The sequence below is a fragment of the Aplidium turbinatum genome, chromosome 15 (genome assembly GCF_918807975.1).
Source record: "Aplidium turbinatum chromosome 15, kaAplTurb1.1, whole genome shotgun sequence".
Classification (NCBI taxonomy): domain Eukaryota; kingdom Metazoa; phylum Chordata; class Ascidiacea; order Aplousobranchia; family Polyclinidae; genus Aplidium; species Aplidium turbinatum.
Genome location: NC_137486.1, coordinates 1,786,586 through 1,847,533, shown reverse-complemented (window position 1 = coordinate 1,847,533; position 60,948 = coordinate 1,786,586). Strand labels below are relative to the sequence as shown.

The 60,948-nt window shown below is 38.4% G+C and overlaps 1 protein-coding gene across 1 annotated transcript; it reads left to right on the top strand.

Annotated features, from left to right (window-relative positions):
- Positions 1-231: 231 nt before the first annotated feature.
- LOC145784670 (stabilin-2-like) lies at positions 232-47,344 on the top strand. Its single transcript, XM_082596538.1, has 14 exons — positions 232-274; positions 1,658-1,738; positions 7,029-7,167; positions 9,786-9,944; positions 10,243-10,363; positions 13,322-13,442; positions 13,952-14,069; positions 17,245-17,458; positions 20,936-21,223; positions 22,087-22,166; positions 24,629-24,761; positions 30,416-30,631; positions 34,363-34,655; positions 44,352-47,344. The coding sequence occupies exons 2-14, from the start codon at positions 1,665-1,667 to the stop codon at positions 44,541-44,543; spliced, it is 2,148 nt and encodes a 715-aa protein (XP_082452664.1). The 5' UTR covers positions 232-274; positions 1,658-1,664; the 3' UTR covers positions 44,544-47,344.
- The last annotated feature ends 13,604 nt before the right edge of the window (positions 47,345-60,948 follow it).

Sequence of the window (60,948 nt, the reverse complement as noted above, 5' to 3'; positions counted from 1 at the left end):
CTTCCTCTAAACAGCAAGTCTATGCTATGCGAGACTAATACATAAAATCAACCCTGCAAGTGAAGATGCAAAAACATCTCCAACAATATCTTTTGAGTATTAAATCCGTTTTACCACAGTATCTCAACTCTACTGGTGACCTATCACTGCTAACCAACTTAGTACATGAATCATGGACACTCTTTATACCGACTGATGAGGCCTATCAGAAACTTTCCAGCTATAAAAAGCGTCAACTACGCACTGACAGCAAAGTGGCTCAAGAATACCTCAGGTAATACTCTCCTTGATTGCAACCTAGTAAAGATTTCTAAGAAGGTATTATTCACCCCTTGTATATTCATGACTCTCCTTGTGTCCATCATACACCCCACAAGGGGAATCCTGTGTTGAACTAAGATTTGTATTCCTTGTGTGAGAGGGCAGAGGCTTGGTGTCCGCCTCGATAGTTCAGTTGGTTAAACGCCTGACTTCACGAACGAAGATCCTTCAAGATCAAGCAGCGCCAGTTCGACTCTCGGGATGCACGCTTGAGTGACGCATATCAAGGCAGTTTTCCATTCAGCGGCACTTAGGCCTAATGAATGGAATAACTCACAGACAACACTTTCAACTACAGTCCGAAACCTTCGCTTGGTCAAACTCGATAACCGGGGCTGCGTCAGTGGTTTAAAGCCTCTACAAGTAGGCTATGTGAAACTGTCAGGAATAAGCTCTCAAAGAAGCTTTCTCAGCCGAGGCTAAAGATGGTGGGAATCGAACCCACTTATCGAAGTGTATTCCCTAACCTTAACCCACTAGACCACGCCGGCTACGGCGGAACGTTCACTGATTTTACTTTCTATCAAAAGTATGTGCGTTTGTTCTGTTTTACGTGTAACTTTCTGGTTGGTTGAAACGCTGTTCCTGTAACTTCTGATTAGTCCAATGATTCATTTGTCTTACCAGAAATTTTCATGTTAAAGTGCCATTCCAATCAATCAGTCAACTCACGTTTGAATGAAAGGCTGCCATCGAAGTTTTGATTTTGCTGAGCATCAGTTTTTATTGTTTGAGGCCTATTGATTGTGAGGGTTTTGAAAACTTTTCCGTCGGTTTATTCCACTTATCTGTACTCCGACCGAACATTGCATAATTCTCTTCATGTGATTGTGGCACTGAAGGATTGACCGTAGACCTTATCACTAATGATCGACCATCCACCGTCCAAAAAATGGAAGACGTTTGCATGGTTGCATGATGAAACCAAAAATAGATTATCCTCCTGTAATCTTTCTGGTGTAGTCCGATACACATCGCTGATCTAAGGAGATAAAAAATATATCATCCGCCCTAGAGGCTGAAATGAAAAAAGAAGAACAGGCTTACATTGGTCCACACACCGGGATAGATTTTAGTGAACAAATGCAAATTATGACTACCTTTGTTTCACTGCACCCAGACTAATGTTCGGTTGGTGATAATGCAGCTAAGTGGGCGGGAAGACAAAGAAAGTGATTTTCGTGTCCACTTCAAGTCAAGTGTGCCATTAAGTGTTTTGCCACAGACACATTAAATTATGCAGACAATCCACGGCACTCTGCTGCCGTGCAAGGCTGCAACTTACATATCTTTCTTAAAACGTGCAATCCTAATAACCACACAAATTACTACCCAGGTACCACATGGTGAGGCAGAGCATGCTGTTGCCTAGCGACGCCTTCACTTCGCGTGAGCTTATAACCATGCAAGGATCAAGGTGAGTTCTCTAATATATGGTTACCTGGACCTTAACGCACGACATTTATGAACAAACCTGTATTTGAAAACAACGTAGGCTACGGAACTTGGTATAGGAGCACCAAAGAACATCTAGGGTTTTTACAAAGAATTTGAGTATTTACAATGAGTATTTAAAAAATATTCTAAAATATTTTTTGAAAATGTGACACATGAATCACCTCCCACGCTCCTCTCAACTACGCTCATGTCAACTGCGCGCTTGGCTTGCTGAAACTACGCCCTAACACCTTCTACTCACGTGAAGTCCAACAAATGGACAATGACCATACAAAGCCAAGTGACGTAGCTGGATTTAAAAGATTTATTTTTAAACTCGCACAAAAGAACTACGGTACATTAACAAGGATTTGCTTGGCACGTTTTTGACAGGTCATACGTTTTCAGAAATGATAACGATAAAATTTAATTACATCTAAAAAACAAAATCAAGCTGTTAGAGATTGAATTTATCTAACAGTCAATCTCTTCAAGATCATTTCTGAGGCGAGTCTGAATAGGCTACCAGACAAAGATCTTGGAAACTCTTCATATAAAATTTAATTCTATTTCGATTAAAGATCACATATTCGACTGTCAAACATGTTCAAATAACAAACCATCCTTGGAGTCCTTTAGAATTATGCGTAAATGTTTCACCGAATTCGACACTAAAATCCACGAGGCTTTGCTAATAAAATCATACAATCCTCGCCTCAATACACAGTTGTTTGCCTCAGGTGCTTCTTATTTACTCAACGTCTTTTCTTGATACGTCATATGATGCGTCTTTGCCTGGTGTAATTTAAACGCCATGTGATGTGCCTTTCTCCTTTGTTCTGCCGTTTCATTTTGCATTTCGCTTTTCAATTCAGTGTTTAGATCAGTTATTCATTTTCATTGTAGATATGATAAGTAGGTGTTTTTTGTTACTTGATAAGGGCTAACGTGTGTATGGCCGAAAACGTTTGTAGCTTATAGTTTGTTCAATTTTTAATCGATTATGTTAAATGCCGTGTGGTTGCTTGGTTGTATATGTCTGTGGTTGAAGAAAGTGACCTCTTTACCAAAATTGCTTCATATAAAACGTAACAATTTATCGGTAAAGCGGTAATTGCGTTGCCTACAGCTCCTTTTTTCTACTCTGCGTGTCCTTATTCATTTAATTTTTTGTATTTTACTTATCTGTAACATTTTATGTGATCTGTTCCTCGCAGTTTTGTGTAGTTTCCAATTTCGAGTCTTAGTTGTGCTCTTGTTAAGGTTGAGCTAGTAAGTTTGACTATGGTTCTAGGTAGGCTAAAGTTAATCAATCTTGTTTTCGTTTAGAATTAATTTCTTGAGCAAATAACTTCCCTTCAAGAATCAAATATGTTCTGAAAACACATGAAATGCGCATAAATATCGCGTCGAAATATATGGTAGATTCTTCTTCGATCTTTGATCATGTTTGATCAGCTGTGATCTCCCATATGATCTGCCTCCATTTTGTTTTGTCTTTGGTTTTTATTAGTGCTTTCGACATGCTTTTTATTCCCTTAATTTGCTTGATATTGTCAAAATACTTCACTTTTTGTCTTTCTTTTGTTCGTTGGCGTTGCACCACCCCAGACAACATTGAATTTTTCAACGAATTGATTCTTGCTATGTGTCCGAAATATCTCAATTTTGTGAGGTTAATATTATTAATCAGTCTCTTTTTATCATCTGTTTGTTGGGAAACAAAATTCATTTGTTTTTCTTTCCATCCAGCTGATGCGTAATAGTCTTTGTAACACCATATTTCAAAGCTTTTTAACTTTTTAATGTCACGTTTTGTGCATGTCCAAATTTCACATCCATATGTGGCAATTGAGAAAACGAGAGTTTGCAGCAATCTTAATTTTGTGTTTTTACCAATTGACCTCTATTTCCACACCGTTGTAACTGATGTCACAGCTGTTTTTGCCATAGCAGTTCGCCTTCTAATTTCCGTGCTATCATCGTAAGTGTCAGTTATGACACTGCCAAGATAGCAGAAATTACTTACATTTTCAACAACATTATCACCAATGTATAAGTTTGGACAAATTTCATCTTTTTTGCTTATGGCCATCACTTTTGTTTTTGTGGGATGTAATTGCAAACAATATTGTTCAATTCTTGACTTGACCCTATTCAAAAGTTCTTGCAGTTCAGTTACACTTCCACCGACCAACACTATGTCGTCAGCATATCGAAAGTTGGTTACCATTTTTCCTCCAACTTTCACAGAGAGATCAAAATTCTCCAAAACTTACTCACTATGTGTTCAGTATATAGATTGAAAAGATATGGTGACAATATGCATCCCTGTCTGACACCTTTTCCAATGGAAAACTACCCGTGAGGTCAATTTCAGTTTTTAGTCTACTGCTGCTTTTTGAGCAGTGGGCTATACAGGCTTCGGATTAAATTGATCAGATGTGTAGGAAAACCATAACCAGTGTTGTACGCGTCAATGAAATAAATTGACGGCGTCGGCGTTAGCGCAAATTGCCTAAAAATTTCACGGCGTAAAGTACTGCGTCAGCTCATAAAGAAATTGACGGCGTCAGCGCTAATTTCTAACGCTATTTTAACCAGGGTCTCACAAAAAGGAAGCATTTCGCCTTACCAAGTTTAGGCTAACAATAGCTATAAATAAAGAGCAGATATTATGTTTTGAGACTGTATTGTAATTAGCTGCTTAACTTGTTAGTTATTCCCTTGTAGAAACACAAGCATTTCCAAATGTTTATCTGACAATATGCTGCGTTTGGGACACATAATGTCCTTTCCAAGTGAAAATATGCGTTCCACAGCACCGCTGGATGGTATTGGTGTGTTGTATTTCAAAAACAAGTTTTGAAAACGTTTACTCGGAAAGTTATCACTGTTCCAAGCGTGCTGTGATGGTTTAGCATATATAAATCTTTTATCGAGGTCCACTGCACCAACATCGCTGTTTTCAGGGACATAGAGCTCTTAAAATAAAGTATCTTCAACCACTACGATGACATTCATTGATTTTTCGCTTTCTCTCTCTGATCTCTCGTTCTCGATACTGCTCACAATATCAGTGATCACAATGTGGCAAATTTCTTCCGCTTGTATTCCAGCGTGACGCGACAATTTATCGAAAGACAATTTATCGAACGACAGTCCATCGAACCGACGGTTTATCGAAACGATAGTTTATTGAACGACGAAGCACATATGCAATGGAATACTCAGGGGTTGAGGGTTAGGGGTTAGGGTTAAGGTTAAGGTTAGGGGTTAGGGGTTAGTGGTTGGGGGTTAGGTGTTAGGGGTTAGGTGTTAGGTGTTAGGAGTTAGGTGTTAGGGGTTAGGGGTTAGGGTTAGGGTTAAGGTTAGGGGTTGGGTTAGGGGTTGGGTTAGGGGTTGGGTTAGGGGTTGGGTTAGGTGTTAGGGGTTGGGGTTAAGGTTAGGGTTTCGATTAATTGTCGTTCGATAAATTGTCGTTCGGTGAACAGTCGTTTCGATAAACAGTCGTTTCGATTAACCGTCGTTCGATTAACTGACGTTCGATCAATAGTCGTTCGATAAACTGTCGTAGTACCGTATTCCAGGGAGCCATTCCAACCAACGCGAAGGCCGCTAATTCGGATGAGTCGTGTTTTCCAAAATACATTGTGAAACTCTTATTGTGAAACAAGATTTTCCATGAAAACGAGAATTGACGCATAGCCCATGACGCTTAAAATCGGTTGACGGCGCTATCACTTGCGTCAACTAAACAATAAACTGACGGCGCTAGCCTCAGCGTCAACAAAACGTTGACGCCGTCAACGTACAACACTGGCCATAACCTTTCAGAATTGTCCACAATTGTTGGTGCTTTAGTGAACCAAAAGCCTTTCGATAGTCTAGAAAACATATAGATGAGTTGAAAAGTTGCGTTCTCTTCATTTCTCTATCAGCATTTTAAGATTGAATATTGCGTCTTTTGTTCCTTTGCGTGGTCTAAAACCAGCCTGTTCAGGAGCTAATTCGTGTTCAATTTTGTTTTCTAGTCTTTTTTTTAATTGTTGTTAACATTGCCTTGCTGGCATGACTATATAAGGCAATTGTACGGTTGTTGCTGCACTCCGTTATATCGCCTTTGTTTGGTAATGGGACAAATATTGACTTTATCCAATCATCTGGCCAAATGTTGGTCTCCCATATTCTGATACAAAGTTTATAAATTGTTCTCACTGCATTTTCTCCAATATTTTTCAATAGTTCGATGGGTAGGCTATATCATCAGATCCGGGACTTTTTTTGTTTTTAATAGTGTTTAAAGCATTTTCTACTTCACTCAGCAGTGGTCGTGGCTCTGTATCATTTTCATCTTTGCATTGTGTAATTGGATTTGTTTGTACATTATCGATAGAATTTTTTCCTTTGTGTAATTCTTCGCAATATTCTTTTCATCTTTTTTTTACCGTATCTTTCTGCCACAAAACTTCACCATCTTTACTTTTTATGTAGATTAGAGAACATATTAAAAAAAAGTTAACAATTTGTTCATAAACATAATAGCATACTGTCCGCCTATTTTTAATATGTGCGTCGCTGCAGCAGATGGGTGTTTTGAACAGTAGACACTTTAAATACAAGACAATTTTCCCTATGAACCAGCTGACTGCAGCATTGTGAACCTTCTAACATTTAGGCAGAGAGTTGATTCTTGCTTTGAACTTGGTTTGGTAATTACAGAAAAAAAACAGAAATAGCGGGGTTGAGATTCGAACCCACATCATGGAAATGACTACTTCTCTAGTTCACACCCTCAAACCACTAGGCCACGCTGCCGACGGCGAAACTTTCACTTAATTTACTTTCTATCAAAAATGCTTCGAGAAGAACGCTCACAATATCACGTGCATGAGTCACAATCAGTGACTTCTGATCGATTCATAAAAACTCATCTGCCACAGCGACCGACAGATTACAAGTACGCACACAGTCCACAGTGCAAACTATGCTTCCTAGCGTTGTACATAGCGATGGTGACAAAATAATGCATTCAGTTATAACATTCAGTAAAATTAATGTTTTCAATCGAGTTTTGAAATCGTTTAAATTGTTACAAGTTTTTATATAATTTCGAGATGTCCAACTACCGACTAATTGAACCGGTTGCGGTAGGCCTATTTTGTCTTACATAAAGAGTTACATCAAAACTTTAATTTGAAAAGGTCTTTTAATACAAATTAACAATTGCTTTTGATGAGTTATAAAATTAAACGTTACCATTTTTACAGCCTCATTGTCGAATGTTCATCAACAGTGGTTGGTCAAATGATGATCAATCAAAAAGCTTCTATGTCAGCATTTTATTGGATTGAGACTGTACTTATGATGCAACAATTAGTACCAACTTCAATTTTCATAATAGATGCGGTAGGTGTGATGACATCATCTGCATCAAATCTATGCAGGAAAACTGCACTGATTTCAGCAGAGCACGCTATATTTTTCTTTTTTTAACACTGACTTCATGGCATTGCATCAACTTTGGTGTTTAAAAAAAATCAAAATCATTTCAAAATCAAATCATGAAACTGGAATGTACTTTACAATATAAACTAACCATCAATTCTAGATTTATATCAAGTCTAAACTTGCAAAATTAGAAGTAACATAGGTAAAAAATCTCTTGTTTTGTATTAGTTGCAAGAAAACTTAGCAACCTCGATATGTAGTAACCAGAAAGTTGAATAAATGGTGACCACCTTGTTAGGACACCTCTATCAGATGACCACCTTGTTAGGACACCTCCATCAGATGACCACCGTGTTAGGACACTTCTATCAGATGACCACCGTGTTAGGACACCTCTATCAGATGACCACCTTGTTAGGACACCTCCATCAGATGACCACCGTGTTAGGACACTTCTACCAGATGACCACCTTGTTAGGACACTTGTATCAGATGACCACCTTGTTAGGACACCTCTATCAGATGACCACCTTGTTAGGACACCTCCATCAGCTGACTACCTTGTTAGGACACTTCTATCAGATGACCACCTTGTTAGGACACTTGTATCAGATGACCACCTTGTTAGGACACCTCTATCAGATGACCACCTTGTTAGGACACCTCTATCAGGTGACCACCTCGTTAGGACACCACCATCAGGTGACCACCTTGTTAAGACACTTGTATCAGATGACCACCTTGTTAAGACACTTGTATCAGATAACCACCTCTTTAGGACACCTTCATCAGATGACCACCTTGTTAGGACACTTCGATCAGATGACCACCTTGTTAGGACACTTGTTTCAGATGACCACCTCGTTAGGACACCTCTATCAGGTGACCACCTCCTTAGGACACCTCTATTAGATGACCGCCTTATTAGGACACCTCAATCAGGTGACCACCTTTTGAGGACACTTCTATCAGGTGACAGCCTTGTTAGGACACTTGTATCAGATGACCACCTTGTTAGGACACTTCAATCAGGTGACCACCTTTTGAGGACACCTTTATCAGGTGACCACCTCTTTAGGACACCTCTATCAGGTGACCACCTTGTGAGGACACCTCCATCAGGTAACCACCTCGTTAGGACACCACCATCAGGTGACCACCTCTTTAGGACACTTGTATCAGATAACCACCTTATTAGGACACTTCTATCAGATGACCACCTTGTTAGGACACTCGTATCAGATGACCACCTTGTTAGGACACCTCTATCAGGTGACCACCTTGTTAAGACATCTCAATCAGGTGACCACCTTTTGAGGACACCTCTACCAGGTGACCACCTTGTTAAGACACCTCTATCAGATGACCACCTTGTTAGGACACCTCTATCGGATGACCACCTTGTTAGGACACTTGTGTCAGGTGACCACCTTGTTAGGACACCTCTATCAGATGACCATCTTGCTAGGACACCTCAATCAGGTGACCACCTTTTGAGGACACCTCTATCAGGTGACCACTTTGTTAGGACACCTCTATCAGATGACCACCTTGTTAGGACACCTCCACCAGATGACTACCTGTTAGGACACCTCCACCAGGTGACCACCTGTTTAGGATACCTCACACCTGTATCAGGTGACCTTTAGGACACCTCTATCGGATGACCACCTTGTTAGGATATCTCCATATTGGCTCTACCATATCAATACGCTGACGATATAGGCCTATTTCATGGACCTACAGGCCTTAACGAATCTCAAATAATATTTTCATCGTGGATTTCAAATGAACGTTGATGCTATCATACAAAAAGTTGGAAAAAATGAAATAACACGCATTGCCATGTGATTTATACATCAGAGAAGTCAGCAACGAATTGGTGGGTCTGGGGAGCGAAAGCCCCAGCAGCTATGACAATCACTGGTAGTTTTTCTCCTCCAGTGAAAATCTGTTAAAAGAGGCCGGGAGTGGTGACCATGTTAAAACTCAACTTTCTTTGTTGTTTGTCTTAATTTCTTTTACTAGCCTGTATTAGTTCGCTTATTTCTTTCATTTATTTCTGTTACACATTTCTTTCATTGCATTATACAGTACCGATATTGTGATGAGTAAATTCTTTTAATGTTCTTTAAACCTTAATTAGGGAGTCCGCAGTCTAGTCGACTAATACAGATTAACTTATTTCGTTGTATTAATTATTTCAAAACAGCTATTTCAGAGAAGCAACAATGCAAATTTTGTTTCAGCATTTAAATTCTAGACAAATTATTATTTTAGCAAAAAACAATTATTGTCCTTTTTCAAAAAACATACATGTGCCAAAAAACGACTCATATCCATATGCAACACTCAAATGCCTGATACATCAATTCTTGTTACGGTACTTAATTTTCCAACCAACTACTATTGTTTTTCATCACAAACAATTGAAGTAATAAAAGCTTGTGCACGATGCTGAGGCCGTCTATTCTCGTCGGCCAAAATGGTGGCCTATCATGTTCACCAGTTTGTCCAAAGAGAGTTTGGAAGGTTTTTATTGTCCCTGGACTGACTCGAGAATCTGTTAAATGTAGGTGCTGAACCCGCCATCTGTCGGGGGGAGATGTGATGTTGTGACGAACACAACTGTGGAGGGCACCTGCTCATTGTGCTTCAATCAAGCAATGAATTGCCCAACGGGAATGGTGCGCGTTGGACAAAGGACTGCTTCCTGTGATGTTAGAGTCAACTCAGTAAGCTCTGTTACAAAAGATAACTGAAATATCATCAATAGAAACAAAATTTCAAAGACTTCAACGTTGTAAAAAGTGTTGCTTCCGCTTGGTGGGTTATCAAAAGTGCTCTCGTTTGAGGCATTGTCAAGGCAACTCACTTGCTTGAGAATGAAACTGCTACCCTGTTTGTATTGATTAGTCTTGTGAAATATAACTACTAAACGAGCAATATGTTTATATTACAAAGCGATTAGAAACATTGAACCCACACCCATCATCACGAAAGGCGTGTGTTCCTAATAATCTTTCATTATAGCCGACCGGAAGTTTGGTCCGTGCACAACCTCTCTCCGGATGCGCGCCTCTTTGTTCGGTTTACAACGTGACGGAAAAGTGTTGCCCAGGCTACTTTGGAAGAGATTGCCATCCTTGTCCAGGTAAAAACGGAATGGCCCGTTTCGGTGAGTCCGATTCGGTGAGTCCGATTCGGTGAGTCCAATTCGGTGAGTCCGATCCCTTAACGGGGGATTTTTTGAATTTTTTTTTTTAATTATCGGGTACCATAGCCTAATTATCATTGCCGTTTTAGGGTTAGGGGTTAGGAGTTAAGGTTAAGGGTTAGGGGTTAGGAACTCACCGAATCGGACTAACCGAATCGGACTCACCGAATAGTAGCAGACCCAGGTAAAAATGTCATTACTTTCATCAATAAAATACTTTATGCAATCACTTAATTTACACAATTACAATAACGTAGTTTCCTTGATCAACATCACCAGAAGATTATTTCTTAAAACTTTTGAAAAAATATATTTAATACGCTTTTCATTTGTGGCCATTAAGACTTGATATGTAATTGAACACAGACTTGGACAACTAGAATTTTTTTAGTCTTTCGAAATTAGATTAAAATTATAATTAGAGTAATTTAAGCTTTTAAAAATTAGACTAGGATTAGAATTAGAGCTACCCAAGTTTTCACAAATTAGAGTAGAATTTAAACTAGATTAGAATTAGTTGGACGCAGTTGTCACATATCTTTGTTTAGTTGGATAAACACGCCAATGTGGTAACTCGGGATCAAAGTGTCATTCCACCATCACAGCGCCAAAACCACTTACGCCATAATATAGCCTACATTATAACGTCAATGAATGATGAATTAATCGAATTTTTCATGACTTTGCTGCTCAAGGAGTGGAATGACACATTGATCTTGATCGTTTTATTGCACTTTCTTTGTATAACGTTGATAAGAGCGCAGTATCCTTCCATTTGCGAAAAAATACTGTTGGACAAACTAATTTTTTTAGCTAAACTGGAGATTGGATAAGAAGTACAATTAGAGCAAACAAGTTTTTACCGAATTAGATTAGAATTACAGACATTTCGCTCTAATTTATCGAATTAAACAACTAGAATTATCTAGTTGTCCAAGTCTAATTGAACAAGTGCTCTGACGCCTAAAGCCAGCGCTTACAGCCGACGTGTCGATTCCATTATTCACTGTTGGTTTTTGTTTTTTTTTGTTTTCATATCTTTATCCTGCATTGCGGGAAAGCGGACTTGAGCGCTATGCATCGGTGTACGCCTTCCGCCTTCCGCCTTCCGACGTACACCTGACCCACGCTGCAGCCGACTGCAATGTCTGTTTCCGGTTGTCTACTCTATTCATGACTTAAATTTGGTACTACCCATTACTCGAAATCGATTACTGGGTAGAGGCAATTATCGTAAAGTTTCTTGCCCATAGAAACAACAGCAACTGCGAGTGGCTGGAGTCGAACATGCAGGCCCTCAACTGCGAGCCCAACGCGCTAACCACTCGGCCAAACTACATTTCTGTTTGCAGTTTCAGTTTGTGCAGGTTATAGCGAAGATTTTGATTCAGCTGGTTTGGTGTTAAGTTTGAATTGTTTCGTGGTGTAGCTATTTATTTTGCAGATTCGAGTTTTAAGTTTAATAAAAGCCAAATCATGGTTACAACAAGGTTTAATAATTTCTAGTAATTTGTTGAAAAAACCTAACGTCTATTGGCAGCATTGGTATTTATTAGGTCACCCCCTCATTTCATCTCCAGTTTACAACTATCCTATCTCTCTGTAGGTATCATAGCTACAGCCCTCGATGTACAATGATGTTCCAGCTTGATCGATCTCGTACGTCTTGCCAACTTTTAGTAGGGTTCTTGGTATGTGGTTGAAAATTGTGCAAAAATGTGAATCTTTGAGCTCCTCTTCACCGTTGACATGATGTGACCCAAGAACTTCAGCTGCCGCATTTATAAAGATCTCATTTTCTGCTGCTCCCGGCCCATCTGTTGGAGAACTGCTCTGCTGTTTGAAAAGCTGTCCATGGAATATTAAGAATTCTTCGGTAAAACCACATTTCTGCAGCTTCAAGCTTTTTTCGGGTTTTTGCCGTTAGCGTCCAGGTGTCACATCCGTACATCAAAATTGGCTAAACAAAGCATTTTAACAAATGAATTTTAAAGTTTTGGAGAGCTTTCGATCTTTAAAGATTTTTGTCATGGTGTTGAAACTTGACTTTGATAACGCAATGCGTCGACTAATTTCTTCTTCACATCGGGTGCTTGGGCTCAGTATTGAGCCCAAATAATTGAACTTTTGAACCTGTTCAATTTTGTTATCATTGCAGTACAGTATACCAAATTGTTGGTTCAGGAAGACGTTTCGAGAATGCCAGAGTTTTGGTTATGTTAATTTTTATTTCTAGTCCATATTTTTCACTAGATGTTTGAACTGTGTCTAGTAAAATCTGCAAACCACATTGTGACGTTGCAAGCAAGACTGTATCATCTGCATATCGAATGTTATTTATAAGTTTTCCGTATATTTTAATTCCTTCATCAATATCTTCCAGTTCTCTAAGGATGAGTTCACTGCACAAATTGAAGAGATCTGGGCTCATGACACAGCCCTGTCGAACACCTCTTGATATCTCCATCCATTCAGTGATTCCATGGGGAAGCATGACAGCGGCTTGCTGCTTGTAATATAGATTGTGTATCATAAGGAAATCTATCATCAATCCCAATTCGTTTTAGTGATGAAAGAAGCTGGAAATGGCGTACTTTATCGAAAGCTTTCTGATAATCTTTTCTGATTTGCACTTTTCTTGAATAGATTGATGAATTTTGTTATATTTTTCTCTGTTTGTTTTTGACTGTTGTTTTTGACATAAGATATAAGATTTTGACTGTCTTCTTTCTGACAACTAGCCTAACGTTCCATAAAAATGGTAGCCTATTCTTAAACTGGAAAAAAGAACTTGGATCAAAATTACCTAAATTTTTTTAAACCTGAGTTTTTTCAACGTGACCTTTCCCAAAAAAGCCCACTTGGTGCACGTTAGTATTAGACTATTTACTGCAGGCTTGCCGGGAGAGGTTTGCGGTGGCTTTGGTGAATGTGACGAAGGAATAGATGGGAAAGGAGTGTGCACTTGCGACCCAGGCCATCGAGGGTTCGCTTGCGAACGCTGCCAACAGCAAAGGTTGGTTCAATTCCACTGCGTGGTATGTGAACATATCAAAATTTGTACGAGATGTAACCAGGTGACATGATATTGTGCCTACAACAATTTTATGATCGGCAGAAATACTTGCAAGAACACTGGGGGCATCTGCTTCAAAAAAAGTAATTAAATTAAATTTCAATTTTGAAATGTACAGAATGTGTTTGAAAACATTGAATGTAATATTTGTTGAGTTTTTAGTTTAAAAAGTTTTTGCTTGGAAACGTGACCAGCACTCGTCCAATGATAAATTTCAAACTAAATACTGTTCCTATAAAAGTTACGTAAATACTCTAAAAAGTGGTGACAATACAGTCCAATAAACTGTTGAGGATGATGTTTAAACTCATTTATTTTTCATTTGACAAATCTCGTGCTTGTTTTGCACCAGTGGATTTTCCTATCATCAGGAGAGATGTGATTTATTTATTGTGAGATGCCATCTTCCACAAGATACCACTCCAATTACACTAGTTTGTGATTTGCAGATACGGAAGGAGCTGTCAGTCGTGCGCTTGTTCAACACATGGACATTGTTTTGATGGGATGACTGGAAGCGGCTATTGTTTCTGCGACGAGGGATGGACTGGACAGGCCTGCGATCAGGTGGGTAGTTTCATGTCAACTAGCTGTGGTCATGTCATTGTTGCAGAAAGATATTTGAAATAGTGGTTTTGCTCAGATATTGATGCACCAAGAATTACAGCAGCACGAGGTTTATTGCACTTCACTCCATTACAATCTCGATATGTGTGATGTATAGGGAAACCAAAAGTCAATAAAGTCATAATTTTTCTGCCTTGTTCAAAGTTTATAAAACGTCCATGAACTAAATTTCAGGCTGACACAAAGAGAGGTTTCAAAGTTATTAAGTAAAAAAAATCAAAATTCATGGTTAGGTCAAAATTTTCTTTTAACGTAGTTTTTCTCTCCATTGATATTTTATTAAATCTACACAGATACTGATTTTTTGTTGCAATTTCTGTTGCTTTTCTGACGTAATAATCGATTTGTTGCAATTTCTGAGGTAATAATTTTATTTCGCCTACTACTGACGATTGAATATTAGCCAGCTATCCTGCTGTTGATGAGTTGGTTGCCAGGGTTAAAGCAGTGACCATTAAAAACAGGTCAAGAAGAGCTAGTTTAACTTCTATTGGCCAACCTCCACACTCCAAAGCCAAATGTAACTCAATGGGCCTTTGATTGAAAGCTGCTTTCTATTATTCAAGAAGTCTACCAAAAGTAAGAAATATTGTGGAAGGCTTCCATGATGGTGGATTGGTGGTGTCTTGCTGCGGCGTGCTCAAGATGCTGTAAAAGCTCCCAATTTAGCTACTCACCTTGTAGAAATAGAGGAGCAGTACAGTGCACTGTTTGATATAATTCAGAAGATGGAAAACAGCCGTTACACCATTCAAGAAGCTTACCAGAAAATGAGGTCTCTTAACTTTGGTGTTGATGGCTGCCAAATTGGAAAATATATTCAAGCAAGAATCTTAAGGAATAGCATCAAGTGCATTGTGAAAATGGGACGAGATGATATTTCACCACATTTTTATAGAAGGCTGAGGAACTCCCAAGCAACTTCTGTATCAGTAGAGAGAAGCTTCACTATTTTAGGAAAAATTTTGGTGAGAGACAGAAACTTCAAAGGCGATAATAATGAAACATTACTTGATGTTGAAGTATAATAGTGCAGAACCCTCAGTAATTTCGGGATATTTAAAGACACTCCATATTTATCTTTTGCAGTTTTTTGAGTGACTTCCATTACCTGTTCGTTAGCTGTGGAGTCGTTGAGTCTTCCACATTTTTCTCATATTTCAATAGAAAAGAAGCTGTCCTTACCTAACGGTTTGATTTCTAAATTTCACGTTTGAGTTGCAAACGAAGAAAGTTATTGGTCAAAATTAGGTCAAAATTTGTAAATTATAAAGTCAAAATTTCAAGTTTTTAGGTCAAAAAATTGGTTGCCCTAGTGATGTAACTAGCCTATAAAGCCATGCCTAGTGGTGGGATTCAGTCCAGTTAGCAATCGGTTTGCTTTTACTTAAATTAGCCACATCTGGCAACCGATGACCATGCGCACGATAAGTATATTAGGTTCACTCAAAAAAGTTTTCCAGGAATCTGTTATGTAGAATTTTTTATTTTTAGTAAGCGGTTTGCGCGATTTGGTGCGAATCGATCGAATCCCACCACACTGTTAGAAAAATTCACTGGCAAATCGACTGGCGTCAAGATCTCCTTACCTATAATACCTATGCCGTAAATTTTACTAATACTCTGTCCGTAAGATTGACTACTCTGTTACGTAAATTTTACCGTATGATGTCCATTTATTTTAGCCAATTTAGTGTGATTAACTGTAAAATATTAGGGTACAGTTTTTGCCTGGCGTCAGGATGTACAGACAGGTTGCAGTAAACAAAATTTATAGCCGAGTTATGTATTACAAATTGACTGACTTTTTGGCTGTTAATATTAAATTTTACAGTAAAAACACAACACAATTACAACATCGATACTGATGAGCCCAGCCTCATGGGCGAAACACGTGTCTATCGCTGTCTATTCGATGCTACAATCGGCTGCCAAAATAACTTAAACAATTACAACATTTAATACAGAACGAATTTCAAAAAACATTGAAAACAGTAAATGTGTTTAAGATGGAAACATCGCATCGATTAGATTTCAGTTCAGTCGTCACAGCTGACCAATCGGTCAATCATGAAAACTGAACTTGGGGTGACATTCTTTTTCCTTTTCTTTCTCTTACTGCGTCCAGTAGGCTACCCGGTGCATTTACAGTCGCCATATACCTAAAAGCAAATATATAAGTGAGTAAATACATTATGTTATTAGTTTTGCATAATTATGAAAAGCAAGCTGACTAAGAGTATAGGTTTACCACGGACAAATTAGTTATTTTTAGTTATGAAGCAATAAAAAGCACAAAGGCAATTTGTCCCGAGATTACAGAGTGAAGTTTCCGATTGTTGCATTGTTGTTGCCGGGGAATTATTCCATCCATTTGATGCCGCTGAATGGAGAGCAGTCCTGAATGGCGTTGCTTAAGCGCACATCCAAGAGCCGAACCAGCGCCGCTTAATCTTGAGTCCGGCGCGTAAACACTGAGCTGACAAGGCTTGTATTGTAGTGTTTAGCATACAAGTGATATGGTGCAAGATTTTAGATGAAGCTAATAAATGGACTCCTCCATAAAAGTCTTTCTCCCCACCTAGCGTCAGGCTGGAGTCAGTGCTACTAAACTTTTGCAATCACAACAAATTGCCATAAAGCGAAATGTTTCAGGCGAAATATAGATTGATTTTCATTACTGCAGACAGGACGTCACTGTTTCGACCTTAAGGTCTCATCAGTGCAGTTAAAGTACACTAGACTTAAACGCCTTATCTGTGAGGATTTTCATTCTCAGGTTTGAAATGCCTCTTCTAAAACCTAATTCAAGCAGTTTAGCATACTTATGGATACTTTTGACTGTTTAGTAAATCACTATGGTAGACTGCATCACCGAAGACTATAATGTGAATGTGTTGGCTCCAAGTAAGTCAATCTTCTGAGTTTCCTACACAAAGAGCTAATGCTGTATTGCTTGCACAACAATAAACAGGGATTGGAACCATTATTTGGTTAGCATCATCCTTTGTACTGCTAGTTGTGATTCTGGGCAGGTAGCGAACATTTGACAATACATGGCGGAACGTCACAGGAACCCGAAAGTGTGGAAAAAACTTTGGTGTTCGTTTTTTAGAAAATCGCTCACCCCTCATTGTGCAATTCAAGCTGCACAGAACATGCGATATGTCTCGACAACGGCCAGTGCGTGTGTGAGTATGGTTACGCCGGTGAAGGTACATACATGTGCGAGGTCTTGGACTTATGCGCAGAGAATCCGTGCTCCGTCCATGCAACCTGCAATTCTCTCAACCACTCCGTTACATGTCAATGCAACTTTCCATACGCAGGCAAGTATCATTCTTTGTGTTACAAGTGATATATGATTGCACATCGCACTCGAAACAAATTACTTGCTATAATCCTTACTCTTGTATCCAACGTTTTTTGTTGATGATCAATTTTTCAAATGATTGAAGTTTACCAGCTCAGTGTCAACAAGTCGCTCTCACCGATAGCTCAGCGGTTATGCGCCCGGCTCAAGATCACACGGCACTGGTTCGACTCTCGGGGTGTGCGCTTGAGCAACGCATTTCAGGACTCCTCTCCATTCAGCGGCACCTAGTGAATGGAATAATACCCAGGCAAAAACACTTCAACAATCGGAAAACTTCACTCTGCCAATCTTGGTAACCGGCCCTGCGTCAAGAGCCTCTACAAGTATGCGAAACTACCAGGAATAACCTATCAAGGCTTTGTCAGTCCGAGGATAAAGATTCAAAACCAACCAACCAAACCAATATAACTATAATCGTTTTGCAGTGGAATGGCCTCACACTCTTTGCTTTGTCTGGAAGGCGCAATGTGAGAAAAAAAGACATTGTTTGCATAACAATAACAATAGTCCAGCCGGAGACTTCTCCGCAATAGTCAAGACAAGAAGCTAAACCAATAAACTCAAAAGGAAATTGAACAAAAACAGATTGTGCTACGGCATGGAGGTTCCCCAGCATCCCAACAAGCAATAATGCGACGAAAAATACCAGTTTACTTGCGAAGATGCCTGTACCTAAAGTTGATTGGTGTTAATTTGATAGCTTACATTCAACTAGCACACATGAACTTAGCCCTTTGCTTTTCAACCATTTTGGCAAGTTAACTGGTCAAGGAGGGCCCTTTTTAGATCAAGTTCTATCAGCTGTTACGTGTGATCCACTGATGCTACTTCAACAAAAGTTGCATTGGTGTGTAGAAAAATCATTTGTCTATAAGTTTGAAAAGTCAATATTCTAACATTTAATATGCTAAACTTGATATTTCGATTGTTGCAAAGGTACCCAACAACGACAATTTTGCTTTATCTTGCCGCCGTTTAATTAACGTGCTAATCTGATTTCATGCAAAGTTCTGAAGAACAAAGAGCTCGATCAACCTCACGAAATGTGTGTGCCCACTCATTGCATTGATAAAGATTAACGACTTGAGAGCAAATCTTATTGTGCTCATTCCTTTTAAAACAGTTACAACCAGACTAATACTTTTTTCACAAATTTGGAGAAAAAAAATGCATTTGTTGTTTTATATTTTTGTCCTAATCTAATGCTTTTCAAAACCCATGGGCTAGCTTCTGGTTTTATGGAACCAAGATTCTCGTAAGTAACACCTTATTTGAAAAGTTGTTTACAACTTCGTTTATGTACATGTAAGTCTATAATTGAGTTTGGAGTATGGGTATTTTTGATAGAGAGGCAATTGAATAAACTGTTGAAATTATTTGAAATTTCAAATTAGTTGCTTTTAGAATTATTGATTTACAAGTCGCATCACAAATATCATGCAGGCTACATCTTAAGTCATTTGACTTACGGGTGTTTATAAACATGACTCATGTATTACATCGACTAAAATACAACATTTACATCCACAAAGCGAAGTTCGAACGTCACGGATGGAAGATTGTGTTAATCAATTTGATGTTTTCAGTCCGCCATTGTCGAAACAATGCAACAGCAAAGTGAGGAACATGCGTAAATAAAGAAAAAGTGAAATAAACCAACAATCAACAAATCAGTCTTTTCGCATTGCTTCAACGTTTACAAATGTTGAATCAATGCAAAAGGACTGAATTGTTGACTGGGTCGTTATTGTTTGAAACGCAAAAAAATTTGCACAAAGTGACAAAGCGATGCCACAATAAAGCAACGCATATTGAATAAGTTGTGAAGAAGGGGTGTTCTTCCCGGCCATCAGCACAAGGCTGATCACTCGCTAGAACAGCGAGCAGCAGTAACGCTTCGCTAACCATAACGGTGTAGCTTCCACGCTAGCCATTAAGACCTCCAATAAACGATAAGTTTCTGGGCAGCCGATTGTAGCATCGAATAGACAGCGATAGACACGTGTTTCGCCCATGAGGCTGGGCTTGTCGATTGTGTTTCTGGTCAGAAACAAAAACAATTTACTTCTACTGTAGTTTCTAAGATAAAATGATTATAAGGATTCTCCAAAGTTTATCGTAAAAAATATTGCAAGAGATATAATAAACACAATCACTTTGTGACAGATTATGAGAAGACTTCCTAGATTTTTTTCCAAACATTTGCAGGATTGCAAATTAATTTTTATTTTGATTTAATGTGCCGTTCTACATTTCCAAGGAAGAATGGCCTCCTTCATCCCAGACCTGAACCCCCCAGACTTTGGCATCTGGTCTTACCTGGAGAGCAAGGTTTCGACTAAACAGTAAACACCACCAAAGCGCTGAAGGCTAATCTGAAAAAAGAATGATCCAAAATACCTCAAAAAGTTATTCGTGACTCTTGCAGGATCTTTTCGAAGCGTCTCCAACTTGTGATCGACGCAAATGGCGGACACATTGAGGAAAACTTGTTTTTCTTAAATATTTATTTATTCGAAAATAATATTAAATGTTTATTACTCAAAAATTGTCTACCATTTGTTAAATACAACAGTTGTTTGAAGTTTTAACGTTAATTGTTGATGACCCTGTAGTAGATGTGCAACGCAAACGGGACGCAAAACTACGTATGGATACCGATGTTCTGGTGGCAAGAATTTGATTGATTGCTTGATAGCATTATAAGTTCTATAACGGCAACAAACATGGAAAACGGCCTATAAAAGAACGAAGAAGACGTTAAACAAACTCAAAAATACAGAAAACCTACAAGAGCCACAGACACTTCGTAAGAAGGCAAACGGAGCGAGCCATTTGACTTTTAAGGAAGATGTGTAAACGGTACACAAGACACAATGTTACAACGGTACGGCAATGCTGAAGTGAAAAAGGTGCTAAACGCTAAACGCGATTAATTGAACAGCGGGGTCCTATCCTCCCGCACGGCGCGAGAGCTAATAGTTCCTTTGTTCCCAGAGAGCGGCCGGTCGGCTCTGACAGTCGGATGAGGTAGAGGTCTCGTGCAAGTTCGAAGTGACCATGACGGTCAAGCAGCCACCCCCAACCAAGCTGATCAGGAACAGTTTGTCAAATGCTACATTATCAACACAAGAAACAAAAATCAAAGAAAAACAAACTTACATTCATGGACAATGAAAATACATAGGTTCACGTAGTTGGTGCTCATAATCAACAAAAAGCTTCACAAAACCATATATGAGTCTACAACAATAAATTATACTCTAACAATTTCTAATTTTCTGCCATTAGGAATTTTATAATGTTTTTTAAATGCAAAAAAATGATTTTTTATATTTAACCAAAATAACTTTTTTAAGACAAAACTGTGAAAGTTTCTTCCAATGTAATCTTTCAGCCTGATTAACTTTCGATGTATTTTGATATTCAGGTGACGGATACGTGTGTGTTGGATACGACCCATGCCAAGATCTACACTTCTCGGCACAGTGTCACGAGCTCGCTCGCTGCGTGTACGGAGGTCCTAACATCACAAAGTGTGAGTGTCCTCCAGGTTACCATGGAGATGGAAAGAAAACCTGCGAGTATAACTTTGGAGCATCCAGACCGGCAAAGTGCTCCCTCAATAATGGAGAATGTTCGATGAACGCCGCGTGCGTTGATGTTCGAGACGCCATCCCACCGAGGGTCAACTGCACGTGCAAGCCTGAATACGTCGGTGAGAAATTAGGATGATTTTTGTTTTGTCCACCTGAAGCGGATTTAGAGCTGTGTGTCAAAAAATTGTTTCCAACACGTACGTCGTGTATATGTCAACTTAACAAACTTTTTTTTGTCGATTAATTTAACAGATAAATAGTTAAACTATGGAAATTTTTTTTGGAATAAAGCGACATGGGTTCTAATGATACGAATACAAACTACATGTGAGTTTATGTTGAAAAAAAAAAATACAAAAAAATTGTCTGTTCCGGCAATTCAATTGCCTTTTCTTGAATTGTAATTGTTGCCGTTTTTACGTTGTTCTACTTTTACATCGCTTCTGCCGCATCGCAAAATTGTCTAAAGAAAAGCCACGTTCTTTATGCTAGACTTCAATATTTTAATATTTCATTTCATTAATACCAGATGCCTGGACGGCCAGCACTAGACGTGTGCGATATTAGTTTGTGAGAATACGTAACTGTACCAACTGACCACCCGTAGTATCCTACTAAATTTAGATTTCTATCCCAGTTGTTAAACTCAATATCAATAGTCAAGAAATAAAGAATTGCCAGATCCGTATGTATAGCAGTCGAGTAAGTGGTACGGATAGTAGATAGGCATCACGCCTCCTACTCTATAAACAACAGTGTCAGATATCGCATAAAGAATGAATCCATAAGCACATCCTCACCCAGGATAGACTGATCTGTTACCAGTTATGTTATCAAGAAAATGCTTAGCGAATGAATGGTACTCCGTTCAAGTTGTGAATGGTCTGGTATACCAGGAAATGGAATCGTGTTATCTTTCTTAGGGGACTGGTCGTCCTTTGTGTGATCAGATTTGTGTGTTATGCAAACATTTGTTTCACAGGCGACGGGTACGTTTGCAATGGAAACTTATACCAAGTGTTCAAAGAAGGCTTGTACAACATTGGGAGGTTTTATCAAAAAGTAAAAAAAAAGTTTATTTCATATCCACTATCATAAACGTACATAATTAGAAGCACACTTGATCGTGTTTTATTGATGCATGTTCACCTTTTTTTTATGATGTTTGATTATGATAGAAACGTTGGCTATATGAGAGATGTTGTGACATTTGGATGATCCGATCCGTTGAAACTTTTTGAATCGAATGTCTAAGATTTGATAGGCGAGTCAAATGAGTATACTGTGGGCAAAGACTGTTTATCTAGCTATGTAAACACTACTATAATTTATCATGCACCATACTGACTATATTTACAAAACGAGTTTTTATATTAAAAGAAAGACCAACTCTTTTTGATCTGATTATACCTGCCTTGCTGCAGATCAGGGCTGCCAGACACCGCCAAATTACCTCAAACTTACTTCGTAAATTTCCCGATTGCAATTACATTTCACCAGAACATTTTCATCGTAAAATGTGTAAAATTGTCTAAAAAAAAGTAATCACGTTTTCAAGTCCACGTTTGGAAGGTCTCCACGCTAGGCCTCCGCTCTTTCTTTGTGGAATCTCATAATTTCAGCAATCGCAATTTTTTGTTTCCTACAAATTTCAAATTTATTCAAATTGAGAATAAATTGCCCATCTAGCAATATTGTGACAGCTTTATTCAATTTAAACATATCGCATGAGCTTAAAAATTGACGAAATAAAAATTTGCAAGGTTGAACCAAATGAACCAAAGGATGAATCAAAGGGTAAACTAAATGAACCCAACAACGATGACAGATCTTTGTAGCAGAGATGAACATGGACTTGGATTTAGATTTAAATCCTATCGGATTTGATGTTAGCAACCGGTTTGGATTGAATTTGGATTTAACTATTTAAAAAGCGGAGTTGGATTTGGACTTGGGGTTGAGATATCCAATATCTGGTTCCAAGAACCTGGTTCAATATCCAATTGAACCAGGTTCTTTTTCATTTTGATCTGTAAATATCCTCAAAAATACAACTATTCAATAAATCTTTTTTAAGCATTATGACTGTATAGCCGAGTGGTGAGAGCCATAGTCCGACACCGCTCAAGGGCATGTGACTGTGTTTTTGGCAAAACACTTAAAGGCATGCAGTCGATTGCGGAATGGCGTCCCTTCGACTATAGCCCTTGATTTCTCGCACGTGTGAACAGTACGCTGTATTGAGAGAAACGCCTAAGGCACTTCTTATAGGGCTATGGTCTGCTGAACTGAAGCACTATGGTAACAACCCTGAGATCCAGGACAGAACTTCTGACCTGGGTGAACCTGTTTTTGAAATTCATGAAAGTTCCATCCTGTGCCATTGAGACATCAAACATCCCGGAGACGATCTTCGGTTTATTATATGAACAGGACAAATTGTAAATGTTTGTTTGTATCAGTGGTATCTAAATTTTTTCGTTTTCTTGCATAGAAAGTTTTTTCATCAAAAATATATTCAAAGTTCTTGTAGATTTTCGTGCAATCAAATATTTTGACTACATGCGCGGTTGACTTCAAGATGGGGATTACCCTATAGTGCTGAGGTTGACCACATGGTTTGTTGCGGGAAAGACGCACTAGTGAACATTTTGAAATGTATGTATTTTGCAATAGAACACCGCGTAATGAATGACGCACAGTTAAAATAAAGCTTCAGACTTTAATATTGATGTATTTTGCGTCACTCAACGTCTACTCAAGTTGCGCATTGTTTTTCGTAAGCGTTTGTTTTTCCCGTTACTGCATCAAGTTATGAAATAGATTGACGTCATGCTGACGTCATCAAAATATTTGGTTATTGTTATAATGAAAATAATTAGCAAGAAGCGCGATTCATTCAAGCTAAAAAAGCGGAAAATTCTGAAATGGTGACCATGCCAAAATCTTAATCCCGTCCATGTCAAATAAGTTCAAGTCACTTAATCTCAGGTGATCCCCATTGAACACCAAATCAGCCAACCTCAGCAACTCAGCAACCAACTCAATCAATCTGCAACCAACTCAAACAACAAGACATCTACATTATCGTGCAACTTGTTTCAGCTTTTTAGATCTCGTGGGGGTGACGTAATTATCGTACCCGAGAACAGACGAGCCAAAATCTTTTTAGTGCAATTCAATCGCTTTTATAACTGCCTTTTCATTTGAATGGATTAAACGAGGTTTACCTGAGACCTGAATTTTGCCTTGTCAGGTTGTTGTTGTAAATTTTATATTTTACGTCGCCGACCAGGTGTTCTTTACTATAACTTGTATAACTTACGCATTTTGTCAACGTGCTACATGCTGGCGTCATGTGAACTCCTCATCACATTCGATGTAAAGGGAATATCGGAAGTATAAGTTCGATTATCTTTCTTGCTACGTTTTTCCAAGCAATTATTCCAACTTAATTTTCTGCACTTCTGATGACAAATAAGAGGCTTAAGAGTTACAAGCGCATGAGCATGTGATGCATGCAGGGTCTTCGGAGGAACATCAACTACATGATTAAGTTGCGACAGTCAAAGCAGATGACGCTTTTTGTACCGCGGAATGAAGCTCTGATTAAGCGAAGGGTGACCTATCGGACTTTGATACGTCACATTGCGTCAGGTGGGTGATACCATACGTCACATTGCGTCAGGTGGGTGATATGATATGGGGGAAAAGTCACAAGAATTCTATAGAAAAATCATTATAAGTCTATCGTGCTACTAGAGGTCACCAAGGTTCGAAACAGTTTTTACAAACTAGCATTTGAGGCCAGAAGTAGATTCACATAATTTTTGTTTTGTAGAACTATTATCATATTCAACAGATGAAATTATTATCTATTGTCCTTTTAAATTACTTTTGCATAACTAGCTTTAATATCTTGAGCTGGACGTATGAAACTGCCATATAATGCAACTGCTGCCAGTATCTTCCGTTAGAAATCCCATTTCTTCCGGGTTTACTTGTTCCATTGTTTGATCTTCAAATCACAGCCCTATCTTTCTGCAGTGCCGGCTTTGTAAAGAGTAGAAAGCAACGCGAATCTTTGATGTATACAGCGCTATATAAAAACACATATTATTATTTTACAACATTGTTGAAGAAGTCATCTCCTCACATGACTGATTGACTGAATCTTTATCCTCGGACTGGGAAACTTTAAACCTGGCAGTTTCGCATACTTGTAGAGGCTTTGAATCACTGACGCAGGCCCGGTCACCGAGATTGACAGAGTGAAGTTTCCGATTGTTAAAGTCTTGTTGCCGGGGAATTATTCCATCCACTCGATGCCGCTGAATGGAGAGCTGTTCTTAGCCACTTGCGGACGGAATTGTTTACCGACAGCAATGTCGCTCAGACGGGATTAAATTTAACATTTTCCGGTGTTTCCCCTAAAGAACAAAACATAGTGTTTCCAAAAATAATTTAAACATTTGAATTTTCGAAAGACGTATATATCTGCCATCCGTCTTTTCGTCATGTAACAAAATGCGTAAATATACGTCTGCCGTCTTCCAACAACACTTTTTTTTGCGTGTAAGTACGTCATCCGAGCTGAAGTGGTTAAAATGCATTGCTCAAGCGCACACCCCGAGAGTCGAACCAGTGCGGCTTGATCTTGAAGCTTCTTCGTTCCAGAAGTCACGCGCTAACCAATTGAGCTATCGGGGCGGAATTGTCTAATGAAATTTGAAATTAAAATTAAAAAAATTAAAAATGAAATTTGTCTATGCAACCATATGCTTGTTGTTAAGCGGTTGACGACATTCATTCGCCTTGTTAGCTCAGTGGTTACGTGCCCGACTCAAGATCAACCAGCGCTGGTTCGACTCTCAGGGTGTGCGCTTGAGCAACGCATTTCAGGACTGCTCTCCATTCAGCGGCACCTAGTGGAGAGAAAATTCCCTCGTAGCAGCATTTCAACAATCGGAAACTTTACTCTGTCAATCTCGGTAACCGGCCTTGTGTCAAAAGTCTCTACAAGTATGCGAAACTACAAGGGATATCTAAAAAAGGTTATACGAAGACTCACAGCGATTGCTTATTCTCACGACACTATCAGGGCGGTAGTTGGTACTGTGTTGAATATGCGGTTCTTTTCAAAATTGCAGAAAGTTTTGTAATGCAGCTGGTACAGTCAGCTACAGAAGGCTTGCCGTCGATTGCGGAGTGACGCCCCTTCGACTATAGGCCTTGATTTCTCTCATGATTACAAACAGTACGTTGCTCTAGAGCAGCGGTTCCCAACCTGTGGGTCGCGACCCCAACTGGGGTCGCCTGACAATTTTCCTGGGGTCACCTGAGGCCTTCTGAAAAATTTAGAATTTCATTAGTTTAAAAATTTAGAAAGTTAACTCTTAACAGTGGGCAGCTCACCACAGAGTGCATCGCGATTTTACTAGAGTCTAGTAAAAATCGCGATTTTACCATGGAACACCCTGGGCAAAAATAATGCATTTTTTAAGCAAAAGTTGGACTTGAGGTCGCGATTTTTGTTGATTTTGTAAGAAAAAAGTTAAATTTTCAAACATTGAGCAGCTAGGACGCAAGTTGAGAGCTAGGCTATTATTTCTGCATCAGTTGATAGCTAAGGCAAGCCAGTACTGTAGGCTCAGTAGCGTAGCAGCCACTTGGCGGTTCTGGCTCTGCGCCAGGGGCGGTAGGCTGCAAGGGGGCGGTAAAATGAGGCTGTACAGTGTACACAGCACGAGAAATAAAGTAATGCAAAAATAAATATAAAGTAAAACAAGAAAATGATTTACAAAGAGACAGCTAGCACACCTTAAAAAATTTAAGGATAGAACAACAGTTAAAAAGCTCGAGTTGCTTCTTGCGAGATGTTGGATAGCTGTAGCCAGTGCTTCCACTTTCAAATTTTCAATTTCCCTAAATTTAGTGTACAGTTTGCTTAAATTTCCCTAAATCAAACCTTGAAAGTCCCTAAAAATTTCCCTAAAATAAAAGAACAAATATGTGTTGAAACTTGAAAAAAGCATAAAAAAACCAGGTTTCTATATGTAGCGACAGATAAAAAAAACAACGAATGATAGATAGCCTACACATGAGAATTTAATAAGCACACAAAAAATGGCAAAAAATGAAACAAAAAAAAATCTCGCTCAATCAACAGAAATTTTTAAAATTATCCAATTGTTTCGGGATCTGCTACTGCCACAATTATGCATTTACAATATACACAATTAGGCTACAAACCAGCCAAAATTTTGTTCTGAGTTCTCTTGCTTCTTCATACTGTGTGAGCCATTTAATATCAATTCATTGATATTACAGAGAGAAAACTTTAATTTGTCTGTTGCGAGAGTAGTACGGTACAATTATATACAATATGAATAAGATAGCACCATAGCAATCTAAATACCACAACAGACAGGAAGCAACAAAAGAAATCAGTCATCGAGTCAGCTTCCCTGTTTTTAATGTGACAAATGTCAAGCATCGGCAAATTACCGTACGTTTTGTTATTTTGCTATAGTTTCCCTTTTGTTACTTTGCTGCCAGCAATGTAACTACATGTTTGTGCCAGCAATGAAAAATAAAATTGAAAAGAAATTAAAAATATAACAAGTTTTCTAAACTTTATTACCAGCCAAATTCTAATTTATAAAAAAAAATTGATAAATTCTATACCGTAGCGAATCAGTGCAAGGCCATTTAAATTTTCAACTTTGTTGACTCTTGGCCTGAAAATTTCCTGCGAAATTCCAGTGTTTCAAAATAAAATTAAAAAACCTAAATTTAAAGCTTTTTTTTTAAATTACTAGCCAAATTCTAATTTATAAAAAAAAATTGATTTCGTTTTGTAAAATTTAAATTTCCCTAAATATTTCCCTAAAACAAGCAATTCCCTAAAAATTTCCATACAGCCAAAAATTTACTCCAAATTTCCCTAATTTAGGGAAATTTCCCTAAAAGTGGAAACACTGGCTGTAGCCTGTACTGTACTCCGTTTGTTGTTCAATTCTTAGTAACATTTATTACGTAATAAATCTGTTGTTATAATCACGAATCATTTTCTCTATCTCAGCAGCAGTGCTTCCACTTTGAAGGATTTTATCCCGAAATCGGGATTTTTCAACGCTTCGAAGGATAAAAAAGGGAAATGAAGATAGGAAGGATTTTTTAAGGATTTTTAACAATTTTACAAGGAAATTTTGTCTTAAAAAGGGAATTGTTGTGTTTAACAATTTTAAAGAAAAACTTTTTAATATTCCCCTTCAAAAATTCTAACAACGACTAGAATAATGATGATCAGCTGGTTTCCGTCGTCCCTCGACATCCATAACCCCTCTTACTCTCTTTCCCATCCTCACCTTTCTGTCGCTTGATTTCTTTTCTCACCATTTTGGGAATTGGATGTGAGTGCAAACTGCAGTGAGTGAGTTAGTTCTCAGTTCGTTTAGTTAAAATTAGGTAATCCGTTGATTTACAGTTGAAGTTGAGTAGCAATGACAAAGTTCACTGAGGTTCGACGTACAGTTAGGTATGATAAGCTTAGGCTAGTGATATCTTTCCGGTTTATAAAAGTTAGTTTATGCCTATGCTAACTGATTATGGTGTCATAATAATAGAGGCTAGGCTATGTTGTGTGTATACAACATGTATAATATAGTGTACACAGTCAGACTGAGTTAGTATCATGAATAGGACTAGTATCCTTGAGTTTTTCGTCAGTCTCAGATGATTGTGAAGACGTTACTGACAAGTAGAAAAAAGAGATAGCCTAGCCAATAGTGTTAAGTTAGCGGCTTAGCGCATCAAGAAAACCAAACACAAAAATAAATTTGTTAATGGATGGATAATTCGTTGAAACTGGACGTTTACCACCTGTACATTTTTGCTGTTAGGGATAGGTTAGTAGTCCGGGTAGGAATGATGAGAGTAGTAATTGGTAAATGATGTCCAGGACCAGGTGGTAAATGTCCCAGAACCGACTAACTGACAAGCAGTTTTTTAGCTGGACAGTGAACAAAGGAAGTAAACCATGTCATTGTAAAGTATGGGCTGCTTTTGTGCAGCCTACTGTTCTAATAAAACAACGTTGCTTCTACATACCGGTGCTACTGAATAAAATCGAGATTACAATGGCTTTAACTGAGATTATAATAACTTTAAAGTTGTATTGGCACCTTTTTTAACCTAAATAATGTCAAAAATAACCTCTTCTATGAAGAAAATTTTGAAAGATTTCCGACTGAGAAAAAAGAGATTTTTCAGGACAAAAAAGGAAATTGAAGAGGATTTATCAATTGTCAGAAGTGGAAGCACTGCTCAGCAGTAGTTTCTGTAGTCAGACCTCGTGTGCAGTAAGGCTGAGATACTGGTGTATTTTATTGTTTTAGCGTAGTTAGATGGGGAAGGCAGACATAGTGTTGAGAGTTCAACTAATTTTATCCTTGGGGTCACCGCAACTTGGAAAATGTTATAAAAGGGTCACGGCACCAAAAAGGTTGGGAACCGCTGCTCTAGAGAGAAACGCTTACGACCCTTCTTAGGGTTATGGCCTGCTGAACTGAACTATTTCACAATTGTAAATACAAATGACCTGTTCTTTGTATTTACAATTGTGAAGTAAACAACAATCATGCTGCGAAAAGTGAAACTCGATCTATTGTCAACTGAACCATGTTGTTTTGTTTCATTATTGAAACAGCGAATTGTTTGGTAGTCCACCCTGATAGATCAATTGGTTAGCGCGTGACATCTGAAACGAAGAAGCTTCAAGATCAAGCGGCGCTGGTTCGACTCTCGGGGTGTGCGCTTGAGCAACGCACGTTAAGGACTGCTCTCCATCCAGAGACACCTAATGGATGGAATAATTCCTCGGCAACAACACTTCACTCTGTTAATCTCGGTGACCAGGCCGAGATTGACAGAGTGAAGTCAGCGTCAGTGGTTTAAAGCCTCTACAAGTATGCGAAACTGGATTAAGCTCTCAAGGAAGCTTTCCCTGTCCGAGGATAAAGATTCAATCAATCAAAAATTGAACTGGCTTTTGTTTGATGGCTAGAAATGCCCGCTTGTAGCTGCATGATATTATTCTAACTGAAAGGAAATCTGAAATATCATTTAGCGAGAAGCTTGAGGCTTGCTGATAAACAAAAGTTAAATCACAGCCAGTTTCCACTCGTTACAAATATTGTCATATTTGTTGTTGGAAAAAGAATCAGCAAATAAAAATTCCGCAATATTGCCTATTACATCTTTGTTGGCTTTCATCGTTTCAATACAAACATCCAGCGATAATATTGTAGGTGTTGTTTACACATCTTCCGATCTCCGGAACTCTTCGTTGGTTTTGCTGGACTCTCGGACGGCCATGCCCATCAGAACAACCTCGGACGGGAAGATGTTCATCAACGACGCTCAGATTGTGACGTCAGACATACCAGCCACCAACGGGATCATACATATCATCGATGACGTCATTTCAAGGAAAATAGTCGATGTAACAGTCTCCACTAAACCCGGTAAGAAGAGTCGTGTGTTTGTTGCATGATGCAATGGTGATGTAACACTTGCAGGAGTGAGATGAGGTCTGACAAGGTTTTCAATTGACAGTTTGTCAAATTTGCAAATCCTTCACACAAACAAGACCAGTAGTGCAGTGGTTGTAACGCTGTCACCAAGATTAATTGAAATCATTAACCTAAGCAACTCAAACAATAAACCAGTGATGGTGACATGTTGCAATACAAGAATAAACAACAAACCAGTGACGCAAACTTAATCCAGTTCCTTTTCAGCGTTTCACGAAACGTAATAGACCTATTTGCGCTTCCTCCCGAACTCAAATGCGAACCAAACGATTTCCCACCGATTCTAACTTAATCTTCACCAAATCGTGAACTTTCCGGACCTGCCATTTAAAATTGTACAAAATTTGCAAACCGCGATAGAGTGGCAATATTCGTTTTCATTTCAAATGCTCTTGTGGCGATTTTAATTATCTTATTTTGTAAGACTTGGGTCTTGTTCAAGTATTTTTTTGGTGAGCATCTCCAGTTGGTAATTTCATATTGTAGGTGAAAGTGTACAATACTATAATAAACATTTATGAGAACTTTTCTAGGAATAAATTGTTTAAGTTTACTCAGTACAGTTGAGAAGGAGCGATCTTCCTGGCGTCAGCACTACTTGTCTAATCTGTAATCACTACTATACATAGCGAGTATTGTGTTTCGCTAACTATACGGTGTAGCCTCCACACTTGCCATCAAGACATTCCAAAAACATGTGTTTCTCGGCAGTCGAGTGTAGTGATAGAAACGTTTTTCGGGTATGAGGCTCAGTACGCCTGAAGAAGAGGTTAGGTACCATACTTGAATAGTATCAACTTTCATGCAGGGCTTTCAAGAAATAAGTTATTAAAATCCTTTTTTGATTGTAAAAGATTTTTTTTGGAAATGATAGGCTAACTTAAACTTTAAACCAAAACTTCTATCCAATTCCAATGTTAAGTTGATAAAATGATTACATACATAGCGACCACAGTTGTATCAATTATATAGTTTCAGCAGTGGATTTAAACACTAACAATTAGGCTACAATTACTTTATCAAATTTTTAATTGCATTACAATTGCATATTGTTCTGAAATTTTCAAATTACAGTTACCCTCAAATGTAATTAATTACATGTTTCAATTACTTCAAAACTTACCAAATATTGTAATTTGGACCAATTTTTTTGAAACTACAATTATATTAGGCAACAACAAAAAGTCTCAATTGCAATATTACAACTACAATCAGGGCCTGCGCGTCTATGGGCCGAACTAGGCAGTCGCCTAGGGCGCAGCTTTCAAAGGAGCGCAGAACTTTTTTTTCTTGCAATTTTTCTTTTACATTTTTAAAGTAATTTTTCTTTGAATAATCATGTCTTCGTGTTTCGAATATTGTCGTACGAACAGTAGGCCTACACTCAGAGATGGGCGTGATCTTGATCTTGAAGATCACTTTTTTTTTGGTGATCTTGATCTTGATCTAAGATCACTTTTTTTTGAGTGATCTTGATCTTGAAGAACAATAAGATCAAGATCACTTTAAAATTGAAGTTTACTTACTAGATAGAGTCATTTTTTTAGAACTCGTACTGTACAAAGTAGTTAGTGGCAACTACTAACATTAAGTCACTGTTATATGATATGTGTCCAACAAAAGACGATTTAAAGTCTCCATCTAATCTGGTAAGTGTTGCCATTTCAAAATTGAAAAAGTTTTCTGTGTTGGTCATAATAAAGAAGTCAACTTCCGTGTACTTTATGTTGACGTATAATAAAAAATGATTTAATTTTGTTCACAATTTTCATGTGTGAATTTTAAAGAAATGTTTTCTTTCTTTGACCTAATTTTAGATGTTTCAAAAGTCTAGAATGGCGGTGTTAAAAAATCTGGACTCTAGCCGACTTTGGTCATGTAAAGTGGTTTATTCCAGCAAATCAACCAGACCAAGACTTGTTTACGGTCTGAGTATGGAGCGGTTTGTCTGACCGCAAACCTCTGAACTTTTTGATAGCAGACAACAGTATCAAGGTTGCCAGATGGGTAAATGGTGCAATAAACATTGACATAATACAGTAAAAGTTAAAACTACTTAGTAACACGAATAAAAACTCCCACATGAACCAAACTAAAATTTGGTAAAAAATGATGCAGTTCAAAGTTTATTTTTATTTATTTATTATAAATAAAAAGTATAAAACTAATTGCAAATTTTGCGACTTTTTCAGAACCACTATAATTAACCTCGGCCTTGGGTGTGACGTTGCGATTCTAGGCAAACTACGTCAACAATTGATAGGCCGAATAGCAACAGTCACTAACTTATTACAATTCTTAGGCCAGCGATCGAGTAGTTAAAAGTAAAAGTTAGCAATACCAACTATATACCTTTACCCAGGTTGCTTATAGTAATTATTTTTTGCAACATCATTGATCAAAAACTTCATTATTTTTCAAGTACACAAAAAGTGATCTTGAAAGTGATCTTGATCTTCAAGATCACGATCTTGATCTTCAAGATCACGATCTTGATCTTCAAGATCACATAGTTTGGTGATCTTGATCTTCAAGATCACCTATTCTTGGTGATCTTGATCTTCAAGATCACCAATACTGGTGATCTTGCCCATCTCTGCCTACACTTTACGAGATAATAAATGAGAAAGTCGCTCTGAAGCAACCGCAAGTTTGATAGGCTCATCAAGAGCTTGAGATTGTTGCAATTTTAGCAAAACGTTGCTACGTAGTCTACAATCAAGCAAGCACATTGACGTCAATGCGTTGGGCTGTGAACTAACAGCAATAACTACAAAATTTCCGAAACCTTTGACACTTGAAGATGTGCCATCGTTTTTGGTGCATCAGAAAATACAGTAGCCTACATTACAGTATACCAAAGTCTTCATAGATTTGCATATACCACTGACGCTTCCAATATCCGTAGCAGGTGCTGAACGAAGCCTTTTAAATCTGAAACTCATCAAAACGACTGTACAGTGTACAACTCTACAATGGTTAAGGATAGGCTTGCCTACTCAGCAAATTATTTCGTTTATTGATTTACAGAAACCGAAAAAATTCATAACTGTCATTGTTCACTTCATACAGTGAAATGTTAAGCCACTTGGGGAGCAGAAATTGAACTTTGCTTTAGGTGCAAAACGCCTAGCGCCTCCCTGACAATTAATTTAAATGAAAATGTTTAACTACATTAGAATTATTTACTCTTTGCTAAAATCATGGATGTAACTTTTTCCTACTTTGAAAGAGTTTGCGACCCTTCCCTAACGATTTCTTGTCCTACTTTTAAGCGCCATCAGTAAACATAAAAGGGACCCACTAGTGGATTTCGGGAGGGCAACATAGCGCTCACACGCCCTGCTTCTGATTGATTTTGAAAGCGTAGAAAATGTACAGTCTACTTAGTTGTTTTTGTGGATGCAACAATAAAAATACGAAAAATGACGTTGAAACTTGCATTGATACATCGGAAGAAGTCACCCCGCCATAGAGTCTGCAAGATGCAATTGCAACAAATTGTTATTGCACTTTGGAATGCCTGGGTAGCACTAATACGGCATCTATCCTAGGGGAACTTCATTAGGCTATAAAATAAAGCAGTGAATAAGTTAATTAATAACTAAACGTTTTGCCATTGTTTATGAATCAATATAAAATTGAATCTTGGATTCGTTCAGGTGAGCGAGTCACGCGTGTGAGCGAGGCTACGTACAGCTCAGCAAGGAAGTTGGTGACAGACAGCACAAACACAACAGCGCCGATGGTGGGTACTAGTCCCACTGAGACTGACGTCACTGCAAAGTTCAGTGCTTCAACTTCAACAATGAAAAACATTCTTCAAAATCAAACGTCATCAAGCGGCGCTAAGGTCGGGATCGCGGTCAGTGTGGTTGGACTCATGTTGGTGGTTGTTGGGGCCTTCTACTGTTGGAAGCGTCAACGTGGAATGTTCGTTTTTAGACAGTTATCTGTGAGTTGATTTCATTTGTGTTTTTCCATAAGATGCCTTCACGTTTCCATATTCTACTTGGCCTATTGCTTTTTCTTTCATAACAACTAATCAATAGAAAAAATTGTTGCAACTCTTTCATAAACTAAGAATTACCAGTGCTGTACGCGCATATAAAAAATATTGACGCCATCAGCGCAAATGCAAACGTTCGAAAAATCATACGCCGCATGCGTCAACGCAACTTGTAAAAAAAGTTGGCGGTGTCAGCGTCAGCGCATACACTAGCGTAAACTCATTTTGTTTGCTAGGTGCCAAACATTCACACGGTATAAACCACTCGAAACAAACAAGTTTTATTTTGAATTTCCACGAAGAAACACAAGCATCTGAAAGTGTTCATCTGACATTTTGCTGCGTTTTGGTTTCAATATGTCTTTGCCCATTGAAAACATTCTTTCAACCGCAGCACTGGAAGGTATTGGCGTGTTGTAGCGAAAAAAAGTATTTTGGAAATCTTTCGTTGGAAAAGCGCCCACGGTTACTGGTCCTTTGTGTGGCCTCTCTTCCAAGTACGCTTTTACAACCTCGCTTACGCTGTCTTCGCCAGTGTCCTCATAAAGAGCATGGAGTAGCCCACGGGGTTCGTTGTCGCTGGCTTCCTTCGTCTGGTTGCAGTGGCTCTCAGCCTCAAAGTTTTTTAACAACTTTGATATGTGGCGAGTGCCTATCAAGAAAATTCTAGTATTATACTAACTGTCGCTCCTAGTAATATACTAACTGTCGCTCCCTAAAAATCCATTATAAAAAAACACTATTTTTAAAATGATTCCGTTTGAATATGACTGATGTTGCTTTTAATGCCATAATTCTCTCAGTAAGCTCTATGTTTTTTTCTGATAAGATTTTTAAAAAGTGGGTTAATGGAAGACAAAACTGCCAGACACAAGCAAGTTTAGATTCTGAACTGCACAACTCTTTGTTATTAGCATTCAGGGATAGTTAGCATTAGCCTACTAGTGTTATTAGCAGTAGGCTACTCAAAAGCCTCTCACAATTGGCCCCTGGATGCATGTTTTGCTAAATTGCTCATCAAGTTACAAAACATATATAATTACATACTTACGCAACAGAATGTATAAATTTTCAAGTAAAAATTACCTTAGCTTGATAGCCTACTGCAGGGTTTCCCAAACTGTGGTCCGCGGACCATTGGTGGTCCGCGACGACTGCACAGGTAGTCCGTGGCGATATGACAAGAAATTAAAAAGTCACACATATACGTGGTAGCCTACAGTACGTACCCTGTCAAGTATCCTGTTCTGTGTGACTACATTGCCAACAAACCGTTAATTAATACAGAGTCGATTTTCTCTGACGTTACACAACATTTGGAATTGCTTTCTGCATATTTCAAGAAGTAGGGGGAGAGTGGGGGAAGTTGGGCCGTTTTTCACATTTTTGAATGTAGATCACTCAACTCTAATTCGATTGTAGAACGCTATGCATTATTATGATCTTGATCTTTCGAGTAATTTTTTCTGAATTTTGAATTTATTCCAAGTCTTTCAGGCAAAAAGGTATTAAGGTTTAAAAAACAATAACTTTTCGGCCCAATGTACCCTTACCCCTGGGGTATATTGGGCCGTGCTTGGGGCACGTTGGGCCGGTGTGCAGAACAATAAAGAAATAACCATACTAAATCAGTGTTAACTGCAAATGATGAATTAATATCATAAATGGACACTTTCCCGAAAGGACACTTTCCTAACAGAACACTTGCCCGAAAATAAAGTCTATTTTATGCAATGTTCTTTCAGGGAAGTGCGATTGCTGGTAAGGGTCCTTTCGGGCAAGTATCATTTTGGACAAGTGTCCTTTTGGGCAAGTGTCCTTTCGGGTAAGCGTCTTTCGGATAATTGTGTACAGGTTCCCATAATTGCAACAAAACATTTTTAAACAAACAATGCAGAAATAGGTCAAAAATTAATGTTTTTCAAAGTGGCCCAACTTACCCCAACAGCAGCCATATTGTGTTGTACAACTTGCCAGACTGACCTGTGAAAGATTCGACAAAATTGAGTACCATAAACTGAAACTTAACCCCTGGCGATATAAATATATGAGCCACAAGTATAGCACTTTCAGTTACAGTTCTGCATGCTTACGTTTCAAGTAGATAATTTTTCAAAAAAACACTAAAAACTAAACTTTCTTACTTCACTCATAACCGGTGACTGCAATCATCTTCACCTCACCATTGTATGATCTGAGAACGAAACGGCATCACATGACGCCATCACGTGACATGCAGTGATTGTGTATCGCAAGATATATGGGTGGCCCAACGTGCCCCACCGGCCCCCCACTTCCCCCGCTCTCCCCTACTCTTTAAAAGAGACATATGAGAATTTTGACTGGATTTTAAACCTTTTTGTTGTTACAAAGACTGATCTGTCAGGACGCGAAGAAGAAGAATTAGCCGAATTATCATCTGATCGAACTTTAATACTTAGTTTCAATCAAACAGCTATTGCATCTTTCTGGTTGAGTGTTGTGGAGGAATACCCATTGCTATCGCAAAAGGCAACTAAAATTTTATTGCCACGACCTGCATGTGTGAGACAGCATTTTCAGCTCTTACCAACATGAAGACAAAATACCTGTCCAGGTCCACACTTTTCGTGGACCCTGTATAGTAGAGCCCTTTCCTAGTTCAAATGGGTCTTCTTATAATCTTAACCGTCATCGACAGATTTACTCCCTGGCCAGAAGCCATTCCCCTTGCAGATGTCAACGCGAAGAGCTGCGCAGACGCATTCATACTGCATTGGGTCTCTAGATTTGTAGCCCCTGCGTAATATCATCGGATCGTGGCAGGCAATTCACCTCTGTCCTATGGCACGAGATGGCCACATTCATTCACGAGATGGCCACAAATAACTCCGAGAATGGATGACTTATGCAATGAGAAGCATTGTATGATCTGATTGTATCCATCCTATTGATGTTGTCAGTTTTTCAAATAGACAAAATTCGGTTTTATTCATTTTTACCTCTGTGTTGGGGGTCCGCGAATAAACAGATTCACAAATAGTGGTCCGTGGCCCAAAAAAGTTTGGGAAACCCTGGCCTACTGTATGTGGGCCTACACATTAGTACGCTACATAGCCTACAACAAGAATAAGCGGCAAAGGCAAAGTAATGTACTATACATATAACATACAGAGTACAACATCATGCAGGCAATCACGGTCGGAGACCAAATATTTGAGTTTGTTTAGATACATAGGCTGCATTGCTCATTGCCTGAGAAGTTTCTGATTTGCCCCAAAATGCAAGACTTAACTAATATAAATTAAAGTGCTCACAATTGCTTACAAACGCCTTCAACACTGCTTGACTAAAAATAATTCACACTACGAAGCCAAGTCATTGTTTACATTTTACATGGAGCGACATTACCAACCTACCTACTTGCTTGCTTACATTACATTCCTGTTCTGACCGGTAATTTATTAATTTCTCAGTAGGCCTAAGTTGATTTAACTAATTCTTTCTTTTTTTCTGCAAGACTTCAGTCTCCACGTGGGACTTTAGCGTCAAAGGCAGTAGTGCGATATACAAACAAACTCCAGCTGACTGAACAATAGATGACGCTGTGACACAACACTAGAACAACGGGCAATTGCAAGACGTCAACATTTCGCAGTTTGACAAAAAAAAATTGCAAACAACAACTAAGACATTAAAAAGTATGCGTTGACGCTATGCGCTAAAAAACCGCGAAAACTTTACGGCGCATCCTCAAGCGCAAACTATCCAAAAAAATGTGGCCGCAAGCGTTAGCGCAAACAAAAAGTCTACGCCACAAGTATGCGGCGTAGAATTTGCGGCGCATACGTACATCTCTGGAATTAACTACCACAGACATACAAAACAAAGTAACTTTAATAGGTTTAACATATTTTATTTTTATCATACAAGAAAATATAACACAAATGTTCAAACGTTTTCGACACGTAGGCTAGGCTACGTTTTATTGCATTTCTTACAAATATTTTCAGATTCCTGATAAGGATTTAGGTTTAGCAGAAAACATTTGACTGTTAAAACTATTTGTAAAGATGTGAAATATATTCTTATAATTCTCAAGTAGTCCTTGAAGGCCAACTTCACTTCCTCGTAGTAAGGATAGGGAAACGCTGGGGCAAAGCCCTAGTAGGCCAACGGAGCTCTGGCACTAGCAATGGCCTGTGCTAGTCAAATCACGGTTCAACAATCAACATACCTCATGAATATTTAATTACAAAGATAAAGAATAACAAGAACAGCGTAAAAGGAACAATCCCCTTTGGAGGTTCCTCGTTCGGTAGGACTCCAGTTTGTGGGCAGGCTGGACCAGATCGTCACAATGCTATTGCCCCGCAAACAACAAAGCAACAAATCAAAAAGAAACTCAGAAAAAAAACTGGAAAAACAATATTAAAAATTGGAACATGGAACGTTAGAACACTTTACCAAAAAGGAAAAATTTATAATATCATACAAGAAAAGGAGAGATTGAAGATTGGCATTCTTGGTGTTCCTGAAATGCGTTGGAATACATGGTTACGTTGGTTACAATGTAATTTATTCAGGAAATCAAAAACACTCTAATGGAGTTGGAATAATACTACACCCCAAAGTTTGTGCTAATTTGTTTGGGTTCTGGGCAATTTCAGACCGTGTTCTTCTCATAAAACTAAAAAACTTACAACATGACATCAGTCTAATACAAGTATATGCGCCAACAAGTAGGCTACTGCTTGTGATGAAGAAATTAACACATTTTACGGCGACATTGAAAGAGATCTAAAAAACTGTAAACACAACGAAATACCAATTATAATGGGTGATTTCAATACTAAGGTCGGAAATATTGCTCATGAAAAAACAACTGAAAACAACAGTTAAGGATTCATGAATGAAAAAGGCACAACATTGATTGAATGGTGTCACAAACAAAACTTGTACATTGCCAACACCTGGTTTATGAAAAAACCTGAAAAACTTTGGACTTGGAAGAGTCCTGATAATCATACGAGAAATCAAATTGACTATATTCTGACATTTCAAAAATTCCGAAATACTATCACAGATGCTTCCACAATTCCTGCAGCCGACTGCGACAGCGATCACAACCTACTGGTTGCCAAGTTTAGACTCAAACTACAAAAAGTTAAGAAACTTAAAAAGAAACAAAAAATTGATTGGAACTACACTGAAGAGTTATATGGGGACCCAGAAAGAACAATAAAATCATTTAAATTCTCTGAGCCACTTTCAGGACCAACCATTTTGTAAAGTGAAATAACATTTGCTTTAAGCAAAACAAAAAAAAAACAAAGCATTAGGTCCAGAGGAAATAAGCACAGAAATGATAAAAGCACTAGATGACATTGGCATCGACGTACTCCACGCACTCTTCAACAAAATATATGACACTGGTGAAATTCCAACTGATATGACAAAATCTATTTTCATTCCAATTCCGAAGAAACCAGGCACAAGAGAATGCGAAGAACATCGCACAATTAGTGTGATGTCCCATATTATTAAACTACTGCTGAGAGTCATCATGAACAGAGTTAAAAACGAATTATACCCAGAAATAAACTAAAGCCAATATGGGTTTATGCCTGATAAAGGAACAAGGAATCTTTATTCGGAAAAACCTCACTCAGAGATCAATCGCAATGCAAAAAGACCTGTACTTGTGCTTTATCGACTATAAAAAAGCTGTTTATAGAGTTCAACATAATGAAATGTTATGCATGCTCGACAGAATTGGAATAGACGACAAACATCTAAGAATTATTCAAAATTGATTTTACGAACAATCAGCTGCTATCAGGATTAATGATGACTGCAGTGACTACATTTAGAAAGGAGAAAGACAAGGTTGTGTGCTATTCCACGACCTTTTCTCATTGTACAACGAAATAATTTTAAGACATATTGAAGATGAAAGAGGTATTGCAGGAAACAACATTAACCACATACGATATGCTGACGACATGGTTTTGATAACTGACTCGGACGTAAAACTGCAGAACATCTTAGATATTGTGTGTACGAAAAGCAAGGTATTTGGCATGGAATTAATAAAAAGAAAACAGAAACAATGGTCATAACAAAGAAAAAAGCAGCCGAAACTCCTATTTGTAATTTATCACTTAATGGAACAATTCTTAAACAGGTCCCAAAGTTCAAACACCTCGGTACTATGGTGAATTGGGATGCAAGAGACGAAACAGAGCTCAACATAAGAACAGCCCAAGCAAAAGCAAGCTTCCAACAAATGAAACCAATTCTTTGCAATAAAAATATCTCCTTTAAGACAAGGTCTAGAGTTTTAAATGCTATATTTATCCTGTTTTTCATTACAACTCTGAAACCTGGGATATCTCAACAAAAATGGCTGAAAAATTAATGCTTTTAAAATGTGGTGTGGTGAATGCAACGCATTTCATGGCTTGCAAAGAAGACAAATAAAGAAATTTTACACCAAGTGAACTAAACCAGATCTCTGTTAAAAAGTATGAAAACCAGACTTTATAAATTTCTCGGCCATGTTATAAGAAAGCAAAAACTGAAGCATCTTTTTTTAACTGATAAATTTTTTTGGAAAGCGTGCACCTGGCAGACAAAGACAAACTCATCTGAAACAATTTAACAACGAGACAGAAACAATTATCCATGCAACGTAGGAATAATTGGTGTAATTATCACTGGTCTACAAAAAAAGATTTTTTTTTTTGCTCCATGAACTTTGAAGACTGATTTAGAGTAATTTTGGGGTGCTGAATCCGAATCTGACCTCAGATTTATCCTATCACGTCAGGTTTGTGAAATATAATAACAACAAATTGTTACTTTCGTCAAAAGTGAAAGATTTGGCGTTGCGTTTACCACCAACATATGCAGTGCTGTAACGAAAGGTTAGTGTTAGACAGGCCAAAACAGCCTAAATATGGTTACTGAACAAGCATTGCCATAGGCCTGCTTAAATCTTTGTGGTTTCATGCAAAACATTGACGGGGGAGGGGGTCAGTTACATTTATAGCCTCCCTTTTAGCTTGTTATTACTGCCTTGTTAATAATTGTGCTTAGAAAACAAATTGGTATCAAATTTATAATTGGTAGGTGTATTTCAGCTGCTTATGCACCACATGGCCTGGATTTCTGGATCTTGCACAATGTGTATGTGCAATAAACGCAACGTCAAATCTTCCACTTTTGACAAAAGTAACAATATGCTGTTATCATATCTCACAAACCTGACGTGATAGCATAAATCTGAGGTCAGATTCGGATTCAGCACCCCAAAATTACTCTAAATCAGTTTTCAAAGTTTATAAAGCAAAAATCGTGTAGACCAGTGTTATTTATTTGAGACCGTCGATGCCTCGTTCAGGCAAGGCAATTGAAGAAGAAGAATGCTCAAACCTGTTGTGTTGTTGTGCCTTGCTTGTCTGTGGTACAAAAGCGAACTTTCCCCGAAACTATATTATGTACAGTAGTCGTAGATTCCTTTAGCTAAGGACTGAAAACTCCCATACTTGGGGCTTGTAACGAGTCTGAAGGAATAACTTGAGTCCTGGGCTAAAATGGCTTCTAAAAAAGCTAGAGACACAATCTTGGAATCCGAGAGCGAAGAAAAGGGCGAGATCGTTGTCATATCCAAATCTGCTTTCCATCTGGCCCTTTTCTTCCATATCGTTGCGCAAATGCACGCTACACAGTGCACAGTCTTATTCGACTGTGTTCTAGCATACTCCAGTAGCCTACACAAAATGCTTTTTCTACGCTATTGTATGGCATGTCTAGATCTAAAAAAACGCCTGAAAATTAAAAGATAAAATTTTATGTAGTAGTTTTACATACTGGTGAAATTTGAGATTGTATAAACGATTAGTTCAGTTAGAAGACTGTACAATGGTGTCAAATTTTTTGAAACACCATGTATGTTTGTGAGACATATTTCAACTGTGAATGGGTGTCAGTTAGGGGTGGTAAACGACCCAAAGAACCGCCTTCAATATTTCCTGGAGTACTAAAATCAGCTTTAAAGCAGATGACATCAGCCCGACGCCCAGCGTCATCGTCTACGGCAGAAGCAAGAGCTAAGAAGGTGAGGCAGCTGAAGAGGCCACAGACAAGATCAAAGATTTTGACCACTTTTGTGCTTAAATCAGCTCCTATGTTGCTGGCTGTGATGTAATAAAAGATCAGCAAAGCTTGCACCTATCAAAAAATGATCCTACTGGACAAACTGTCAAGCAGTTCCTTTACTTTCAACAAGTCAGCTCACCCTTTGAATTCCTATTCTTGAATAACGACTTTTTCCTCTGCAGACGAACAGTCTGCTCTCAAAATGGTCCCAGATTAGATCCATAATGGACCACAGGCAAACACTTATGAGCACACAAGCAATGAAACTCTTCAGCGTGTAATAAGCCAGCTCTGTGAGATAACTGAGGCATACGATCTTGCTCATTTCACCTTCCTTCTGTCGGAGCTGCGGCTTATGTTGCAGCATCCTACTGGTCGCCGATTTGATACCGACATTATTATTTTCGTAATTCAGCTTCATAATATATCACTCAATGCTTACAAAATAATTCGTCGATCAGGCTTAATCATTCTACCATCAACAAAACGGGTAAAACACATGCTTAGATGGCCTGATGTGCAAGACTCCAACCTCAAAATCTTATTCGACCAGCTTACGCCACAACAGCGATGGTTGTTGAAGTTGCTTGTCATTTCAGTGGTCCACACTATATTCTACGCGTTTTTCCTAGCAAAAAATTAACTGCCAATCAGCTGAAGGAACTGCTTATCGAAGCTGCCTTAGCTGTAGTTGGTGCTGGCGGTGCTATAATTTCTTTGATATGTGACAATTGCAGGTCCAACCGCAGTGTATATTCAAAACTTGGAGGACCAAGAAGTTGTCAAGTATTGTCAGTTCAAGAGCAATCTATGTTTTTTGTGTATGATTACGTGCACATCTTCAAAAATGTTTGCAACAACTGGATTACTGTTGGTGGCCAGACACTCTCATTTGTTGTAAATGGCAATGAGTACAAAGCTTACTGGAGTGATATTCAGAAAGTTTATGAGATTGACCGGGCTACTCCTATTCGCTTAACGAAGCTGACACACACCGCTATTTTTCCCCAAGCCCCTTCAACGCCAGAGCGTACTATTGGTATGTCAAGTGTTCAATGACAACACTGTCGCTGCCTTAAAGACCTTCAAGGATTCACTGAGAGTCAGTGAAGGCACCATGATTCTCACCCTGACAATAAGTGAGTGGTTCAAGATGATGAATGTGAAAAACCGTTTCTCAGCTATCCATCTGCGCAATCCATCTGCGCTATCCATCTGCGTTAATCCATCTGCGCTATCCATCTGCGCAATCCATCTGCGCTATCCATCTGCGCTATCCATCTGCGCAATCCATCTGCGCAATCCATCTGCGCAATCCATCTGCGCTATCCATCTGCGCTATCCATCTGCGTTATTCCTTCAGACTCAAGTTACAAACCCCGAGATCGTAACATTCCAGTCCTTATCTAAAGGAGTTTATGACTGGAGTTCAGTTTAAAAAGCTCGTTGGTAATTGCAACTTCTACTACAAATTTTTAATTTTATTTTCATATTATGAAGGATAGAGGTCTACCTTCGAGAAATGATGACTTGTATAGCGACATACCCGCCAGTGCCGGCATGGAGAACCCTTCATACGTGTCGACAGCTTTTAGTGAACCTCAAGGAAATGAAGGTTTATTTTCCACTACATCCAGCCCGGTGGATGGCGATGAAGAGCTCGAAGCTTTGGTCGCTTTCAAAGCTGAGTAGTGACGTGATATGACGTTTAACTGGATTGAAATGAGCATCTATGACATCACGTGCGGCTTTTTTTCCTTTCAGAGTAAGAGTTTTCGATGCAAAGATCCGATATCTTTCAAACTAATTTTAAAATTTTAATTTTGTTCATGCGGCAACCTGTTAAAATCGCGAAGGCCTAAACTTCGAATATTGGATGCCCAAGACTATAGTGACTTCATAATAATTGTTCTTCATATCTTAAGAGTGCACGCATTTGCAACAAATTTAATTTTGTCGAAACAAAATTCTTCTTTAAACAAGCATAAGTTGCAACCAGTGGAGTAGCGTGACTCATTTGATTGGGGGGAGGGGACAATCCAGTACAAAAATATTTAACTTGACATGAAAATTTAGCTTGGCTTTAAGAAACTTTTGGCCTATGCCTATATGCAGGGTTGCCATCGACATGGACCCCAAAATAAGGACAACCAAAAAATACATTTTCATACGGAGTGAAATAAACGTTTTTGAATAAATCTTTGCATTTATACGAGCCATGACATGTCATATTCCATACTTTTTGCCAGAAACAATCTTTTCCAGCAACTCCTTGTTTGTAAAAATACTTTGTGCTGAGATTTAACTGTCATTTCACTATATTTTTTTCTTGGTCTACTGAGCCACAACAACAGAGAACACTCGCTCCACAAACACATCACTGACTGGAAGAAAGCTGATGCTTACCAACTTGTAGAAGAGCAACGAAAAAGAATCGTCTCCATTAAAAATCTTCATCCACTTGTGCTCAAATTCATCCTTGCGAAACACATCATTTGGAAATCTTCTTGAGCAGAGCATTAACAGCCGAGACCTCATCGAACAACTCATCCTTTGTTCCATTGGCGGATCAATTTGCTTCGCTAACCGCTTGATTTCCTCGTACTCAAATGTTTAATCTCTTAGCAGGGTCCAGTTGATATGCGTTGGAAGCTTTTCGAATCCATACCATCATCATCCAAATTCGGCTTTGTCCCCACTTGTGGGGGTGGCCGATTCTTTCCTTGAAGCGATTGCCTTCACTCCTATTCTTCACCTTGTTCTGTCCATCTCATCTTCATCCTTTAGTCCAACTTTTTCTGCTTCATTCTTCACCTGTTCTTTCCATGTTCTTTTTAGACGTTCTCGTTTCCTCTTCCCATCTACCTTCAACGACAATGCTTTTCGAAGAAAACTTTCTATTTCCCTCAAGACATGTCCATACGATCTTACTCCATTTACCCTGGCAAACTGTTCAATAGTCTCCCTCATCTCAAGCACATCTATCGGTCTTCAGTCTTTTCCCCCTTCTTGTTTTTACTCCACACATTGCTCTCACCATTGACCTTTCCGTTCTTCTCAAAATAGCCAGCCCACTCTCTCTTAATATCCATGTTTCGTTGCCATACAATATTGCAGACCGTACGCAACTCCGATTAAATTTCTCTTTTATTTTTAATGAAAACTTTTTCCATATAACATTTCCCCACATTCCCTGAAGTTTGCCCAACCCAGACTTGTCCTTCTTGTCACATCTGCTTCGCATCCACCACTTCCATTTATTTGATCATCCTAGTAACAGAATTTCAATTCCATAACAAAAACTCTCTTTGCAATCCCCAACTGAATGTTTTCTTTTGTCACATTTCCCACAAATAAAACAATTTGCCAGTCTTGCTGTTGCTTTCCCCGTACTGACACATTTTGTATGTTACCACTTACTTACACCACTTATTGATATATTCAAAAAAATATAAAAGTTTTGTAATTGATGAAAATAAGACAAAATAAGTACTCAAATCAAAATCAAGAACATTTCTTAGGAATAAGGACAATTTTTTTCTCTAAGATATTGCCCTTCAAAGTAAGGACAAATCTTAGAAATAAGGACGGTGTGGCAACCCTGCCTATCTGACATTCAAAATTCACCCATTATCCAATAAACTCATTTATAATAAAATCTTGCTATTTTTACCTTTCTAACTGGGCCTATTTTCAAACGTATACGACAGTGTTTTTTAACCTTTTTCACTCCAGGGCGCACCTGCAGACAGGGGCTCCAAGAGAGGAAAGAAAGTCAGGAAACTTTCCCCCTTAGCATAACATTGTAAAGCAAAAACGAGTAGTTTTTCGTTTTTTCGCGTTTGAGGAGGGCCCATTTTTGCCAATGTAAAAAAAATAATTTTTTTAATGAAATAACCAGTTTCAAGTATTTTTCGATCATGGTAGATGCTACTACAGATTTTTTCATCAAGAACAAATCATTCCCGTTCTCGTATTAAGGTAGGCTGTGTTAAACTTCTTTAAGTCGTAAAATTTGATGCTGTTACGCCAACTGATTTCTGCATCATCAAAAGTGTTTGTATTGTTTTAACTTGAAAACTGATGCTGCTGCGTTTGGCTATTAGCGTGTCGCCTACTATTTATGCTTGACCAACTGAGCCTGGACTTCAAAAACTGCGATGGCCATTTGATCCAACATTTTTGGAAAGATTAAAAATGTTCAAGCAAGATTCAATTTAAGGGAAGTAGGCTAAACCCTTTTTGCCTATTGTCTGCTTACTATGTCATTGCTTTAATCTGGTTGGAATTCATAGTGTTGTCCGGATGTCATATCATTTTTGGAGTAATTGATCGACTGTAGGCTAAGCTTGTGTCATTTTCCATTGTAACCGGCCATATAGGAAAGTCTAAAGAAAGCTGTCTCATCCAAGCAGCCTTCTTGAGAAGTGCAAATCTATGCTTCTGTGCATTTTGTGGACTACAGTTCTAAAGAATATTTACTCGACTATTCATACAGCGATAAAGAACTGTTCAGTGGATAGCTAGATATTCAATGGATAGATGTCTGGGTAGCCACTTTAACAAGTCGAAATTCTGCCACTGAAATTGACTACAATGCAACCGCCAACCAATCAGAACGTGTTATAAGAGGCTACCGTCCAATTGTGACCCTTCTAGCACTCATCCAGAGAGTTAATGCTTGTTTTGAACTATATTTGGTAATTACAGAAGAAAAAGAGCAATAGCAGTGGTGAGAATCGAACACGCGTCAGTGAAATGACTACTTTCTAGCCCTAACCCCTAAGCCAACCAGCTGACAAAAAATCCATCACTTAATTTGCTTTCTATGATCTTCTTTTTGCCATTTTTTACGTCACTTAAACCGTAGCTTATGATTGGTTGGCGGTTGCATTCTAGTCAATTTCAGTGGCAGAATTTCGACTTGTTAAAGTGGCTACCAGATGTCTGCCCCGATAGCTCAGTTGGTTAGCTTGTGTGACTTCGTGAAAAAAGAAGCTTCGAGATCAAGCGGCGCTAGTCCGACTCTCTCAGTGTACGCTTGAGCAAAGCATGCTGAGGACTGCTCTCCATTCAGCGGCACCTAATACAGTAGATGGAATAATTTCCCGGCAACAACACTTCAATAATCGGAAACTTTACAACAACACTTCACTCTGCCAATCTCAGTAACCGGCCCTGAGTCAAAAGCCTCTATAAATATGCGAAACTACCAGGAATAAGCCTATTCAGGGCTTTGTCAGTACAAGGATAAAAATTCAAAACCAAACTAACCAATCAACTTATAAAAATGTAATCAAAGTTAAGGGAAGCTAGGAAGAGTAGGCCAGGCTATTCGCAAACCTAAGTTGTTGTTACTAGTTCAGGCCCTTAGGGGAATCTTTAGGCTAAACGTGTTACACGTTGTTTTTTTGCAGTTGATCAACCCAACTTTGATTTTAGTGGGTGCCGCAACTTTTTGGGTCACGTGATCACCCCCGAATCGGGGATTTCCCCAGAAATCACGTTTCAGCTCTTTTTACGTCATTTCTGTGCAATTACATATTTGATTTTTGCACATTTTAACTTAAAAAGCATATACAAATAAGTGAGACAAAATAAACACAAAATAATTTGATTGATGACGTCATTGTGACGTCATCACATATATTTTTTTGCTTTTTTAACCTATTTTGGTCGTTTGCTGTTGGTTTTAGTTGGAGTACCGGTTACTAAAACCATTTCACAATTCCTAAAAGTAGTTTCGTCATAATTGCATCTTTTATGACGTCATCATTACATTATTAAAACTAGACAACTTCAAATTCAAGAACCAAAGGTAAGTTTATTCCGAAAAAAGCGATCAAATACTCCCATTATAAGTTTTGCAAATGCTTAAAATTTTACAATTGCAAGCAATAACAATAATTCCAGTACAGTATGACGCAATAACGACGTCATCAAGGGAATAACTAGAAGAGCAGCTACCAGGGGGGAATTTCCCTTTTGGTCATGCCACTTTAAAATTTAAAATAATATGTAGGCCTAATTATGATCTACAAATCAAATTAATACACGACCCCAGATGATGCAATGTCAGAGTCTTAACACTGTTAATTCAAGATAAAAAAAAACTAGCGGTTTTCGATGTTAAATTCCTACCAAACGTAATTTGATGTTAAAAAAATTCGTGTACGACAAGTTTTTTCAATCTACAAGATAGAGTTTAGAAAGTCAAAAGCATTTCTTGAATGATCAGTGTGGATTGGAGATGAAACGTCAATGTGGATTGAAGATGAAACATCAGAGAGGATTGGATATTTTGTGGTCGAGTTGCATGTTTCGTACTCGCATGAACAAAGACTTGTGCATTTTATGGATTTTTTCTTACAGGAACATCGAGTGCCACAAGTAGACTGACAAAACGGAACAAGCTGATTTGCATCATTATGTTTCCAACCCCAAGCTAAAGGAGAAGGTAGTTGCTGAACATTTACGAGGCTTGATTTCCGTATTTCAGCTTGATGTATCGCTCTGCGTGTATGTTGCATCAAAGCAGCTGACGTTGGTGGCAGCTTTTCAATAGTGCAACCATTGGTAAACATCATATAACGGCATTCGTCTACATCTGTGATAGTAGGACCATTGCCATAAAGAACTATGACATACTTTTGTATGTCATTTATAGAACTAGGTGAGCTTGAGAAATTCAGAGAGTTAAATAAGCCACACATTGCGGTAAGATTAAGCATCCAACAATCCCAAGCCTTTTTTTCCAAAGACGAAACAGTATCACAAATTGTGATAGCATAAAACAATAGTAAAGAAGCGCAAATCATCGGAGATTGAGGTGAAGATGAAACAATATCATGGATTGGAATAAAGCGATTTTTTTCTCCAACTCCAAATTCAACCCATAGTTTACAGATTTCTAACTTGTCAAAACACGAAATTGCAATGATTACCACATCAGTATCTACTGTTTTGACTATGGCATCGGATTTTCCATGTTTCACATGGAGAAACATACGGGTGTCTGCCTCTTCGTGATCACATGGGGAAACCTCAGACGTGTCCAATGTTTGATTGTTAAGAGCTGTATCTAACGATGTTACAACAATCGTAAACAAGTTTGGATCGACTGAAGTTCACAGCTTGTTGAACCAGTTGATATAACGCAGTTTTGTTGCTGTCATTTCCCAAAAACTCAGACCAATTGAGAGGAAGACGAGTATTACTTGTGACAGCCACGTAACATCCAGACCCTGTTTCTTGCAGAAGATAAGCCTCAAATAGCTACTGCCATCACAGAACATGCCAGCAGTGTGATGTCAGCCGATTATGAAGTAGTGAAAGAATCTGCCTCGAAAACCGATCACTACGTCTTTGATGGAGGGTTCTTGTTGCATCGAGTGCCATGGAAACTGGAGACAGTTATGGGTCTATTGCACAGTCGTATGCAGATTTTACCATTCGTCATTATCGCTTAGCAACGGTGGTCTTTGATGGATATGGTGGTCCGTCTATCAAAGACAATACCCATCAAAGACGCGGCATGAACGTCCACCCGGTTGTTCACTTTACTGTAGACACCCAGTTCATTGGAAAGAAGGAGCAGTTCTTGCCTCGAGCTTCCAACAAGGAAGGATTAATTTCTGTTCAGCTGAGGAATAGAAGCTGCAGTGTGATGAACGCTCCAGGTGTCGCAGATGTTGACATCGTCAAGACGGCAGATGGACAGCCCTCATCGACATAGTACGACTTTAATTGGTGAAGACTCGGACCTTTTAATATTGATACTACGCTATGCTGACACTAACTCAGACATTAAAGACCTCTACTTCCGCTATGAAAAGACTTACGCAACCAAGATACAAGACATCAACAAACTTAAAGCAATCATCGGACCAGACATGATTATGCTTACAGCTCCTCTTCATTTACCGGTTGTGATTCAACGTCAAGGATATTTGGTATCGGGAAGAAGACGCTTTCAAGGAACTAGTAAAAAGTCAACCAATAATCAAAGAATGTGCAAATTGCTTTATTCTCCCAAATCAGACAGACCACATCATTAAGGATCTTGGAAACAAAGCTATGACCGTTATGTTTGGCAACGATGGCAGTAGTAACCTAGAAACACAGCGATACAATACATTGGTCAAGAAAATTAAAACAGCCAAATCCTTTGTTCACCCTGAACGTTTGCCACCTACATCATCCTTTACAAAATTCCACTGCCTCAGAGTTTACTACCAGATTATGGTCAGGATGGGTAGGCTACTGACGATGGTATGGATGCTCTAGACTGGGGATGGAAAGTAGACAATAATCAGATGGTTCCAATCATGACGGACATGAAAGCTGCCCCGGACAACCTACTGAAAATGATCACTGCAATTGCGAATCGTGTTCACCTCACTGTAGTTGCCGGAGATATGTGCTACCATACCATGCTGGATGTGGACCATGCCAAACTGATTCATGTGTCCATACAGCAATCACATAATTACAGACGATGACATCGAGAGTGACAGCGATGAGCATTAGTAATACTTGATCCATTTGCTTTCTTTACGCTGATTATGTCAAGAGTCTACATGACCACATCGTATGAGCTCTTTATGTCTGCTCAGTTAACCCAAATATATATAGAAATTTACCGGGTTTATTAATAAACAATACATTGTTATTGTACATTTTTAATTGTTTTGGCAGCTATCTTGGATTGCCATATTGAATTTATAGGCTATCAGATAATTTAACAATTCTGAGAATGGCTCATTGACTTCACAAGGTATAAAAGCATAGATATAGACACCAAAACTACACGTTTTGGTCATATGATAACCTAGTTATGGTCAATTTACTGTTATTTTAATGGTTTAGCGGCCATCTTGGTTTGCCATATTGAATTTATAGGCTATCAGATAATTCAACAATTCTGAGAATAGTCTCATTGACTTCACAGGGTATAAAAACCTAGATATAGACACCAAAACTACATGTTTTGGTCATATGATGACCGAGTTATGGTCAATTTACTGTTTTGTTCAATGGTTTGGCGGCCATCTTGGAAGCTATCCTGAAAATAACCACTTTCCGGAAGTTGGATTCCTTAAGATTTTTGAATATGTTAGTACTGACACTCAATACTAATCAAATCAGTTGAAAAACCATTGGTAACTTATTGTAACCAAAAAAGTAACACCAACAACAAACAAGCGATTACAATAAGAAAAAAACAAGCAAAAAATTAATACATGACGTCACAATGACGTCATTAATAACATAATTTTGTGTGATTTTAATCTCGTGTATTTTGTAGTGGCAGTCAGTCCAAATGTAAAAAAATAACGTATCTAATTGCATAAAAATGCCGTGAAAAGAGCTCAAAATTGACTTGGGGGAAACCCCCTATTTGAGGGTGATCACGTGACCCAAAAAGTTGCGGCACCCACTAAAATTGAAGTTAGATTCATCAACTACAAAAAAATGCAAAAAAACAACGTGTAACACGTGTAGCCTAAAGATGCTCATTTTTGCCCCTAAGGGCCTGAACTATACAGGAACTATGAATTGAAAATAAAAAGATTTGATTTTTCTAGGGACGGAACGTTCCAACAACTCCGCTTCAACCATAGACAGATAAAACCAAGCAATAACACGGCATTTAACAAGTAACGAAAAATAACTGATTTTACATCTAGGCTACATTGAAAATAAATAGAAAAGACGTTAAGCAGATAGGAAGCGCCTGCGGCAAACAACTGCGTATTGAGGCGAAGATTGCAGAATTTTATGACCAAAGTCTCGTGGGTGTTAGTGTCAAATTCGGTGAAACATTTACGCAAAACTCTAAAAGATTCCATGGATGGTTTGTTGTTTGAACATGATTGGCAATCGAATATAGCCTATGGTCTTTAATGGCACTTTTTCTGTTCAAATTAGTTAAATCTAAGTGGTCCTTCTTCACCTTCGTGGCCAAATCCCGCGTGGACATACCAATGTATGTTCAGTACAACTTGTACACGACATTCGAACACAAGCAAAAGCAGGAGGAAAGTCCTATAGATTTAAGCTGAAAATAATAACCCACTTTAAATGTTTTATATACGGAGTAATATCCACGTTGAACTTCATTTTTTCCGCTAGCTTCACTTCAAACCGCGCTTCACTAGCTCAATTAAACAAACAAAGTTTATTCTATTGTACTGTATGTTGTAACATATTCGCTAGGTGTTGATCAATTAACAACTGTATCAACAAACTCAAAACATATCATTGATAAGTTTAAAGATCTATGAAAACTTCATCGTACCGGTATGTCTGATGTACAGCTGCAGGCATGTGGAATAAATTTAAACAAGTTGTGGAAAAGACATTTTGGGTTGGTACTTTTGAAAGAAACCTATGCAGCAAACTTGAGCTGCAAGCCGGAACACCCCAGGCCATGATCTCTACTCAACGAAATCATTGAATGCAACTTTCGAAACACTTTTCCAAATACTTTTGTTGCTTTGAAATTTTTGATGTAAACTGGTGCCTCCAACGGTTACGAGTTGAAAACCTAGTTTTAGGGCATAGAAATTTGTAAAGAATTATTTACGATTCACCATGACTCAAAGCCGTGGCCACCTTCAAAACCGATTGAACAGCCTATGTAGGCTTGTAATTATATTCATGATCAAAGCTGCAAGACTGCGCAGTAAAGCCTTTCTTGTGGTCGCTTACAAAAATAAATTTCTTTGGAGTTACTTTTAGATTGCATCATAATATTTGTCAGTTGTTGTAGTAATTTATTTTTACTCTCCGCCAGAAAAAGTTGGTCAATGGTGATATAAACTTCTACAAATCAAATTCTGGTAATATCTTACAATTTTAAACTCTTGTTGATACAATATGCTTCAACCATGAAATATTTTTTGAAACAATTATGATTTTAGCATTATTAAAATAGTTTGAGCTAGCATCGTCATTGGCTCGAAAACAAATCTTCAAATAAAAATCAAGAAAATCGAAAACAAATCTTTACTTGTCGGTCAAAATTAGGCTAAGTTAGATCACACTTCTTCGTCCTATGAGCTTTCTTCCGGACTATATGTTTGGGCATGAGGTCATCAGCCACTCGACAGTCTCGTCATCCAGGGTGTTCAGTCCAAGCGTTCCATGTGGTGGTTGATGGATTGGGCAGTCATGGACGACATGGTCTACTGTCTGGTCTGTGGCACCACACTCGCATCCCGGTGAGGGAGCCAGGCCCCATCTGCACATGTTTGAACGAAAGCGACCGACGCCGGTTCGTAGGCGGTTAAGCCGGACTCACGCAAGTCTTGCGAGGGACATTCCCGGAGGGTGGGGATCGACGTCGGGTAGGAAATCACGGAGTCGGGAGGTGTTGTTTTGCCACTCCGTGTTCCATGTGTAGTTCGTCCAATGTGCCGCACTTATTCCAAGATCTTCAACGTTGTTCAGAAGCTGTCGTGCGGCGGGCACAAATGGGCGTCTTGATTTCAGTCGCTGCGGTTCTCCAGGTAGGCGCTGAAATGTACTGTTCCAGCGCCTACCCGGATCACACTGATTGTGATATTATTCTATATCACGAGGCTCGACCGCAAAGGCAACCCGACTGTTGTCGAATATAGATGTAAATGGTTTATTGATTTGGAGCTAAATTACAATGAAACTTGACGTTTTTGTTACCAATCTCTCAAACCACAATTTCGAGTAACCAGAACAGGAGTGATGAGAAGTCGTTTTCTGAAACAACATAAAAGCACGCATCGCGCATTTGCCTAAAACTACAAGGCAATAATGATTAATGTGAGTTTTTACATTGCTACATCTATCGTGATTATGCGTCGATCTTAGCGGTTTACCGAATCAGATAGTGTGAACAACATTAAATCAACAATAAAATTCACATAATTACAATGTACATACCAATTTTTGCCAAGTAATCCGATGGAATTTCGACAACAGCTACAGTCTAAAATTCTTTACACAGGATTGCAATGAGGTTACAATTCAGGTGAAGCAATACCTTTAACCCTATCTGTAGCGACAGTCTCACCCTAACCTTAACTCTAACCCTAACCTAACCCAACCCTAACCCAAATGTCCTGTCGACCAAATGTCTTGTCGACCAAATGTCTTGCCGACCAAATGTCTTGTCGACCAAATGTCAAACGACAAAAAATCGGATGGACCAGATGACATCTCTTCTCGAATGTTAAAGTTATCAAAAACACAAAAAGTATTATTGTAGCTCATTTATCTAAACTTTTTAATGCATGCTTGATACAAGGAATATTTCCTGACGCTCTAAAAACTGCAAAAGTTATTCCCGTTTTCAAGAAAAACGCAAAAGCAGATCCAATTAATTAGCCTACAGTCCTATTTTCTTGCTTTCAAATATTAGCAAACTTTCAGAAACAATTATTTACAAACGCTTGGTGAACTTTCTTGACAAATTCAATGTGATTGGATCGTAAGGTTGCTTAAGAAGACTTTCAAATTTAGGAAGCTTGTATTGTAAGTCTCCCTATCCTTTTCTAAAACTTCCTTCAACGCACAACTCTTTGAAGCTTATTTTTTTTTCTTTTTAAAGGATAAAAATAGTTCTTCACAAACACCAAACAGTATCAACACCAAAAGATCTCAGCCATCCGGACGGTATTAACAAAAAACTGAAGTGATTGAAAGTAAACAGCGAAACAATACTGGCTCTACCTTTGAGGAAGCACCTTCCCCACAGGTAAAGCGCTAACGAATTAGGTTAGGCTACGCGTGCGCAGAAGCAATTAAGCAAATGAGCCTCGGGAACAGTGATTAATGACCAACAATATGGATTTAGGGAAGGACATTCTGCAACGTTAGCAATAAGTAATCTTTATGAAAGATTAATTGAACTCAAAGAAAAAAAATCATTACGTTTACCTGTTATTTCTTGATTTACCAAAAGCGTTTGATACCGTTGTAACATGTACCCAAAGCCATTAGTTAAGCCACTGCTGCCTTGCCAAATAAGCCAAAATGGCTCCCAGGGAACTTAAGACATCGCCTTATCTCTTATGATAATCGAGTGTTACCCCTGAAACTGCAATTTGTGTATATCGTCCTAAGCCAAAGGGCTTCCAGGGAACATACGACATCGCCTTATCTCTCATGATAAACGAGTGTTACCCCTGCTACAGTATAATTCAATAAGTTCAGTATGTGTCATCTACTTGCTTATGTGTGCGTTTAATCTCCTCATCCCACGAAAGGAGGGGGGTCATGCGTCTTCCCCTACTAAGGTGTTAGACTACAATTGTTAATTTTGTTGTAAAGTATCTTATAACCACACATCTGTACACCTGTAGGCTACATAGTTTGCATCTTGTATAACCGCTTATTGTGATATGAATTACCTGTTATTTTGCCGTAAGGAGGAAGTGTGTAACATGTACCATGTTTTTAACTAAAAATTTATATTTTAACAGTTAACCGAAACTTATCAGAATTGCAAAATGCATTTCAACGCTGCAAATTCAAAACCCAAACGTTCTCACGGAATCTAGGCCAAGCTTTCCCAGAAATGCCACTCTCACAGAATTAGCTCACCAAAAACGTATTTCTGAAGCGATATAATTGTGTAACTGGGTTCGCTTAATAATTCTCACGATAGGCTATTAGGCTACTGATAAAAAGGCACCATATTATGAGAGAAGCGGGGAATTGGAAAATGCTGATAACATATATAAAACAGAGATTTTATATAGCGACTGGGCAGAACCAAAAATGTTAAATTCACGACTGGAGAATGTCGCTATTCTGACACTTGTTGCAATAAATTAAATTAGTTAGATATATTTTTCAATTTCCTGAATTTGTAACTTTGATTTAATAAAAATGTTTAATTCTATTTGATTCGTTTTGCTTTTTTGTAGGAAGTCATACCCCTAGACTAGACAGAAGCCTAAGTCATCCTTTTTTAATTAGAGACTTAGAGTCTCTCAATATAAACAAATTACGACAGTTAGTTAAAATCCTTACACCGTTAACCACCAAATACTTCTAAAAAACCTAAAGTTTTATGGCTTAAGAGGCTGGGAGGCCTTATAAAATCTTACTTACACAACCGTAAACAATATGTTTCAAATAATGGCTTTAAATCAAAGCATGAAAATATCGCATATGGTGTTCCGCAAGGATCCGTGCTTGGACCATTGTTTTTTCTGCTTTACATAAATGATTTGCCTCTTATAACAACTTTGGATTCTCAACTATTTGCTGATGACATTGTTTTATTTACTTCAGCAATTGCAACAAATGAGATGCAGTGTATCACTGATTGCAAACAAATTATGCATCAACTACTCCAAGACGTTTTACATGTTACTTGAACGACAAGTAGGGTCAACTTCAAAACTAAATGTAGTCTTAAACAACACAAAATATTAAAAAACAAACAACATCAAATATCTTGGCATATTTCTTGATGACAAACTAAGTTGGAATTTTCACATTGAAGATCTATCTGGGAGATTGGCGAAAATATCTGAAATGTTTTTATAAAATTAAAAACTACACAAACAAACAAAGCATGTTAACAATAGACTAGTCTATGCTCTTGCACGCTCCATAATACAACATGGCATTTTATGCTGGGGTTCAAGCTCACAAAAACTGCTCAAGAAAATTTTAACAATGCAAGATCGAATCATTCACACCATAACCTTTAGCAACAGAAGAGCAAAACTTTCACTTCTGTACCAAGATCTCGACATACCGTACTTTCTATCAGTAGCCTAATTTATATTAATTAGGAATATATAAATTTGTCTTTAGAAAAAATATGCTAGTATCTGGCTACTTTTAACGATACTTTCAGGAAATTACTGAAGTACATTGCCATGGCACGAGAGCTTCTCAAAAAATAACTTTTACTTAGGCCTACGTAGCGTCAGCTCAAGAAAAGGTCAACGCAGTTTGAAATTCTTAGGCCCAAAAATATGGAATGATTTACCTTCAGAAATAAGTTAGTCGGGTCTACGAGTATAAAACTTTCACGAAAACATTTTAATTTAATATATGAATAAACGTGGTCTGTGACTGTTTTTATTGTCACAACACTGACGATTGTTTCGCAAATTGTTTCTGATTGAACATTGTTGGTAGACGTAGGCTACTACTCACGAACTGGTGCTACGTACTATACAGGCCAGGGGTACTCAACTGGCGAACTGCGGTCCGAATCCGGACCTTCTGGATGTTGATGGTGGACCTTTAGCTTTTGGAAGAATAACCTCATTGCCATGTTTCAGGGCCTCTTTAAACAGATATATACTGAGAGAAAGACATTTTTTCTGTGATTATCCTAGTTGCCGGGGGGGCTTCGACTCCCAGACTCTCCAACACTTTCTCAGAAATCCAATTCGAGTTACATTTTACCTAAAAAGTGGTTTGGTAGGCTACAGACAGTTGAACTTTCGTGGTTGCTTGTGAAATAACTTAGCCTATTCACCGGACCGCCAAAAATATTTAACTTGTGAAACTGGACCTTTGTTAAGATTAGTTGAGTAACCCTGATAGCCTTTACCCATTGAAAACATTCTTTCAACGGCAGCGCTGGAAGATATTGGCGTGTTGTAGTGAAAAAAATACATTAAAAAGTATGCGTTGACGCTATGCGCTAAAAACCGCAAAAGCTTTACGGCGTAGCCTCAAGCGCAAACTATCCAAAAAAGTGTGGCCGTAAGCGTTAGCGTAAACACCCGCAAGTCTGCGGCGTATGCGTACATCTCTAACTATAGCTTACTTCTAAGTTGTATAGTACTTACTCTATTCAAGTTGGCCTATAAACTGATTGATTTTGTTAGAGTATGAAATTATAAACTATGATTAGGCCTACTTTTACTGTTTTTGTTTTGTCCCTTATGCTAGCAGTTAACAGTTGTCAAAGGTGTTTTTTGTTTTTTTTCATACTATTTTTATAGGGCATGATATATTTTGGTATTTGAATAAAGCCAAAGGATTTCACTTGACTGTCGCAGCAGTAAAAATATTTTTGTTTTCATTTTTACGGAACTTAAGCCTATCTTGTATCAACGTAGGCTAATGCCGATGCTTGACATGTGTCACATTAAAAACACTGGAAGCAGCTGACTCGATGACTAATATGGTCTTTCGCTGCTTCCTGTCTGTTGTGGAATCTAGATGGTTATGGACTTATGGTGCCATTATATTCAATCAATCATTTTATTTTTCGTTATTAATGCAGCGCGTCCGGGACGAAAAAGATATTACTAACTACAAAAGTCGATATAGACCTACCAGCACGTTAATGAACGGGAAAAGGTGGCAAAACCTTGAAAGATTTGAAACGGGCCTGAATAGAAAATCATGCAGTAGACTATATGTCTGTAGTTAGAACGGCCACAAAACCAAAAAAAACTAACAGCAAAAATAAAACAAAAAACAAAGAGAAGCACACATGCAGTAATGAATGACAGCCTAATGAAAAGTGTTGTGGATTAAATTTGCCAGTTCCAGTAGCCCATTGATGTGGATGAGCAGCCATCATCAGGGCCTCTGAGAGAAATTTTCTCTAGGGGTACGAAGAGTCACTCCGGGCCCCCCTTTAACTCCGGGCCCCCTTTGTCTTGGGCAAAACGCGTGATGTTTGCTAAGGCGTATTGCACATCATACAACATATTTTACTGTAGAATTGGATATCTGTGCGCAATGATAGCATCAGGCGGCAAAAAAAACTATTAATTAGTGTTTTGTGTTGTGCATATCATGTGATCTGTCCCTCGCCAATTTGTGTATCCTGCATTGAATTCGTGTGTCAGTTGTTGATGGTGCTGTTGAGAGGTGTCGCTTGTAGGGGAAAGTGGTGTAACGTGGACCAGTGTGTAATTTGGACCAGTCCCCTAACTCAAAAAATAAAAATCGTTTTGTCAGTATTTTTGAACAGCTTGAAAGAAAAAATAATAATAGCCCGGATGTGAAAAACTCAAGCGCAGCTCATTAGGTTTAAAAACGTGGACGGGAGATTGGAATTTGTGGTTTTGGGTATGCTGATGTTATTTTGGGGAGTTGATTGCTAAGCGCTGAGACGTTATTGGCATGACGTTTGAGTCTGATATGATGTTGGTATTATCTTTAACCTATAAGGAGATGTTGTGATCAATTACCAGACTTGTAACCAAGTGTGGAAGTCATAGTTGGTAATTTTTAACAGTGCATGACAGTGTGTAATTTGGACCAGTCATTTCACCTATGCAGCATCGCGTCAGTTCAAAATTCCCAAAGCTGTAGTGTTAAAACATGTCCATAACAGGCTACCAATAAATATGCTACACAAGTGTCAAAAACCATTGGTCGACAACTTGATCTTCCCGAAAATATTGAAGATCAACTGGTCAAACATGTTTTGGAAATGGAGTGAAAATTTTATGGTTTAGGGGCCATAGATTTAAGAAAGCTTGCATATGACATTGCGTCTGCCAATAATATCAATACCCGCTTCAACAGTGAAAAGGGTCTGGCTGAAAAAGGTTGGCTTAAGGGATTCTTGAACCGTCATCCAGAAATTTCATTTCGAAGACCTCAAGCAACTTCAGTTGAAATTATATACTCCAATGGTCCAAAATACACACCCCAATGGTCCAAAATACACACCATATGTGTAATTTGAACATTTTTTATTGCTTAATTATTCTGTATTTTTTTATTGTATGTGATTTATATTTTCTACACTGGTTTGCAAGTACCTAGACTGTATCTGGGTGAAAAATAATACACATTGACCGGAAGTTGGCTGAGTTGTGCTTATTTTTCTTTAAGGGGTTCAAAATACACACCTTTCCCCAGCTTTAATGTAAATTTTCAAATTCATTTATTTTAGATGTAGCCTATAATTATTTCTGATGAGGACACTATGTGGTGTCAAAAACGTTGGATTTAATAGTTTTTTTCTTGTTTTTTTTTTGTGTGTTTAATAAAAAATGTTAAATCCGTTAACGTTACTGAGTGTCAGTAGCGTAGCCAGGAATTTTGAAAGGGGGGAGTTTTGACCACCCAGCGGGGGGGTCTGGGGGACCTCCACCAAAAAATTTTGAAAAATTAC

Bases quoted from the DNA above. Each gene is read 5' to 3' on its own strand.
- LOC145784670 (XM_082596538.1), top strand. From the start codon at position 1,665: ATGGTGAGGCAGAGCATGCTGTTGCCTAGCGACGCCTTCACTTCGCGT. The intron at 10,364-13,321 runs GTAAAAACGGAA...TATTTACTGCAG, and splicing joins AGATTGCCATCCTTGTCCAG to GCTTGCCGGGAGAGGTTTGC. The intron at 14,070-17,244 runs GTGGGTAGTTTC...TTCGTTTTTTAG, and splicing joins CTGGACAGGCCTGCGATCAG to AAAATCGCTCACCCCTCATT.